The sequence below is a fragment of the Ptychodera flava genome, chromosome 7 (genome assembly GCF_041260155.1).
Source record: "Ptychodera flava strain L36383 chromosome 7, AS_Pfla_20210202, whole genome shotgun sequence".
Taxonomy (NCBI): Eukaryota; Metazoa; Hemichordata; class Enteropneusta; family Ptychoderidae; genus Ptychodera; species Ptychodera flava.
Genome location: NC_091934.1, coordinates 28,752,520 through 28,824,608, shown reverse-complemented (window position 1 = coordinate 28,824,608; position 72,089 = coordinate 28,752,520). Strand labels below are relative to the sequence as shown.

Here is a 72,089-nt window from a genome sequence, read left to right as displayed (position 1 = left end):
TGTGCATCGACTACCATTTGCTAAATACAGTGATGTCACAATAACTGCAGATCATGATAAACTAAACAATGAAGGACAAAATACTTAGAGAAATTGAACTCTTTTTCTCTCACTGAAACTGTTCTTCAACAGACACCATGAATAATGAATAAATTCGATGCCAAATTATTGACTATTTCACTTCTTTGCTCAGAAGCTGATCCTCATATCTTGGAGTTGGTGTTCATAAGTAGGCTTATTGGGTCGATTTTTCCTACTCTGTACAGTATTAACATGCGACTGGAAAATATTTTTATTTAACGAATGGTTATTGGTCATTCCCTGTCCAAGCGCCAATCGTCAACTATTAAAGCAGAACTACAGTGCGGGCAGAAGACGCACTTCAAAGTGAATGGGGTTTGGATGTTTCCAGTATATGAGTATCGACACAAGCACAACTTTAATGTTGTTACTTTGTCTTTATTACGGCGCGCCAAATGTTTCAAAAATATTTATTGATTCAGTGCAAAAATAAACTGTCTTTCTCAATTGAAATAAAAATTCGGTGTCATTAGGAAGGAAATAAGTAAGAAAAGTATAATTAAAAAACAAAAGACAGAAATGTCATTTAATACTTCATTTTAACTTGAGAATATTCTTTAAAGCGTAATTAGGAAATAAACAATTTTCAACGATTTGAAAAATTCATACATCCACACTTATCGACGTACATACACGTATAATAGTTCGCGTAAAAGGTGCAATTAGTGCTGATTTTACAAAAAAAGTATAAGATGTTTACAGTGGTACGTACACAAAAATCACAAGAAAATCACTAAAAACCAGTGCTACCACTCGGAAAAAATATTACAAAAAATTAAAATGTGAACCACAAACATAACATCATTATAAAAGAATTAGACAAAAAAGTCATGCATACATAAAATTATTTATGTACTTAAGAACATTAAAAAGCAGTACGTCTCATAAAAAACGTATTGTAGATAATCAAAAATATAATATGAACCACCAGCCGCTTTAAAAGTAAAGAGAGGAAATCAGAGAAAAAAATCGGCAGTGATGGCTCTAGACAAAAGTGGACATCATCTACAATAAAATAAAATAAAAAAAATAAAATTAAAAAAAAAAAAATGCCATGGACAACAGCAAATACAAAAAACACGCGTGGGCCTGTGGAAAGAAAAAATGAGCACTCCCCACAGCAAAAAAAAAAAAGAAAAAAAGAAAAAAAAAGAAAAAAAAAGAAAAAAAACGAGCACACGACACACAAAACCAAACGCGTAAAATTACAATTAATTTTTTCAAAAAACTCATGGTCCTTCGATCGATGAATCCCAAACAGCTGGGATTCCGATCACCACATACTCCAATGTTTGACGAAATATTAATTGAGCATTTCAGTGATAACTCTGACATATTGAATCCTAGCTCTGTTTGGCTGGGCCCTGCCAAGCAGAGCTACTTGAAACCTAGCCCTGCGTACAGGTCTGTGTGTTCCCGGCGTTATGGTGGAGGCCGTATCACGCCGGGAACACACAGACCTGTACGCAGGGCTACTTGAAACCGTACTTGATAAAGCGAAGTGGGCAATATCACCTAAAGAATGTCCAGATTAACAGTGAATAGTTCCAGAGAGTCAAGTTAACTGAGCCAATTTGAGACAGTCCACAGTTCAGATCAGGGGCGAGACGTACAACCCATGTCCCTTCATAGCAACACTGCGAACATATGGATGCCTTAGGTGCGGTATACAGGGGGCCCACTGCAGCTATGCAGGCCTTCCACCGAGCCGCTCTGTCATCGCCGTTTATGATTTCTACACGGTTACGTGTGGTTCGATAGATCGAACCACACGTGACCGTGGATTTCTACGATGGAATGAATTCAAATACCATGATAATAAACCACCTCGTTGTTTGGTAATTCCTCGTCTATCCTCAAAGATCACCCAAATCATTAAAAATGAATAGTTTTTAAGAAATCTGCCGCGTGTTTTAGAAAATGTCCATCACGATGCATCGTTTTCCGTGTTCGACAAGACGAGCGACGTAAACTATAACATGCACTATGATGCAACCGCGATCCCCCAGGACCGGCACAAGCCTTACGAGTAAGTACGGCGAGAGTGTCCGGCCTTCACAACGCCAGACACTCACTATACTCGCAGGGCTAGACCGGCACATACACGACATGTCGATCCCCATTGCTGAAAGCTTTATTTCCCCACAGTCCAATATATGGAGCTACGATATTTGTGCAGTAGCCAATACATAGCTCTGGGTGGCAGGGCTGTGAGTTACCGGTGTTACACGGCCAGGCCGTATAACGCCGGTAACTCACAGCCCTGCCACCCAGAGGTACAGACAGTATTCAGAGAACTAGCGGCTGCTTGTTCAGTGTCAAGTCGGGCGCGTTCGCGTTCTACATGTACTACTGAAAACGTTGCCTCGAATCTGAACGGAGTGTTTTAGCCTGAGTCTTTTTGCCTTTGCCACACTCCGTTTTGAGTCTAAAAACACGGTTACGTGTGGTTCGATACGTAGCGATCGCTGCGTGGTATGCAATTTTACTATGCATACCCACACGGCGGCCGCTATGTATCGAATCACACACGTAACCGTGGGCTATATAGCGGCTAGCCATCGTTTTGTTGGGGTAGGACTCCATGGTTTGGGCACAGACTGTCTATGGTTTGGGAGAGGCGGCCCTACACTGTACAGCGAGGGGATCGCTCGTCGCCGGCGTGTACTGAACTAGCGACGGGACAGCCGGCTTACCACCTCAAGTGTACATTGGTGGCACGCCGTGAGCGAGGGGAACGCTGGCAGCCGACGAACCACCACGAATGCTTTGTCCACTTGTAACTGTTTAATATAGAATGGGACGTGTCGGTAACTTGGACGTCCATGAGATGATATTGAAGACTGAGAGACTGAGAAGCTGAGAGTTATCGCTGAAATACCCAAAATATCTTGTCCAACATCCGACTGTGATGATCCAAAATAACCCTCTGGCACTAAACTCTAACATCATGACGTTGAGAACATGTTAGGCTTTTTCTGTGGGGTGTCCCACTCTGTTTTATTTTCCCGAACGGGCCTCTTTTTTCTGCTGGTTTTTTTTTTTGGAACCTCTTTTTTTTTGTAACCTCGTTTTGTTTTTTTTCAAACTGACCTCGTTTTGGTTTCTTTTCAGCCTCAACGCCAGCGCGATTCGGTCGACTTTTCAGTTGTGACTCTCTTTCTTTTTTATGTCAGACCTAATGGTTGTTCGCTTTGTTTTTTTGTAGTAGTGAAAGTACTATTTTTGTTTTTGTTTTTAAGCATTTCAATATTTTGTGTGTGTGCTTGATTTTTTTTTGCCGTTTTTTTCCCTTATAATCAGCATTCATTGCACCTTTATATCAAATACGCGTGTCATCAATAAGTATGGGAGTGTGATATTTCCAAATTTTTGCGAACGGTTTATCTTCTCATTAAGGTTTAAAGAGTATTTTACAATTAAGAATTACATAAGATTCTCCCCTATTTAGCAATAATACTTTTCTCGTTTATTTTCTTCCGTAATTCCATCGACTTTTTATTTCAATCGAGAAAGACGGTTGCACGTCATCTTTATCTGTACAGACACATTCAAATATTAAGTGACACATATTTTCAAAGGAATGTTATTTTTATGAAAAAGTATTCGAAAGAACTTTTTTCTTTATTATTCATACACGTTTAAGACTTTATTTAGAAAGAAAATTTGACAGTTTATTTTTACTCTATGACGATAAACATTTTTGAAACATTTGGCGCGCCGTAGTCTTATACATCCCAAAATATAATTATCTAATGCTTTTAAGTTATAGCAGTCTGAATACAACATTTAATGCTAAAATTACGTTTTGCACAGGTTGTTAAAGTGAATGAATGCACACTATAAGTATATTGTTCTAGAGTAATAATATAATATAATAATAATACAATTAATTACAGTATTTCTTAAGCGAATTGGTTTTTAAGTGTTGGACGTAGGATGAGCAAAAACAAATTCTGCAGATCAATCGTCTGAGAAGGGATGTCTCTCACATTCTATACCTCAGTTGGTATTGTACATTCTATCTTAGCTCATCGAGGGATGGGATTCTATTAACACTATCGTTTCAGAGTGCGAGGACGAGAAGGTGATGGAAACCTGTGCATTTGTGGAGACCCTGGTGTGTAGTCTCCCTGAAATGGAGGCCGAAGAAGCCAAGGACGTGTTCGATGCAATAAATGCAGCCATTAACTAAACTACAAGGGGAGAAAGGATGGCAGTTGCAGATCGCATAGCTAGCATTGATGGTTGTTTCCGGTTGGTATCACTGAAATTATCTAGTGCAATTTTAGACCGTGTACAAAAATGACATTATAAACTTTAAATACAATGAACAAAAATGCCGAACTGCTGGTTACAGAGAAAATTTGTGTCTACCATTTGATTTAATTTCATTTTCTTTCCTGCTTTGCAACTATCTTTGAAAGCCACAATCAAATGTAGCATCTAAATGCACAAATACCCGGATGTTAAACGTGAAATGGAAAAGGTCACATGCCTACACCAGCGAACTATAAAGTGACATCCACTGCCTGAAGTGATCAAGCGCAATGCACACGACGACAACAATGAACAACTTAATTCAACCGAGAACCGAGGGCATGATGTAATTCACATCATGTGTTGTATTTTTCTAGATATTCTGATGAAAATGGCTCTCGGTTTCTATGCAAATGGTGATGACGATCTTTACCTTGACGACCAAAGGTGGGAAAGCCTAAACTCTGTGAATTCTGTCATATGGAGCTGTGCAGACGCCAGTATCCGCTTTGCATCTGCCGCGGGGGATGCTGGGTTCGTGAAGTTTCTACTCAACATATGCCAACAGCATCACCGTAATTTGAAAGACAAGGTAGGATATCACCGTGTGACGTTCGAAAAAATCCGGGGAAGTATTTGATTCTTGCCCATAGCTATTTTGATTTTGCTCTCTCTCGTATGATGACACTAAAACCTTCACAAAATGCCGGAAAACAAAAATATACGTAACTTATGAGTGAATGAGTTCCCTTGTACATGTAGTTTAACATAATATGTCATACATCATTTTCGCTTACCACTGGGTATATAGTGTTTTGAAAAGGACAACAGACCACACTTTTGTTGAAAGCATGTTTATAAACTTTCAAGAGAACTTGATTCATTTATTTCATCATCGCTTTCTGATTACAAGATGGTGGCTCTTGCCAATCTAATGTGTGAGTACTACGGAAAGCCACCCATCAGTTCGGAACCTGTGTCGGACGAAAGTCAACAATCGAAGACTGCATCGCCTGAAGTTCAAGTTGAAACCAAAGAAGATAAGAGACTGGCAAGAAAGCCGTGAGTCTAAATATATGCATTTTGTTTAGCTGTACAGTCGTAGCTTTGTTGGGTCCCGGCGAACATATTTGAGAAGACAAGTTTGTTATACTAATATCAAATTTTTGTCGACTTGTTTGTCCAAGGTAGGACAGTTATAAACAGGGCTCAGTAAGCACTAAACTTGAATACACGGGGAAAATATAAGGACAATTTCCTAAAGGTTTAACTCTCATAGAATGATCTCATTAATATGGATTTCCATACCCGTACTTTGTAAGGCCACTTAAAGAAAATTACTTGCTTGCCGTCCTTGGATGTTTCAAAAGCCTACCAGCCAGTCAGGGGAAAAATATACACCGACAAAAAACGCAGTAGTATTTACATAAGCTCAGTTTTAATATTGTTTTTGAAAAATAATCATTTTATTTGCAATAGTGTTAACATTGTGTTTGCTTTCTTAATTTTCTCTGCAAACCTATCAGCACGCGGACGGCAAACAAAGAGCTTTATTTAATGCGCCTAAGTTTATAAAAAGCTTTAAGGCTGGAGATGTTTTGAAAACATCAATAAAACACTACGAGTCAGGTTACCCACGTGTTTGTGACTTGATTCAACACGTTTTTAGACGAGCAAAAGTACTTTTTTGATACCAAGATACTCGATATCACTTTGGTTTCCTTTATCCATATTTGTAAACACCTGTATCATTCTGTACGATTTCGCCAAGGCACTGTACATGAAACAAACGAAGCAATACAGTTGTTATTCTTATCACAGGACTGTCAAACTTCTTCAACGGAAGCTTCTGAAGACCCGGATGTTATGCGATTTATAGCGGTCGGTGAACGGGCGGGCGTGAAGAATGGCGGACGTGTGGCAGGATCGACTCTGAGTACGTAACAGCCGTCCACAGGGCGGTCTTCGTAACTGACAAACCTCTCGTGACCGGAAGGCCTTTCGAGATCAAAATTGACAAGACAAACCCTGAGAGTACGAGAGATTCGCTTGAATTTGGTAAGCATGATGTACAGTTACTAGTAAGCTTATTGCATCATAGGTGCTTTGTATGAGTACAGCCTATCAATAATTGATCGTTCAATGGCTTTCTGTGCCACATGCATAAATGTCTTGATAGTAAATTATAAGCAGCATCTGCGATATACTCTCTCACACCATCTCGCTAGCTTCACCTCAGACCATAAACCGCCTTCAGCAGTTCAGTTCAGCGAGCCGGTGAAGCCGGCGAGGTTCTGCTATGCTATTAGTCCATGAGCCAGATAGGTTTTTGGTACCATTTGGGTGGGCAAATTCCACCATACATTTTCTGAAAGCTTAAAATCTGAACTTTCTGAAAATCGTTGGTGGACAGGTCGCAGAAGTAGCTTTCTGTCTCAAAAGTCGTTGTCATGGCAACAATACTTACAATCTTATAAGCTAAGAATTTAGAGAAAACTGATTTTCCAGGGAACGGTAAAAGATATTTACGTGATTTCAAGACATACTCTAGTACCTCACATCATGGCCTTTCAATTGACCCCATGACTTGAACATTCTGGGTCAAGGTCAATAGGTCATGCCCATAACATCACAGAATTTCGATAAAATAGAGCATTTTTCATAAATACTTTTCTGCTACATCAACATAAAATATGATAGAAACTCAAAAACGTGTTCAGACATAGCCACAGATATGTGCTCTTTGAAAATAGTATGTTATGTATCAGGGATGTTGTTGGTAGTGAGTAATTACCAAGGCAACCATCAGTGTGTTTTCAGTTATACATGTACTCTATGAGCCAGGCCCCAATTATGGTCAATTGGTACTATTTAGGGCAAGCAGAGGGCAATCTCACACTTAATATATTTTTGAAAGTTGAAACTCTGAATTTTCTGAAAAATTTTGGTAGCTTAGTAATGGTAGAAAACCGTTGCCATAGAAACAAACATCTGAATTATTAAGAAAGTACAATTGTATACAAAAGTGAATATCCTGCTTTATGAAAATGTTCATACCAAAATTGATAACATAAATAGGATATGTTACACATTCTAACTTTCACTCAAGATGTGACCACAAAGTCAAGGTCAGGCGTACATGACCAAATGAGGTCAAAGTTCAAAACATGGAAAGTTTACATTTAGGTCTCTTTGTTGTGCACTTTTTGACATTTTCAAGCAAGGTGCACTCTTGTCAGCAAAGATGCACTCTTGTCTTTGATAAACGATACATGTGGCTTCTACCGGTATTAAATTTGACCACATTGTCTGATGCTCTTTTCAAACAAAGGTCAAGGTCAATGAAAGAACAAGGTTAAACACAGAATAAAATGGTGATTTCTATGGTGTTACGTATATGTTTTTACACGGAAAGAGTATTTTATGTTACCAGTTTGTATTAAACATCATAATTATCAAGCAATATGAACAAGCTTATATTTAGCTAAGAGCCAACAGCTATTAGCTATAGCTATACGTATTTGCCAATAATGTATATCTTCAGAATTTTCATACTACTGTAAACAAACATGTGTCATTTTAATGTTTTTTCGAACGTTTACGTAAATGCAAAATCATTAGTGACATGACATCTGAACTTTAACGTGACAATTTGAACAACGTACTGAGCCCCAGTGTGGCCCACACCTGATCTAACAAAGAAATAGACCAGTCAGAAATAAGTTTTTAATGCTGCTGGACATCAGCCGTAAATATATCAACGATAGATAACAAAATGAAATGTGTCTGATAGAGCTAATAATAAAACTACTATTTTGAACCGCTTGATCAAAAGTAAATAGCACTAAATAAAACAAACATATTAACGTTCATCGTTAAATTACTAATTACAAATGACCAACGACCAATGTTGTGTTGACTTTCTATGATCCTCTACGTTTCCCGGCATGGGTTTTATCAAAATACAGTACCAGTAATTGTTACGTACATTAGTCAACCACCACTTAACACACTATAAAGCATTTCATAAGAAAGTAGTAATATCTAGGTAACAATCTTTACATTGATCCTCATTATTATTTTCTTCTCCATCATCATCATCATCATCATCATCATCATCATCATCATCATCATCAGTAACCTAGCTGTTCTTCAAACTTAATAATATTTCCATATGTCAGGAGATTATATATACCGGAGTATACCTTATTCCGTTTACCAGACATTGACATGGCGGAAATTTGCACTATTTTGAACATTTACATGCCTCAAACTCCAACAACCCTGGTATGCCTCTTATCGATTTGATTGACAAACAACGGTCTTCAATAACCCAACCATGCCCTTCATGAAAATTTAGTATATATGGATGACAAGCAAGGCTTCCTTTCCAGACAGCAGTCTGATAGTTTGCACGCAAAGCATGCATGTAAAGGCAATCCTCACAAGGTGGTAGTATATGACGTACTGATTTATGTAAAAAAGGTGAAAATTGCCCAAAATCACATTTTTCATGCCACACCACCTTAAAGAGGTCATCAGACGTCTAAACGGTATTCTGGTGCTGTGAGGTAACAGCAGAAGAATACCGTATAGGCGTCGGCGTACCCTACATCTGATTTTAATCAGATTCATCAGACAACAAGTTGCTGCCCCAGTTGCGCCAGTGGTTTTCGGATTGACGTATTTCCTATGATTACATGTATAGGGCTCCTGGGTACTTAACGCGGATTGCTAAAAATGGACGCTCATCATGAAAATCGACGCCGAATAAGTAAGACAAGGGAATGCTTCTGAAAATGTATCAAGAGAAAATTATCAAATTTAAGCGATCTAGATCTGCGTGTGTATGCTACTCAGCTGTAGAAAGTCTTACTTTTGAAATTGGCGAAGGTTTAGACATTTAATATCTAATTTTACGGAACCAGCGGACAATGTAACCAGGGCAGCCTGTTGCTGACTGCATATCAACGCATTATATCATCGATATCAAGACATCAACTGTCAACCAAACGCTTGAACAAACTAACTGCGCATCGACGTAATTTATCAGATATTTATCAAATTTCCGGTAACGTTGTATTAGATTTGTCGCTTTGGGTAAATTTTGATGGGGACAACTAGCTGGCAGGGTACACGTACCCATTCCGGACAAGTGGTACCAAAAGTATTTCGTGGTTCAAGATTACCCATTGCTTTTGTCATTTTTGATATATCCCTTGGACCTGGTAAATTTCTTAGTTACCTTGAATGATAATGATTATTGGACCTGATTTGATGTCTGTTGTTTAGTAAATTAAAAATAAACTTTTAGAACCACTTCATCTCCTAACGGAAGCCTGGGTGGTAAATGAACAGGCTACACAATTTTTCTGTTACCTAAAATGTGGCCAGATGTCACGCCCTGCTGTCAAAGGTCAGTGGAAAACTCTGAACAATAATAGTCCTGTTATTCAGATTCTGGAAAAAAATCCTAGCGTTAGTAATGCGCCCAAAAATAAAGACAGCTAGGGTGGTTTTTTTACTATTGTCCTGGGACATATACTATTTTGAGATGAGAAATAATGCCTGTCCATACATTTTAAAGAACAAATTTAAAAAAGAAAACTTCGGTGTACTTTTTAAAGAAAACTTGGCAGAAACGTAAAACGACATATATAGCGAAGGAAGGAAATATTTTCTTCTTGGACGAATCTTCGTCAGAACATTTTCAACGGGTTTGGAAATGACGTGAATGGCTCCAGCGGAATCAGATTCACTGACAGCTGAACGATAACGACCTAACGTCGTGTGGACGGCAATGAATGACTCTGGACATTTACGACCATACAATCGAATTCCATTTCCAAATATTTTGTGCACGATATCGGCTCTTTCCTTGACCAATTTTCTTTCCTGACCAATTTTCATTTATGTGGGGACAAATTACTGAACTCTACAAGTATCTCCATCACAGCGCTGTATCTGAACTGAACTCCATCTTGTCACTTGTTTACGCCCCTGGCTGTCCTTCAGTCTTACAAGATGTGTTCATATTAGCTATCAAACACAAGCTCTGACTGTGCATTCTGCAAAATCAAGGGTGTTTGTAGCAGACCCAGGCAAGCCTATGTGAGCCTGAGCTGGCCTGTGGCAAGCCTGTGGCCTGCCTGAGGCTTGCCTTTTGTTGCGTTAGTTCTGCCGGGTACTGTATAGCAGCTGCGGTGGCAGTGTGCTTCTGCTGCTACAATACCCCTAGACGTTATAGCCTTCATCCTTTCTACAGCATTTTCCCAAAGACTTATGTTTGGCCTCAAGTCTACTGCTTGATGTAGGGGTTCTCGTGTTTAGCCCCTTTATTACATATTTTGTTCTTTCACAAATTATACATCTTTTTCTGATAGACTCCAGTATTTACATTTGTAGCATCCCTTTGTGACACCCTAGACTCAGATTGCAGTTAATAGTAGATTGAACTGAATTTTCACAGTCAAGTTACTAAGTGTTTCTTGTGGGAACACTTTTTCTCTGCAGTCTAGATTATACAATATGTAATACAGTTTCAAACTTGCGAATTTTGGTTGCTTTGAACAAACCTTTCCAAAAGTTGAGGTCCCCGAACTTATTAAGATGTGAGCCATAGCACCTTAAATGATACGTGGACGTAATATTTGCACATTTTTCGCCCGCTTGTTTTGATTAACATCCTCTGAAACATCCATTACGTTAGATTTAACAAAATTTTTCACAAATTAACTCAATCGAGACAATGATATTGCGTGAAAAAAGAAATGCCACTTAATCTTTTTTACTTTATTGAAATATATATTAAATTAAAGATTATTTAGGAGGTGGCTAATTGTATTTTAATCACCAAAGGTTAAGTGAATTTCCATGTCTGAAAAAATAAGTGAGTATATGACCATAAAACCAATAGGATGTACAACAAATAAATCACTCCCTTGGAGTACTAGTGAAGTTTAATTTCAAGATGTTTGATTTTATTACTTAAACAACTCACTTTTCCAGTTTTATAAATCGCATGAAGCTGAATTATTTTATATGTTGATGATTTCTTTGTTACTTAATTACTCGGATATTATATGCGCATGATATGTGTATTGTACATGCCTAGACAAAATTCAAAACTTTCAACAAAAGGCGAATAAATAGATTCAAAAAAGGCGAACTGAAGTTGCAATTCTACTTGCTGTAGCAACATGTGTAACATTGAAACCGACAGTCATTAAATCAGCGCAACTAACTGGACCAAGATATTCACGACACAGCGATCATTTTGCAGGAATTAAGGAGGTTACGCAGTTTTTACCTCCGCTGTCAGTGACGTGGAGCATATCAGATAGGTGGATTGTCCGTCGTCATCCGTCATCTACCAACAATTGTTTTATTCTCTGAAACTGCTGGTCTAATTGCTTTCAATACTGGTATGCAACTCATTTGGATGAGTTCATTTAGATTTGTTCAAATCATGGTGAAATTTACATATTTATATTTTGGGGCATTCTTCCTTTTATCAACTTTGAAATGTGTTATGTGGGTTTCTAGGGACAACCTGAGTGAGGTTTTATCAAGTTGAGAAGAAAACTTTCGTACTTGAAATTTTTGGGCCTTTTTTCGTTTTTGTTTGAAAAACACAATTTTCTCACAATTATCTTTAAAGGTTCCTAGGTATTACTTCAGTTTCTTCAAATTTTGCTAATACTTGCATATTCATGGTAGAGATGAAAAACAAGAGCACATTATTATATAATAGTAATACATGCATTTCAAGGATGTCCTTGTTCAGTGTTCCTAAAATCAACATAAGCAGATGTATCAGTATTACAAAGTTTATTTACAAACAAAACCTGACCTTTTTATTTTAAGCAATACATAACAGCAGAAGTCTATCGGCTGCCAGGCTTCTTGTCAAAGCTTTTCCCATGTGACCTAAGCTCCGCCCCAATGGAAAATAACAACCAAAAGCATTTATCTGGAGATACAGGGTAGCTCAACATGAAATCCGGAAAAAGTTATAGTATATCGGTATCTCTTGAGATCAGACTACTTGTCTACTCGTTGACAAGCTTATAATCATCTCCCACTAACTACGTTGGTACGACACAGATACTCATTTTTGATAAGTGAACATGTTACTTCAATCATGAAAACAAAAACATAAAACTTTGCCAAATTTTGTTTTTAAACAATCAAACACACTTACGTATATTTGCCTTTTGACCTCTTTTACTGTCGATATGACTTTAGTTGACATTGCTGTGTACTTAGCACACAAAAGTTATGATTTTATAACCATTAATATACATGCAAAGGTATGTCCAATGTCGCTCTATTACTGTATCTGAAAATGCATTGATGGTTGCTATGGTGATTGCCGCCCTGTCAACAAGGTATATGATAAAAAACATTAGTATTTTAAAGAGATCGCATTAGCTCTTATAGCTGACTAGATTTTCATGTTTGTACTTTTTGGTTTGGTAAAAATGTTGCAAAGCTATTTGCAAAAAAATCCCACCTTAAACAATTTCTAAGTTGCTGAAGGCAATGCCTATTGACCTTGACCTTCAAATCTTAAGGTCATGGGTCAATTAATTGACCTTGACCTACAAATCTTAAGGTCATGGGTCAATTAAGAAGCAATGCGAACTATTGACATGCATCCTTAAATCAATAAAATATCTTTTGTCGTGTATTTGATAATCTGTTTTACATAGTATGCTTAATTTTAATGCTTTTGAATGCTGATTCGTTGACAACAATATTTACAATGAAAGCGTATTCAGCAAACTGTCCAATGAAGATTTTCTCAAAATTCAGATTTTCAGGTTAAATGGCTGCTTTGTTCCCCACTCGAGTCAAATGGAAGCAAATTGACAAAATTTGGGGTCTGGTTCATAGGCTACATGCATAACTGAAAACACACATATGGTTGCCTTACTCACTAATGACATCATCCCTGATACAAAACATACTAATTTCAAAGAGCACACATCTGTGGCTATTGTTGAGCAAGTTTTGAGTTTCTATTGTATGTTATGTAAACGTAGCAGAAAAGTATTTGTGAAAAATGCTTGATTTTACAGAAATTCTGAGATGTTATGGGCATGACCTATTGACCTTGACCCAGAATGTCCAAGGTCACGGGGTCAACTGAAAGGCCATAATGTGAGGTACCAGCATGTGTCATGAAATCATGTAAATATCTTTCGTTGTTCACTAAATAGTCAGTTTTGTATAGTATTCTTAACTTTTAAGATTGTAAGTATTGTTGCCATGACAACAACTTTTGAGACAGAAAGCTACTTCTGACACATGTCCACCAAAGATTTTCAGAAAGTTCAGATTTCGGGCTTTCAGAAAATGTATGGGGGAATTTGCCCACCAAAATGGTACCAATTGACCAATTTTGGGGGTCTGGCTCATGGACTATATAGCATGGTTCGGTGAGCGTCACTTGTTAGAAAGACCGTTGAGGGCGCATAACTGCGTGGCGAACGAAGGGGTTGTGACAGAGTCTACATCTGTGACTATAGAAGACGTTTACAGGTTTATGTATCTTTGTAAAATTGTGATACGAATTAAAAAAAAAACACGCTTGACACATGCGTACTACAGATAATGTGTGTATGGATATACCGTACATGGTTTTATAATCAATTTGTAAATTTACTGTTTCTGGCTTTCGCTAGATCCGTCAGGTGTTATGTATTAAATTGATTTTCTTTGATGTGTGTGCTAGGTGTCACGATCTACAAAGAATTTCCAAAGGACGTTCTTTATCACGGTCAAGGCTATGGAAGAGGCTCCGGATTTTGGTTCTTAAGGCAAGAGTGACATTCCCTTCGAATTCATCTGTTAGTTTGGTTGCAATAAGTTTACGGCATTAAGACGATAAAATTATATCTTAGGTCATCCATGACAGCAATAATTAGGATAAATTTGTTTTCTTTGGCTGCCCCTCTCGAATATATTAAAATGCAGTTACATGAATACACACGCACGTACGCACATACGCACACACACACACATATATAACAAATTACTTTAGTTATTTCTCACGAGAAAATCTGTATTCTTCGATATATATATATATATATATATATATATATATATATATATAATATATATATATATATATATATATATATATATATATATATATATATATATATATATATATATACCCAGAACTTGTAGTTGTCACTCTACAGGCTGATTCATGCGCTAAGTATCATCAGGAGTGAGGATATGGCGGGAATGGAACTGTTTATATTGTGTTGCAGGTGAGTATGCATATTCAAATAAGTGGTTGCGGCCAATGGCAAGTCAGTTATTAATGAGGAGGAATTTGCTGCTGTGTCTGCATTTTGAGAGGAATTCTGCTCATTTGTTAAGGGTTGATTTGCTGTCTGAATAAATTATATGGAGTTTTTCTGTCATGCAAAGGTTGCAGCGTTTGGTTTTATTTGAATAGGGGGGAGCTCTGTCGATGATGGACCATTTGATATCGTAGTTTATGTTGTTGTCTTTGAGTTTCCATATGAATTTTGAGAGTTCTGTGCTATTTCTGTGCTTGGGTGTTTTGAATGTGTACTTGTGATACGTGTATCTTTGTTTGAAGGTTGATTCTGTGAGTCCAAGTAGTGTTTCTGATCGTTGCTTGTGGTGACAGTGGCTTTGTATATTACTGAAGAGGTGAGGCAGTTTCCTAAAAGTGGACAATCGTCTTTTTTGCGGCAGTTGCACAACTTCTCTTGCTCCCTGTCTATATGTAGTATTTGGTTGTTGTGGGCTTTGATTATACTTCCCATGTTTCTGGAGCAACTGTAACTTACTTTTACGTTGTTTTTGTTGAAGAGCTTTGTAGACGGTGGCCTTCTGTAAAGTGGGTCTTAATCAAGTTCAGGAATGTTCTGCCGATATTGGTTTTCACTGCCTTGTTGAACGGGGGTTGTACCAAATGATTCTTCTGCTTCGTTTTCTTTTGTTTTCGCTGCTTGGTGACGGGGGCTCGTACTTCATTTTGTATGTTTGTCCACTTTGTTTCAGCGCCTTTTTGAAGTCGGGGGCTGCTTTCTTGAATGAAACAACATTCAAGAAAGCAGCCCCCGACTTCGAAAGCCCACAACAACCAAGTACTACATAAAGACAGGTAGCAAGAGAAGTTTTCCAAAAAAGACGATTGTCCACTTTCAGGAAACTGCCTCACCTCTTCAGTAATATACAAAGCCACTGTCACCACAAGCAACGATCGGAAACACTACATTGGGCTCACGGACTCAAAATTCAAACAAAGATACACGTATCAGACAAGTACACATTCAAAACACCAAGCACAGAAATAGCACAGAACTCTCAAAATTCATATGGAAACTCAAAGACAACAAGTTGACATAAACTACGATATCAAATGGCAATTATCGACAGAGCTCCCCTCTATTCAAATAAAACCAAACGCTGCAACATTTGCATAACAGAAAAACTCCATATAATTTATTCAGACAGCAAATCAACCCTTAACAAATGAGCAGAATTCCTCTCAAAATGCAGACACCGCAGCAAATTCCTCCTCATTAATAACTGACTTGCCATTGGCAACAACTGCTTATTTGAATATGCACACCCACCTGCAACACAATATAAATCCCATTCCCGCCAAACCCTCACTCCTGATGATTGCTTAACGCATGAAACAGCCTGTAGAGTGACAACTACAAGTTCCTAGATTCTCAGTATAACCACCCTGCGAAATGCATTGAGCACTATACTTTACCTGCATTGACAAGCAAACCATTTTCAATATATATATATATATATATATATATATATATATATATATATATATATATATATATATATATATATATATATAATCCCATGGAATATTTCGTTGTTAACGTTATCAGATAGTAGTGATTTCGGCTCAAAGTTGTGCGGCTCCGCGAAATACACCAGCAAACAATGACGTCAAACAGAGAAGTATTTGGATCATATATTTATCACATGAGCACTCTGTTTACTTTTAATTTGCTGTGAATTGTTCAAAATAATTGTTGAAGATTGCACAATGATTGGCTGGATCTGTCTTTTATTTCCTTTGATTACTTTCATTTAATGAATTGAACGGCCCATCACCCATACGCAAATGATTTACAAGTTTAATTCATAAATGAAATCACGTTCAAATTTTGATACACTGAATGCCATCTTTGCCAATCACACATACGGATTTGGTCCCGTGAACTTGTCAATCATTGTCTTGCGCTCTCCTGTCGCCAAAGCAAGTAAGGAAGGTTCACTGCGCTGGCGCCTTACAGCCACAGTATTACAAACTGAGTTATTTGGCTGGATGGATGATTGGGTCAGCATTACGGAAGGACAGATCGTATATATGCAAGTATATAATAACGATAACGTCCATATTTTTTGTAGGGATTCTAATTTCGTCAAAGACTTTAAGCTAACTGGAGGTGATTACGACCTGAACTTGAAAATGATATCCGAAGGCGATCGTATCGCAATCGCCCGACTTCCAAACAAAACTCTTCATTATTACTACAATGGAAGGATCAAGGCATGGCCTTCAGGAACGTGCCGGAAGGTATGTAACAAAATGATTAAACGATCATTTGAGCAAAAATAAATGCGACACTTAATTGCACGTGTTTGGCGCATTTCTTAATTTATGTACAAACTTAATATTTTAATCTGAATATTCAACACTTTCTCGGTCACTGCAGATATCTACCCTCTGGTCGCAGTTACTGGTAAATGTCTGCAGGTCTCAATCGTCGACAAGACATCGGAAATTCATGTGCCGAGTGAAATGTCGGAAGCAGACGAACCGGAATACTTGGAACCTACTGGTAAGTTTTATTCTTTTGGCTTCCCTTTCATCTTTTATCAACTGAACACTTACATTTGCGTCACCGTCGGATAAAATATACGACAAAATTCACATTTATGACATATGTGAATAACAGTTAATGTATATGTTGTATGACAGTGGTGATCTGTTTATTCAAGAATGGAGCATATGATACTTTTACGAAAATCTGATAAAATATTACACAAACTTGAACGTGTTTACATAAAAGTCACCCTATTATTTCTCCGTAACGTCATGTCGATCATCTCACCAGGAGATTCGAAAATCGTTTTTAATTGCGCACAAAAAAATTTAGGAGACGACAATGGAACGTCTTGGGACCTATTTTCGAAAAGAAATTATATATGCACCCTGAAAATATATACCCAGCGGTATTTAACGTGGCTGAGAGTGCCCTCCATGTTCATTGTTGCTCAATCTGATTAAAATCCGATGTAAAGTACGGCGACGTCTTTACTTACGCGGTACTCTTTTTGCTGTCACCTCTAGAGGTAACAGCAAGAGAATACCGCATACGTAAAGACGTCGTCGTACTCTATCTACATCGGATTTTAATCAGATTGGTTGTGGCTCTGACTTCATGGCATTACTATATTGCAGAAACCTTCAGGTTTATGGCGGGTTTAAAATGAACAGAAGCATTCAACCGCCTTTGGACACCATTGGGCCCAGACTGTGCGGACATATCACGACTTCCAAAAGAAACCCGACGGGCAAGATCAAACTTTGATCATAATGGCAGGTAGATTTATAAATATCATATCAGCCTATATCGTTTAATCAGATATGTTTGTCACATTCATTAGGAGATTGATGTGACAGTAGTGGCTTATGTCCCTCTCAGAGATAATTTTTTTCGATATAAAAGGCCCGGTCTGACCAGTTTAAATTGATTAGCGGAAGGCGAAAAGACACTTTTAAGATACGTTTTGCGTAATCTGGGTCTCCCCTCTAACAAAGCTGTTCCGTTTATCGGTTCTCCGTTCAGAGACCAGACACAGTGCTAGAATGAAAGTGTGGTATTTTAAACCATCATTTCCAACTACGAATAACACATTCGCTATAACCATAGAACCCACTAGACTTACACAGTTCTTATTTTTACTTGTGCTGAATGGTGCATCTTCCATCTCACAAGGCTTAGACTGTACGCCACGCCATCCTGGCAGCATTCTCATTAAGGTAGTATGCGCCCCGAAAGGGGAAAGACTGATACTTATGCTCAAACTTTCTATTACTAAATCAACAATAAATAATCGGGGATCACCTTGCAGAGTTTGGAACTAGCGAAACAAGTTACCCCAAAAAATTGCGATAATTGAAATTCAAATTAAGTTGCGTCATATATAAAGGTATAGGAAAGTACATCTGGTTGTAATGGTGTCAAAGGTGATGAGAAGTTGAGTCACTGTGGCCTTGTTGGCCTGATGCGAAGAGGATAAGCCCTATGAGGTGGAATGTTGGAATGTGCAGGATCAGTAAGAGTCAACACGATTGGAACCAATTTGGGATAATTGGATAACGTATTATTGTTTGTTTAATTAGCAAATATAAGGTCATCAACTTTTTTGGATCGCACTTGGTTTTTAGGTAATGGTAATATTGTAACTTAAGGCTATAGGGCACCTAACAATTTTGATAAATTTGAACATTTATAAGAACCAATTCTCACAATTGGTTCCAATCGTGTTGAGTAAGAACCGTATAAGGTTGATCGAAGGATTGGATGGTTACAGAGCCATGTGTGACTGGCAGTTAAAACTGGTGGTTGAAAAAATACCGTGCTCTCGTTGTGTGAACATGCTTTCTATGGCCAGAACGCCCTCCAAAAGGAGAACTAAAATTGGATATCTTATAGTGGGGACCCTTTATCGGACTTTCATCAATTTATGAGTCCAACAGTCAATAGATTAAAATAAGTGGAATGGTGAATGAGTTATTGGTATATTTAATCAATTTTCATCTCTACTTTTTGTCTTTGTATTTTCGCCTGTTCTTTTCAATAGTAAAATCAGTTCTGGATGTTCAATCAAACGTCTCACAGTGGTATGAAAGCAAAATAGAAGTAGAAAAACGCTTCGCAGAGGGGCGCGAAAGCGAGGCTGATTTACTGACACAGATCAAGGAACAGCTTGCTATACGTCGTTGCTAAGCGACCCTATGATGAGGATCGATCCCGTTTCGAAGGAATCCGTCGTCGCTATACAAGACTACATCTGCGTGCACGGGCTCTGTGCTTGGTGCACATGAAACCAGTAATGTCATTCCGAGGGAACCGAATAAGCTGATCGGTCGATTGGCTGACGTATTCGAGTATGTTCTGAAACCCTGCTTTGATAATCTCAACAATGTAGACGGTTATGTGTGGACTGGGAGTACCAGCGAGGGGTTCGCCATCACAGACCACACTACTGGAACTGAACGCTAGTTGAACGATGAGATTGATTTGATGATACCAGTTGCCATGGTTACCGAAGTTTCGGATGAAAATGTGAGTGCAAAAGGGACTGAAGGCATTCAAGTTACCGGTGAAGATGTTGGATGCACCAGGGACAGCATTGATGACGAGAGAAACGACCTTGAGTGTGGTCTTAACAGTGGGTTAGAGTCATTAGTCAGCGAACTTGAAACACTTGGTCTTGCCAAGCACCCGAATGGAAAACCATCGTTAGAGTGGGTCAACACTCCCCTACCTGGTTACGTACACGTACACGTACGACAGGACAGGGTACAAGCTTTCACGGATGAATTTTTGAACGAGTTATGTATTGCCATCTCGTCCGCTACTGGGGAGAAAGAATACTTCCTCTCGAGATCCAAATTACTGAAGGTCCAAGAGGATTACGTACGGTCGCGTATACCTGCCGTCCAATCACAAATCGACAAGAACTATCAGCAACACGGAGGATTTCGTGGTAGAGTAGAACTACTACAACAAGGACCGGTTCAAACCCTGAGTGTCTTCTATGTAGCAAAATCATTGGAAGGTATGAAAAAGATTATTAATATTCACAGAATATTTTAGACATTTGAATTACATTAGAATATTCGAAATAAGTATGACAAAAGTTCATTTTGTATTCTTTTTTGCCAGATATTATTTGAATGATTGATTATGAAGATCAGTCTGGTGTTTTAGCTCCAAAAGAAGAGTTAAGTCGGCATTACATGATGATATTTTTACCCCGAGTGAATCGTTCAGTGATGTACTTGCATTGAATGTTAGAATAAAATAAATAAACTCGGCACCATTGGATTTATGTGCGAGTTTACTACACTCATATCGTACCAATCAATACTTTTTTTGTGATTACTATGCCACATTTTAGGCGGCCCGAGTGAAACGACAGCAGAATTTGAGCAACCGTGGATGGCGCCTTGGCCCTGATCTGTAAGGAATGGCCGTCTGTAGCCTCGGAGTGGGAAACACGTGATCGGAAATGGCCAACCAGTGATGTGGTCCGTGCTATTATGGTGGCTGGCTGTCATATTGTACCGAAATCTTATCCAGGGGAAGGTGGTGATGAAGGTCTGCAGTGGAGACTCTCTTTCTCTCTGGCTGAGAGAACCCTGGCTCACACTTTCACAGAGAAACAGAGGATATTCTACCTTGTTGTAAAGAAGATTTGGCGAAAGTTTTTAAAAGTAAGTTACCGTCTAGTAAAAACGTTTTGTATCAACCTTTTACTAATTTGACAACGGTGTAGTTTACCGCAAAGTTAAAAAGAAATATATCTTCAAAAATCTGTTGTTGCCGCCATAAACTTGGTTTTTGTTTCATACGACTCTAACAGTCACTGTATATGGTGAAGCATTCATCAGATGGGGCTGGGGTTTAGAGATCTCTGATTTGACAAAAATGTATAAAAAAAGTCTGGAAAATATTGTATGATCTCTTTTTAGGAACCAAAGGTACTCTCTTCTTACCACATGAAGACGACCATGTTCTGGGTTAGCGAACGAACAGCCACTGACCAATGGAAGGAGTCCAACCTTGGAGACCGATACATGGATTATTTCGATCAGCTGATACGGTTCTTGGAGCAAGGGAACGTGCCAAATTTCTTCTTGCCTGAGAACAATATGTTGAGTCACATTTCAAAGAGCGAGATTGAAGAGGCGCTGAAGAAAGTCAGAGAGGTCCGCAGAAAACCTCTCATTTATATGCGGAATCTAAGTGTGCCCACCAACATTTTAGCGTAAGCATTGAGGAATATGTTAAAATGCCAGAGTACGATTATTTAGCAAGATAAAATGAGTTACTTTGCCTGGAAAAATTATCGTACCAATGAGTACGATTCTCTCCGTGGGCAGTTTCAATTATGGTAAATGTTTTTGCTTTATGACATACTTCAAAGTATGATTTATAAGGATTGAAAGGGACGTAGAATATCGTAAGAAGGGGAAAATGACTGGCTCATAGTGAAAAAGCTGACTTTCGATTGAAATTGACATGCCATGTAAACAGTTAAGAATAAATAATCCTTGACAATGCATATTTTTTGTAGAAAGCCAGACAATGATTGACAAGAGCAATCTGCATTATCAATTTGCGTCAAATTTGGTCTTCTAAGTGTGTCACACTGAAACGTAATCATATATAACCAAACATAACTTTCTGCGTCTTTCTCTAGTTACTTTCGCCATCCCAAAATGTTATGGCCAGGGTGGTAATTGACCCATAGGGCTCACCAAGTTTTCTATTATGCTGATGGGGATTCACCATGGGTTTGAAATGCTCAATAATGGGGGTAGGCCTGGGTGCCAGTGTTTTTGTGGGGGTTTTGTTTTTTTTTCTGTTTTGTTGTTATGCTTTTTAATTAAGACACAAGCTCATAATTGCATAAAATGAATCATACCATCCACAAATTGCAACATTTAGTTGCAGTTTTCGACGTGCCCTTCAGGCTTGTAACTTGTACACATTGTTACAAAAATGGAAAGCTATTTTTCGTTCTCATTCATTCACGTGAAAGAGAAACTATTTTTCTTCTTGTCACAGGTGTCCAATAAAATGTGATTTTTATGAGTAAAATGATAATTAACAAAGAGCAGTTTTTTGCCATCATTGGCTGTTATGGTTTCAACAGTAAAAGTAAAGGTTCTCTCAGACACTGTGCTCATCAGATTTGGCTGCGACGTATAAAACTTACTCTCCAGGGTTTCTCAGGAGATGCAATTGGAACCAAGTAAAATGTTCATTTTAACTCCTGTCCATTCTTTTTGTACAGGCGTGATTGTACTACTTGTAGTGATAATTTCTTTCATTATGTTTCTAGACCTATCATTAAAAAGGTAACGGGGAAAATCAAAATTCATATTCAATACCTTGGAAACTATTTCAAGGGCAACTTTTAAAGGATGGTTTGACAGAACTAAAATAGTAAAATGTCACTGAAAATAAAAAAAAAATATACCTAAATAACCATGGAACCAAAGAGTTCAACTTAGTTCCCCCTTAAGGTTGAGAAGGTATAATTTATGACAATACAACTTCTTCGTTATTTTGTGTTCTGTAATATCAACCACAGTGTTCTGTACTCTATGAACCTTTTCACTCCCATTTTCCTTTGAAGAGGTCTGGCATGGTAATGAAATGGTTAAAGGTACATTGCAATGCCCGGTGTTGAGCTTGTTGAAATAGCCTGCATATGTACAGGCAAATACGGAACTTTCAATCTGGACCGAAATTCATGTGTTCGCAGTTAATTTTGCTTTTTTAGTGATACTGATTATTGGACCAACATGTGTATTTTTATATGTATCGATCTCAGTAGTATCAAGTCTAACAGATTACTTGATATTGTAAAGCGTATTTACGGTTATACGTGTGGCACAAAAACTATTAAAGCTCTTTATTGTTCACTAATTGGTAGCCACACCTGGGAGTATGTGAGTGTTGTTTGGACGGCACATTCTAACAAAATCTACTTAAATTAGATAGAATCCAAAGCAGCGACTATATAAATGCTTTATTATCCTACTGGTGTTGATATTATAAACATAAATTTGGTTTCTATCAACCTTTTACCCTTGTAGTTACGTAGAGAGGTGCTCGACCTTATGTTCTCGCTGGACTTTATTATATGAACGTACATGTACACAAGTTTGTTGTGTTTCTATCTTCTAACATTCACACCCGTCTCTGTACTGATTCAAACACACTGCAACTAAATAGCTTCAACGTTCTTTCTTCCGGCGACCCCTCTTTAATCGCATAGCTAATTTATGGAACATTTTACCTAGTAAAATTCATGAATAATCGTCAAAAGATACAGAAACTGTCCCTTAAAGTCCCAACAGCTACGAATGTGTAATAAACCAATCTCAAAATATCCTGAGTTTTCCCATTAAAGACTGTAAAGAGTATAACGTTGTCAGAAGTGTCGAAAGTGGCATGTAATTCAAACGTTTTAACATCATTTTAGATTTCCCGTCATTTTCAAGAATGAATCACGTGATGTTTCTTTTATGATCACGATGTGTATGTGCAGGAAATACTACGTTTTTTTGTATTCTCTGTGGGACGCCATTTTACTAAATGCGGCACCCGTTTAATCTTTAACCTGTTAAAACGCGTAGGCATGGTCCAAATCAGCAGTGATACTTCTATACATGTCCTTGAGTTGCACATTTACACGAACCAACTTTGGTTTGTATGATGAAAATAATGCATGAAACTTGCAGCTATTGGGGCTTTAAATATGTACATTTCAGTGATCAACAAATTATATATATATATATATATATATATATATATATATATATATATATATATATAATATATATATATATATATATATATATATATATATATATATATATATATATATATCCCTTTTTGTTTTTCTTTTGTCTCGGGGTAGTCACCCCGTTTTCGAAAGTTGGAGTAGGGGAATACCCTTTATCCGAAAGTTAAAACGGGGTCACCTACTTTTTGATGTCCGCGACAGTGCTATGACAATACATAGTTGTCATCAGTGAAGTATTCACCTATGAAGCTTGTGTGATTTCTATTATGATGTTATTTCGGTCATCGCTGCCGTCATCTGTTTTAGAGTTTGTCATACTTCCGGGTTCACGCCCCGGATGATGCGCGTCAATCGTGTCACAAACAACGCAAATCTATGATGCTGGATTTTCTAAACGCACACCCCACAGCAACTACTGCCCTCTCACATGGCGTAAATCACTGCTTTCGGCTATTCTCTCAGACGACAAACTCACACCATTTGTATCATATGAAGACTCTCATTAAAGAAAATTCGTATATTAACGATATTTTGAAAATTCAAATTTAAACAAATTACTGAGCATAATTTCTTGAATTACTCTGTGATTTTGACGCAAAAACTGCTAAAGAGATATGCGCTGACCATTGACGTCTGATAATTAGCAAGGGCAAGGCGCAGTTTCGAGTGGGTGCGAATGAGTTGAAACATAGCCATTAACAGAGCTCGAGCATAGATATGGCGTGAAATATCGAATATAAACAGTATATGATGTGTCCTTTTACAAAGTACTGAAAAAACATGAAGAACTAAGTTGAAATTTGCAGCGTTGTATTAGCTTTCAGGGGAAATTTCTAAGCAATCGTAAAGTCACACATTTATTGTAGAAACTGCAAATAAGGAACAACATGGTCCTTTCTACAAACTCTAAAAATTATTTATTACTCGACAGCAAACCAGCTCAGTTAGACATGCTCGAAAATATTCTATCTATGGTTCAAAAAACTTTGGGTTAGTACATATATTGTCAGATTCAACTTAGACGTTAATTTGTTTTATGTTATCAGCTAATTTTGATTTTTATTAAATTTAACTAAACAATTAGGATTGTTAAATATATTGGGCTGAAAAAAATACATTGTGCTGTTCCGATAACCCGACCAACCCTAATGTTTACCTGCCGACCCTAAACTTTTTAGAGCTACGTAAACACGGAAGTAAAAAAAGGAAAGAACCCGTAAAATCACGCGTTCGTTACTTGGCATTTGATATTTGCTTGAACGAGAATGTCTTTTACCTTTTTAACCTTTTATATCTATGATACATTTTTCTGGAAATGTTGTGGCCACTGTTTGAGCACCCTATACCCCCGAAAAATGCATATTTAAAAATAAAAATATTTTGGAAATAAAATTCCTTCCGAACTACGTACCCTATTTTTGAAAACCATGTTATCAGAACAGCACAATTTATTTATTTATTTATTTATTATTAAGAGTGTTTTTGTTGCATCATTATAAAAATGCTTATGGTATATAAATTATGACTTAAAACAACAATTTTAATTTGTTCGTCCTTGTTATTTATTCCATCCAGCTGTATTTGTTATCCTTGTTCTTGTTTTAAAAGCAGAAAAAATGAGGTACAGATAAATCAACAAGGGGTTCTACCTTTCATATTGCTAGTGGAGTGGAATGAAAAATCACATTCTTGATATCTAAGTGATGTATATCTATGTGTCAACATATCAGCATGCTTTAATGTTTATCTGTCTGCCTGTCTTTGTTTCTGCACGTATCAACGTATGTATGTATGTATGTATGTATGTATGTATGTATGTATGTATGTATGTATGTATGTATGTATGTATGTATGTATGTATGTATGTATGTATGTATGTATGTATGTATGTTGTATGTATGTATGTGTAATTAATTAACTACCCTACTTCTGCTGTGCTGACAACCCCTCATAGTAATGGTAAGTGCCTATTGTAATAAGGTAAGAATGCTGAGCCAAAATCGAATTGTCACGAACGAACGCGTACTGACAATAGATAAAGGGCACTTAATGGGTAGAAAGTGTTTAAATTATTGTAGAGCGGAGCTTTGCCATGAGGGAAAATGCCAAGAGGATTTGACCGTTAAGAAGGGCTTGACTACGCAGTTTCTGCCGAGTGAAGCGTCATTACGTATTCATGGTGACACCTGGTCAGCTGTCAATATCTTTGGGGGCTTTTGTCTTTTGGCCTGCTTTGCATATGCGTCGTTGGACACGACCTGCCAATCACCCAGGTAGTCAATTAAACTATTAATTGACTGTTTACCGACCCAATTAACACTATCCAGCAGTATCAGTCATATTTTAATCGCGTGGCCCGGGTGGGTACAACGTAGGAACGCGTGTATTTCTATGTGTACGTTTCACTTGTGGTGTTGTTTGTACCATCGTGCGTTTGAAGTCCTTGTTTCACCTACAGCATTACCTTCAAGGTGACAGGCTTACTATTAATGTTCAGTATCATTGCACCGAGTTCTGCCCACGGTGAAAACCACCTGTTTTGCCTACTAATTACTGCCCGTCCTGAATGTAGCCTATCATAGCTACAGTAATCAGTCAATATATAATACCCCGCGCCTTATACTTTTTATATAAACTTGTAAAATCATAGTCCGAGCCGTAAAATTGTTGACTTTCGATCCGATATACAGGTTGATCGTTGAATCGCACCGGCGTATCCATGTTTACTTGCCCCATAAGCTTACTATTCTGCAAAGGGTGGGTAGATGGAATTCCAGGGCCAAAAATGAACACCGGGGCGAAACTTTTTGTGAATCCATGTGAAAACATAAATCATTTATCAGTTTTGATATATACTCCTCAATTGTAAGTTTGATCAAAATCGAGACCACATTCAAGGGCTATGCAGACTGTCCAAGTACGCAAACACAGGCAACCACCGGTGAATATCAGCGTCAGCGGCATAACTATCGGGTCGTAAATCGATCGGCGGTTGGGGGGCCCTGGACTATGATTTTATAAGTTTATATCACAAGTAAATGTTGTGTCCAATATTAAGATATCGACCTATTACTGTATTGAAAAGGCCAATTTCGTTACGGGCAGTGCTAGAAGAATGACGGGCAGGGACGGCAGTAATTAGTAGGACCGTTTCTTTGAATACTGTTCGATATTAAGTGACGGTCAAACTTTTGGGTGGTGCGCGTGACCGGCGGCACTGACACAAACTGGGTTGACAAGCAGATAATTTAGGTTTTTGTTCAGTGTTGTTACCATTTGTCCATTGTGGAAAACATTGACGGAAAACCAGAGAAAACGGTCCCGCTCCGAGAACAGCCCCGAGACGGGGACGGCCACACTTGTGGTGTTGTTTGTACCATTGTGCGTTTGAAGCCCTCGTGTTATCTACAGTATTACCTTCAAGGTGACAGGCTTACTATAAAAATTCAGTGATCATGGCACTGAGTGTGTTACATTTCATGATGTAAATCACGCAATGTTTTTTTTAATATATATATATATCGCAAGGATTAATTTTCGCATTTTTTTGCCCTCGCGAACATTGCTAAAATTTCTCGCTCTGAAAAAATTTCCGGCCACAGTATCATTGAACCCACTCATTTTTTCTGGGTGACCTGTGACCAAATGTACGTAATAGTGAAGTCGATCATACGGGGAAATAAAGGAGTATTAAAAGCAAAGTTCTATTCGTCTATGTCCGTTCATTGTCAAAAGTCAAGGCAAAATGGTGATCCTGAATGATTTCATGGCCATGGGCGATACAACTTGATTTACTCTGCAGTGCGCCTGTTGGATACACAAACATTACGACACTTTTGTCAGGGTAGGTATTAAATTTGGTCTGGCCGAGAAAAACAAGCATACAAGACCATAGTCCGACTTTTTAGATAAACTAACTGGGACACGAACGGGATTCGTGAATCAAATTTTGTTGAGCTTTACAAGCTGTCTGGTTCACGGCTTATTGTGCACGGGCCGCGTCTTTGCCCTTGCCATCATGTCATTGAACTCGTAAATGGACGCATCAATTAAACAATTTCTTTTTATGAATGTTCTGTAAGTTCATAATCAAACACCGATCTTTGTCGGCACGCTCAACATGAGAAGAAAAACTGCCGAAGTGACGATCGGTTTCGGAGCACCCAATAAAATTTCCACAAATTAACAAGTGTGTGTCATTTATTTTGACAAGTGTGCGTAACTTTCCATCGTTCTATTGTGGTCACCGTGAAGGCGTTGTCACGTAACTCGTCAACTGCCGAAACCGCGGGCGCGCCGGGGGGGGGGGGGATGTTAACATAGTACAACAACAGATTTATTCTGATTGGTCAAACAATGTTTAAAACAGGTCGTAATTGTAGGAGAGATATCAGTTTGGTCAGCACAACTATATCATCAACATATACGCCAGTCACCTAGGCGACGGTAATCCGCACCACTTATCACCATCGGGAAGGTACTCCTCCCCCTATACCACTGGCGATCCCGCCCTCAAGGCATACGTCATTCGACCAAGCATTGTTATTGTAATTTCCTGCATAAAATTAACAGCGAGGTCAACCGGTCAAATCCTCTTGGCATTTCCTGGCATGCGTACCAGTCGATGACGTTAAGTGAAAGACGCTACTCTGAAGACTGCAAAGGGACAAGACTCTGAAAAAAGAAATCAGCGCTCTTTACTGACGAAAAGGATGATTCGAAATTGTATCATTTCGCTGGTGACATTGCACTTGACAGGTATGTGAATTGATGTGATCATTTAGGCGAGCTAAAACATTTCAATATTTTTTTAATCATTTCCGGGTTCGCTACTGTATCAAAACGGCACATTTTCGTGTAGATGAGTATGAGCGGAGCTTAAATGCGGATCAGACAACAGTGTTTCCTTGAAAGTCTACTAAATATAATTCGACGTGACGTAACATTCGCGTAATTTTACACAATGCTGGTTGGTTTGTGTTGTTGATTGTTAAGACATATCAAACAGTGATGTTATAACAGTAATGGATATTGCTTGCAAAAGAATACAAAAAGACAATAAAAAAAACAAAACAAACAAAAATAAGACACATGATGTGAACTATTTCGTTTTGCTATCATTAAATATCATTATAAAATCTGCAATGCTGTAGGGCCATGTACAGGTAGAAACTTAGAATTGCGTAACAATGAGTTGTGATTTAAACTGGTACTGCAATTGTTATCATTATTCGTCATTTCCAAATAGGGATTGCAATTAGAACCCTTTGCGTTAATTTCTGTCAGGCTGTTTTGCAAATGTTCCTCTCTTGCTTTAAAGTGTTCGGTGTTCACAACATTTCTCATTGTTTCAACTCACAAGGTAAACCTGCTCCATCTTGAAAGTTTAGTTTTGGGTTGGGTTTTCAAATACAGCATGTTAGTATGAAATTGTGTGATACTCGCGGAGAGAGCATAAATGAAGTAAATACTAAATGAGTCATTCAAATTTTTAGCCCAACTATTATTATATGGGAATTTATCTGTGTCGTTGCCTCATTCATTTATATTTGCCATTTTGGTCTTCCGATTAGACGTATTAAATATTCAAATTTGATAATGTCTTAATTCAGGGAGCTCCTGAAACAAGCGGAGGCTTTACCTTGTGTAATTTAGCTCATTTCTCTTTGTCTGTCTCTAGCTACATATGTGCTGCTTTACCTCATTCTCGTCACGGTAAAGCAGATTGAATTGGTACGGTAATGTCATTACGCAAAAATAATACAGCAGGACTTATTTCAAGTAAAGTATTATCATAGCACTCCAAAAGGTTGTTTATGTTTGTTTGTTTAATGTGTGATATGGGGTAGAAATGGCTTTGTTGGCAATCATATTTAATTTTCATGACATTGAGCGTTTCCTTCATCCGTATCTAGTCCATATCTAAAGAGTGCACAAGGTATAGGGTACGTGACAGTGTAAATATGGACGAAAATCCATTATTTACATGTAGTATCCCGACCTGACCTGCCCAAAGCTATGGCTTCTAAGTATTAGGCAGTTATTTAAGCTGTACCCAGAGGAGCCACCACAGCTTGGAGAATTGGGATTCCCTCAACTGTCCATAGCGGAAATGGAGGATATGGTCGTTTAAAACTTCCTGTGTGCGCAATGTTTGTGCTCGAAAACTTCCGTAGCTTATGGTCTCTACTGCTGTAATCTACAAAACTTAGAATATGTGGCGATCTACAAAAAACTATAAAAGAAATAGAATGGACTGAGTTCAATTATGGAACGAACGTCAACTGAATCGCACCAAAACATAATGCAAAATACTTCGGGATTTGTATGTATCGTGCCCTGTGAAAGCAAACATTGTACATAATGTCTTAATGTTGTCTTCAGTCTCGGCAATAGTCTCTTCAAAAGGTTAAAATTCGTTTTAGTCATGTCAAACCAAAGCTATGTACGACAAGAGTAGTAAATTTTAGTGACGGACCATTGGCTCGGAGGGGGAGTATTCAAATACATGGAAGTCAAATAATGGAAAAAGATTCTGCAGATCGAAAAAGAAAAAGAATACTAGTAGCCATGTTGATTTAAGAAGGCGTGTAATTTTCTTTTGGCGCGGGGTATGCATTCTGCGCAAAATACGAATGAAGTAAATTTTTGCCAAATTTTGTGACGTAAAACATACGTGTCACCATCCTGACCACCCCTAAAAGTTCTAATAGTTCATTCCCCGGTACGGAATTGACCTGACGTGACCTTGAGCATTGTATTCCGTGTAGTACAGTGTACACTCTGTCAATATGTTTTGTATAACCTGATCGTTGCCACTGCTCTGACCTCGATGCTCTGCAGCTGTCCGATTTGCGACAATCTAGGTCTCTGACGTGGCCACGCTGTCTTTTACTTTATTTTTGGTGTTTGGAACTCACAATATCCACGTTTAATCTTACGCAGATGAGAAGATGACAACGCCTTTTAGAATATTATGAGCGTACATGTAGTCCTGCAGATAGACACGTGAAGTTTCCTGCAATGCCGAGCGCATAACGTTTTTTGTGAAAGAATTCTGATGCGATTTAAATGTACGCGAGACTATTACAAAATTTTGCTTAGTCAGCAAGGTATTCGAGGCCGAACTACTGTAATTTCTCTGATATCGTCATCTTTTTTTCTAGGTCAGTCATACTTCCGGGTTCATGCCACAGTTAAAAGTATTTGCGTCAATGCACAATGGACACCCTCCTGTTCACAGGCTTCCTCGCGTTGCAAATCACGTCAATCCTCAGCTACGGGATGTTCCATACTTCAAGCGTAGGTGGCGCTTTTAGGGAGCTTGCCCAGCAGGCGGCAGAAGTTGCAACTGAAAAATGACCTCAGGGCAGTTCTGAGCAAAGTAGATATACAGTATGCAATACTTTACTGATAGAAAATGTATGTGTGCCCTGCGAGGGCAACTCAGATATATTGCTGCTCTCAGGGCAGATTGGTAGACACTATACAATGCTGTAAGGTTATAAAATGTATGTCTGCCCCGAGGGAAGCTCAGACATATTGCTCCCTTTCGGTCAGACATACATTTCCAGTGTTGCCGCCAGGACGTGCCCTTGCGACAATGCACAGTAAGTGAGGCTACCCACAATTCTCCGTGATCCGTACACACGGAGATCACTCACTGAACTGAAGTAAATTTCTTCTGTACACAGAATAGCTAGGTCCATATTTAAAAATTCTGGCAACATAGTTCTGATAATCATAGTTCTCTAATTTCTCACTGTGAATAATGAGAAGATCAACCCCTTTTCCGCAAAGGTGATAGCAATTTTGTGATTTGGCAACATAGATTTTTGATAGCCACATGCAATATTTTCAAGGAAACTAAGGGAATAAGTTGCATCTGTGTGGGCAAAAGAAAGGATAGTGATTTTTTTAATGTTTGTAAAAAGGATATTAACATGTCTGACAGGTGGTGTGATGAGACCATCTTAGTTGATAACTTTGCTTTGACAAGTGTACAATTTTTAGCACCTTCCAACATCGAATTCTTATTCAATTTACTCCTGAATTTTAAACATGCTCAATAATTTTGGAACATAGTTTTAACCAATAATCTAAGTTTCAAATTGTTCAGAAACTGATAAAATTGAAGAAGCCTTTAGCAAATAATGTCTGAGCACACAAATCAAGGGAATTATGGGTAGTCTCACTTATTGTGCAATGCCCCTAAAACGGAACTCGTTGTCCCGCACTCTTGCGTACTAACGGTCACTTCGGGACTCGGGAGCACTCGTGAGTCGACTGTGATGGGTGTAGTCTACAAGTAATATCTGTTACTGACGATGATCTTTGTTTTGCATAATTATTGTGAGGCTTACACAACGTACTTTGGGAGCTAGCTATATGATCAAAAGTAATTAAAACGCTGCACTTGATATCATAATTTGCTTGACTGTAGTCCGTCTGAGCTCTGATTTGCGGCAGATATGGTATACTGCTTCAATTACCTGAAATTCAAGCATAACGAGTAACGACGCGGTCCCGGTAGCTTGAATTTTGTTCAGTGAAACTAATGTGTTACGAAATAATGCAAAATTTGATTGACAACTGCTTGTTGTCCCCAAAATGTACAAAATGTCCCCACAAATAAATGGTAGTGGGACACAGTGTCCCCTGATCTAAAATTCCTGGCCGCAACACTGCATTTCTTATGCTCACAAATCATTGCATAATCTATCAATCTGCCCTGAGGGCAGCAATATACCAGAGCTACCCTAGGGGCAGACATACATTTCCTATCCTATCTACCAATCTGCTGTCAGGGCAGCAATATATCTCAGCTGCCCTCAGGGCAGTAATACAGTTCCTCAGTGACGTCATTGAATGTTGTGCACATGTTTACTCCGCTCTGAGCTGCCCTCAGGGTAGCGCTGCCCTCAAGTCATTTTTCAGTTGCAACTTCTGCCGCCTACAGCTTGCCTCACTGTTCAGAACAGGAAACTTCGTATAACAATGGTACGCAAGTATATCCGCCTTATATAAGATATCGCCATATCCAAAATCTTAAGTCAACAATTATTTGCCAAACCACGAATTATTTGAGCAAAAGTGTGTTCTTTCACATTATGCTGTGATTTTAATACAAAGTTTTCTCTTGCATTCATTGGTAGTAACTTCTCAATCCTTTTTGTTTTACAAAACTATCGTAAATACTGCATTGTTAAAAGAGGTATTATATGAATTTTCTAAATGTGCAAATTCAAACAAATACTCAATAACACATTCCGCATAAATGAATAAAAAAAGTAACCGAAATTTCGAGCATTTTGTTGATTCAACTTTCAGCAGGAATTTCTTCTATTAATGCAGTCATAAATATGTGTGTATTGCAATGGTATAAACGGGAAAATTTATCAGTTCATTAACGAACACTGCCAGATCGTATTCTACCAGGATTGCGAACGACTGTGAGACCAATAAGAAATAAACGCTTATTGAAATATGTGTTACTTTTTGCGAACGGCAAACCTGAATCCACTTTATGTTTTCGGAACATGCAAACGCTGTGGCGCCGCGATTTTCCGTTATCATTCGTATGTGCTACGTTAAGTTGTGTTAATTTAACAAGAGAATTGCAGCGTCTGCAACTCAAGATGTCATTTACGCTTTTACGATTTGTTGAGGATTTTTCTGTAGACTCAAAAAAATTGTTTTGCTCGACATCTAACCATATCAGTAATACGCTGTAGGCCGTGTAAGTCTATCAATTGTTCAAAAGATACATCGCACAGGTGTGGCCGAGATGAGTTTATACGAGGACTTGTGTCATGCGATGCTACGTCATCAGAAAATGTATATTTTCAGCAGCTGTTTCCAGTATGTGAGTCAGTAACATTAATTCCCCCTTACCTTTCTAGCCATGAACACGACTTTGATGGTAAATTGCCAATTACAGAGGCATTTGTACTTGATTTGTTGTGCTTATTTATACTCTTGGTGTATGTTGTGTTCATTTCTCTAGTGGCTTCTGTCGCGGGTCAAGGGTTATCGGGACCCGGACTACTGTGGACTGCTGTGTCGATTGGTCCATCTCCACCGTCTCACCTACTGTTTATCCGGGGCGAAGCTCATGACATCTACACAAACGTATCCCACAATGCGACTGTAACGGCAAACCAACTGTTGACAGGCACGAACGCGTTCTTGACGGGACTCGCATACGATTACCATGACAACTATATTTTTACGATAGACACTGTTGGTAAGCTGGTGTACAGAAATGATCTAGCTGCAGGATCTATTGGGGCTATACATGGGGGCGTCTCCGGCAGAGTTGAAGGTATGGCGGTTGATTGGTTGGCAAATAAGCTGTACTGGACGGATGCGTCGTACAACTGGATAATGGTATCTGACTATAACGGTCAATACACGTTACCTCTGATCTACAGAATGCTGGACAGACCACGGGGAATAACCGTGCATCCGTTCAAGGGGTAAAATGATATATTATGTCGAGTGTAGGATCGAAGTTTTGAAAGTGAAATTTTGCGTTGGCATAAATGTAGAAAGTAATTTTTCTTCACATACCACCACCACCACCATCATCGTCACCATCACTTTACGGCTGATACATCGCATATTACCTTTTGCAATGATATGATGCCACAAATATGACAGTATCATAAGTCTGTCTTAATATTGTAATACAATTAAATTTGTAATAAAATAAAACGTTGTTTACAAAGTTTATTGAAAGTACAATATTTTTGTAAAATGCAAGGGACAAAATTTTTGAATTGTTTGTCTTGTTTGAAAGCTAAAGACATCTACATCAACTGCTATATTTGTTTTTACTCACTGACAGATACCTCTATTGGTGTGATCTAGGATCAAATCGAAAAATCGAGAGGTCTACTCTGAATGGGGAACGTCGTGAAACTATCGTTAGCATTGAAACACACGGAAGTTACTTCATACAATCACCAAGTGGACTGTCCATAGATTATGCAGAAAACAGGTGAGCTGCAATTGAATGAGAAAAGCTTTCAGCATTGTGCGGACGATAAATCTTCAATTACTGGGCAATTTCTTACTCTAAGTGGTCTAACTTTTGTATTGGCAGGCTGTATTGGACAGATGATGGATTAAACACGGTCATGTCGATTGATCTTGATTCTCCACTCGAAATCAGTGAATTTTATCCTGGATTACGTAGCGTGTTACTCTTACCCTTCGATTTGACAATGGACCAGGTGAGTCACGTGATTGAAGCTCTTTCGAATACTAATCTCGATCGCGCCTCAGGGGCAGATTTTCGGACTATCAAACTTTTACAGTTCTTTTCTGATCTACCACTTATTGGGTCTCTTTTCAAAGCTTTTGGTGTGAGAAAAATTTTCAGCATCTTAGTTTTTTCGAAAATCGAAAATTTATATCATTCGCCATATGGTCAACACGTGCACTGGGATGGCGGCCATTTTGGATTTCAATTCTCGGTTAAATCTTGGGTAATCTATCTGTTTCTCCAGCACCAAAATTTGAACGATGACACTCCCCGATATTTATTATTGATTTCGAAAGAGATAGGTTGAAAGCTTCCTGAGGAAAGTTTGAGAAAATGTTTAAATCTTTCACTTCCGAGGTAGCAAGTCTCATTCTGTCAAGCAATCAAGTACAAGTCAGAATGTTAGGATGTTTAGATGATAAAATGTATATTTTTATTCTGATGGCAGGATTTTGTCGTCGTTGGCGATTTTTCCTCCACTCGCCTTTGGCTTATCGACCGAGGCAACCAAAGTATCACCGGCTGGTTGGCTTTCAACTTTCACCCGATAGGGGTGACATATTATACCGAGTGGAGGCAGCAAACGCAGCAAAGTGAGTGAAATTCCTGTGCTTTTTTACCGACGTCATAGATAACTCCTCGCCTAGTGCAGGGCTCTTACATGCAAATTTTTTAATCCGGTCGTTTTGCTATAACGACGAACGAGGACGGTGATGAGTTTTTTTTTATTGTTTCGTCACTGTTGCTGCATACGCAAAGTAATCGGATAAGTAAGGGAAATACCAGATTCTTAGAACATGTTTGCCATTTAATATAATTCTGATTGTTTTTATCGTTAAAGTGCATATAACAAATAATTGGAAATTTCGTGTACCAAAATGTGTTTCCTCTCTCAGAATCTTGAATCAGGGCATCTTATTTGATTTACACTTCTGAAAATAACAACAAAATGGTCTTGTAGGTCCGTGTTCTACTAACAATGGCGGATGTGACCAACTGTGTGTCAGCGATCCAAACGGTCACAAGTGCCTGTGTTCCCATGGGTACGTTTTAGACGATGACGGCAAAACGTGTACAGTTGGTAAGTGCCGCTAACATTTGAGAAAGTATTCCTTTATCAAATTCAAAATAATTTTTCTGAACTTTAAACCGATTCTCTTTCATTTAAATTCTAGTAAATGCACATAACATGTTGTAAATGCATTATAGTACAGGCTCTCCGAGCTCAATGCGTTCATTTTATTTTTGGGGGCAATATTGCACTGAAAGTCAAACGAAAATTTGGGACTTTGATTTAAAAACTGCTCTCCAGTAATGTACATTCATTTTATTTTTGATAACAATAATGAATATTTCTCAGCCAAGTCATATGACAATGACAGGCTGATAAAAGGGCACGATGTCATTTGTCTGCTTTCAGTAATCTAAACACCCAACACCAAACCATCCAATGCTAACTTAGGTAATAAACACAAAATAAATAAAGTAATTAAAAATTAAAAAGTACCAATTAATTAGCAATTTTCATGCCAAAAAAACGGTGACCCTCCCCAGATGTCCTGGTCCGTAAAAACATATCTTAATTGACACATAATTTCTCATTTGACCTTTGAACTTTCAAATAATCCTTTTTGAACTTTACAAATAATCACTGTTTGCGAAATTCCAGTATCACATTTGTTGTTCACATCTGCTCTTTCAAACACACCACTCTCATCACGTATAGTCTAGTCGGAAGGTAGGGTTCCCATGCACCCCATGGATGTATTTTTTGACCTACATTTTTGTAATCCTTAGGGTATATATTTGATGAATTTTGATGTTCCCAAAATCAAATAGTGTCCCATGGGGTTCATTTGGCGCCATCTTTGCCGCCATCTTGGCCGCCATCTTGGATTTCAACAATGGGGTAGGGGTCACGTATTTACCGCTCGACGGAAACAGAAACAATAAAATACTATAAACTTTACATTTTTAGAAAGCCAAGATCATGGCCTTTTCATTGATATATACTTAATAGGGATTAATTAATATTCGAACGTCGATTAGACTTTATATCGGCCATTGACTGTAAATCGTAAAATTTGCTAAATTTCACATCCAATAATTAAGTTCCCGTTCCTCCAAACAATTTTTCATAAGGTATTTATATATTTTTTGGAAGAACTCAGTGCAATAAACAAGAAAAACAACATTAAAAGTATGTGTCTTGAGATTTAGTGGGTGCATGAGCTTGTTTTCTTATTACGTGGTATGCCATATATCCGTGTGTAACATAAGGGGTAGGGGTAATGTTTCCCTTTCTGTTTCGAATCATGAATGATGAAACCATAAAAATGTTACATTTTTTAAAAGTGCTATATCAGACCTTTCTAAAAATATATAGATTTATGGGGAAAAGTTGCATAGTTAAAAGTTACAAAGCTTAAACCTTTCGGTTTGTGTCGATTTTAAGTGATTTTTTAAGAACGAAATTACAACATATGGGGTAGGGGTAATGTTTCCCTTTCTGTCTCGAGCCATGAATTATGAAACCATAAAAATGTTACACTATTTAAAAGCTCTGAAAAGGGCCTTTCCAAACATGTATAGTTCTATTGGAAAAGTCCATATTTTAAAGTTACAAAGCTTATGCCTTTCAGTTTGTGTCGATTTTAAGTGATTTTTTAAGAACGAAATTACAACATATGGGGTAGGGGTAATGTTTCCCTTTCTGCCTCGAGCCATGAATTATGAAACCATATAAATGTTATACTGTTTGAAAGCTCTGAAATAGGCCTTTCCAAACATGTATAGTTTTATTGGGAAAAGTCCTATTTTAAAGTTACAAAGCTTATGCCTTTCAGTTTGTGTCAATTTTAAGTGATTTTTTAAGAACGAAATTACAACATATGGGGTAGGGGTAATGTTTCCCTTTCTGCCTCGAGCCATGAATTATGAAACCATATAAATGTTATACTGTTTGAAAGCTCTGAAATAGGCCTTTCCAAACATGTATAGTTTTATTGGGAAAAGTCCATATTTTACAGTTACAAAGCTTATGCCTTTCAGTTTGTGTCAATTTTAAGTGATTTTTTTAAACAAAATTATAATATAAGGGGTAGGGGTAATGTTTCCCGTTCTGCCTTGAACCATGAATTATGAAACCATATAAATGTTATACTGTTTAAAAGCTCTGAAATAGGCCTTTCCAAACATGTATAGTTTTTTTGGGGAAAAGTTGCATATTTGGAAGTTACAAAGCTTATGCCTTTCAGTTTGTGTCAATTTTAAGTGATTTTTTGAATAATATGCTCAAAACAGTTAGTACGTTGGCCAGGTATCGAAATCATCCCCTCTAAGGCATTTTACCCCACTATGATTTTCTGTTAGCTAGTGTTCTCAGCTGTCATAATCTGCTTATTTTCCATTTAACTGATGGTGTGTGAGAGTGTAACGACTTGTTTGTGAAGGGCTGTCACGCCCTCAGTAGTAAAATAGGAATGGGTTAGGGGTAACATATTTACCGCTAGTCGGAAACAAAAACAAAAAAGTACCATAAACCACAGTCCCTCTAGGGACTGTGCATAAACAATACATTCTTAGAAAGCGCAGGTAATCCGCTTACCATTGGTATACAACTAAATGGGGATAAATCGATATTCAAACATCGATTACATTTTATATCGGACATGAAAATAATGTAAATTGTAAAATTTGCTTAATTTCAAACCCAATAATTAAGTTCATGTTCCTCCAAACAATTTTTACAAGGTATTTATATATCATTTGAAATAACTTAATGCAATAGAGAAGTAAAAAACATTAAAAGAGTGTATCTTCTTGAGACTTATGGGGTGCGTCAATATATATGGTATGCCGTACATCCCTCTATAATATACATTTAAGGGATAATGTTTCCTCTCCTACCAAACGCAGCGAATAAGGAAGCCACATAAATATCATATCTCTGAAACACTAACGCAGTTGTTTTTCCAACAAGATATGGCTTGATGGGGTAAACTCAAAAATTATGCAGTGACAATGCCTAAACTCAAAAGTTTGTGTTACTTAACTGACATTTACTCGTTAAAAGGAACATAGAAAAATACTCTATAGGCATTAAATAACACTAAAAAGTTAAAATGGTGGTAAATAAAAGACGTTTTACTCATTTCAATAACTTAAATTAGGGAAAGAAAGTTAAAAATTATGTCGAAAATTATATATTCCAAACCACAAACACTAAAGTGGATGTCATAGTCGTCATGCTAAGTTGATTTGACAGCAGCAACAATCAATCCCTTTTCTTTAATTGTATCGCGAGAGATATATAAGCAATAAAGTACCACTTTGAAAGGATACCACACGGTTTCGACCGGTAAACAACATATACGCACGAACTTCAGTCGTGTGTATAAGGAGTGAAATGGTCAAAACCGAGCTCGAGTGGTGTACCCAACTTATAGGGGTTGTTTATCGCTATATTATATAAGTATATTAAAACTTATGATGAAAATACAAACAATGTGAAAGAAACCCAATTTGGAGATAGGAATGGCCAACTTTACAGTATATCGTAAATATATGCACAGTCACGTGACCGTCTGGGCAAATCAGAGCTCACTATTAATAGTGTTACTTTTAATACCACACAAGAACACGAGAGAACTTTTATCGCTCAAAACTAATCACCATTAATCCACAATATAGGTTCTCCATACTAAGATAAGATGGATCGACAACACTTTACCTTCTTTACCAGAAAACAAGATATCATAACCAATTTTTCGAAATTATTTTACAACGCAGAACACTATATACTCCCAATGAGGATTACATTTTCGACTGGGTACTAAAATTCAATAGCAAATAATTCTGGAACGAAAATCCGAAAAGCCAAATGTCACAGAACGCATTCAAATTACGCAACTTTATAGTAAACAGAAGGCGAACAAACACTCTCTACACCAAGCAATAAGAAGGCGAGACAAACCTCAGAAAATGACTAAAAAGGCTTATATTCCCATTGACACCTCAATGTTTAAAATGCCTTGTGAGTGAATCTATCATTAGTTTCTTATCATGGATGACATTTAACCAATGTTAGACCCTGACGTCTTTGAAGCAAAGACCCTACAAACGGACGTTTTAGGGTCAATGCTTGAAGATACCGTTCCCACCAGCATGATCGAATCAGAGAGACTAGATTGATCTAACTTTCGAGCTAGATCAGCCACCAGCAGCTGAGAAAAAATAAGTCAACATAGTCATCAGAGTCAAGCGAGCTAGACAACGGCTTCACACATTATACTCCACAGAGAGGACATTCTTACACAATTCACAAAAAGCGTTCAAAAGCTTCGTGAAAGGCATTGTTCGCGATCCAGGGACGGGCATGGATGGTTGCGTGGCAAATGCAAAATATTAGTCATGCTGAATCAAGGTGTAATCAAGTAATAGCTTATTTATAGATTGGGAAAATCCTAATCCTGATAGTAATGATTGAATATAAACTTTGTGAAAAGTTGAGAAAATTTGCCACTTCTTTGATTTGTATGTTTTACATTCCATGTTGTACTAGCCTGTACTATACATGAACAGTCAATACATCCGGCAAGTATTCTGTGCTGTTCTTTTATAGTTAGGTCCCCGCAGTCTGAGATAAGTATTTCTATAGTCAACCATGCTCTTCGATCACTGTAATCTACTCCAATAAATTCCCATTTAACTCATTTGTATGATTACAGGGAAGCCTAAGCCTATCTCTTACAATCTAAGATTTGAGATATTTGACAACAACATGTATGCAATTTTCATATTTTTCATAGGCCTAAATAACACACAGAAGAAAGTCATACTCAATGTTTTGTCCAATTGAAAGTCAAATTTTCAACGAAACAAGTATAGGTGGCCATCTGTAAGCCAAACGAGAATTAATATTAGCAAAGATGGATATTAATTAAGCCTTTCTCATTTCCGATCCCAGTTACTCATACAACGGGGTATAAGCGAAAGCCAAGAGTATCGAATGTGTTGAAACGTAAGTGGGCCCTATTCAGTACTACGTAGCTTACATGTACACCTTAAAGATTACTTACCAGGCCAAAATACCGAGTGTTGAATTCCTTCAAAAGTGGCAACACCTGGAACAACACTGCGGCAACCAATTTATCAACCTGATCTCTAACTATTTACCTCTACACCCAATAAGCACCGGGGACTCAAGACAGTTGTACGGGAGCGATCGAAGACACTCGCTACACAGAACGCAGGATGGAAGGCTGCAAAGACGATTCTTCAAATAGGCAAAAAAGAGGCTAAAAACAACACAAACATTCACAGCAACGACGATAGTCGGGTTTTCTTCCTATACTACGGTACAAAACCAAACCAAAGGGTCTTTCAAAGGCCACCGCACTTCCCTTGAAGCCTGGGATCATGATTAGTGCCAAGTTAGGTTGGGCGTTTGGGGCATGGCTTGCATAATGAGTCTGTTGGTAACAGTTGCGATCGTTCGCATTATCTGCGGATCTGTTCGCTCTTAGATCAAACTCAGGCTCGGACTAATATAGATACGTACAGCCTTCGTTTCCAGGTTCGTTTCAGTCATGCCATGGTAAATACTCGAAATAAAAAAGAAAGGAAGAGTTTGCTTGAATGAATTTACCGAAGTTTCAGGCCATATCAACGTTCATTATGTGTTTGATTCGGCCACTGACCTCCATGTACATACGGAATATTGGCGCCGTCTAAATTCGAATAATTATCAAAAAAGTAAAAGGCTTATATCTGGCCTTTCTAAGAATGTATTGTTTATGGTACTTTTTTGTTTTTGTTTCCGACTAGCGGTAAATATGTTACCCCTAACCCATTCCTATTTTACTACTGAGGGCGTGACAGCCCTTCACAAACAAGTCGTTACACTCTCACACACCATCAGTTAAATGGAAATAAGCAGATTATGACAGCTGAGAACACTAGCTAACAGAAATCATATTGGATAAAATGCCTTAGAGGGGATGATTTCGATACCTGGCCAACGGACTAACTGTTTTGAGCATATTATTCAAAAAATCACTTAAAATTGACACAAACTGAAAGGCTTAAGCTTTGTAACTTCCAAATATGCAACTTTTCCCAATAAAACTATACATGTTTGGAAAGGCCTATTTCAGAGCTTTCAAACAGTATAACATTTATATGGTTTCATAATTCATGGTTCAAGGCAGAACGGGAAACATTACCCCTACCCCTTATATTATAATTTTGTTTTAAAAAATCACTTAAAATTGACACAAACTGAAAGGCATAAGCTTTGTAACTGTAAAATAGGGACTTTTCCCAATAAAACTATACATGATTGGAAAGGCCTATTTCAGAGCTTTCAAACAGTATAACATTTATATGGTTTCATAATTCATGGCTCGAGGCAGAAAGGGAAACATTACCCCTACCCCATATGTTGTAATTTCGTTCTTAAAAAATCACTTAAAATTGACACAAACTGAAAGGTTTAAGCTTTGTAACTTTAAAATAGGACTTTTCCCAATAAAACTATACATGTTTGGAAAGGCCTATTTCAGAGCTTTCAAACAGTATAACATTTATATGGTTTCATAATTCATGGCTCGAGACAGAAAGGGAAACATTACCCCTACCCCATATGTTGTAATTTCGTTCTTAAAAAATCACTTAAAATCGACACAAACTGAAAGGCATAAGCTTTGTAACTTTAAAATATGGACTTTTCCCAATAAAACTATACATGTTTGGAAAGGCCCTTTTCAGAGCTTTCAAATAGTGTAACATTTATATGGTTTCATAATTCATGGCTCGAGACAGAAAGGGAAACATTACCCCTACCCCATATGTTGTAATTTCGTTCTTAAAAAATCACTTAAAATCGACACAAACCGAAAGGTTTAAGCTTTGTAACTTTTAACTATGCAACTTTTCCCCATAAATCTATATATTTTTAAAAAGGCCTGATGCAGCACTTTTAAAAATGTAACACTTTTATGGTTTCATCATTCATGATTCGAAACAGAAAGGGAAACATTACCCCTCCCCCTTACGTTACACACGGATATATGGCATACCACGTAATAAGAAAACAAGCTCATGCACCCACTAAATCTCAAGACACATACTTTTAATGTTGTTTTTCTTGTTTATTGCACTGAGTTCTTCCAAAAAATATATAAATACCTTATGAAAAATTGTTTGGAGGAACGGGAACTTAATTATTGGATGTGAAATTTAGCAAATTTTCGATTTACAGTCAATGGCCGATATAAAGTCTAATCGACGTTCGAATATTAATTAATCCCTATTAAGTTATATATCAATGAAAAGGCCATGATCTTGGCTTTCTAAAATGTAAAGTTTATAGTATTTATTGTTTCTGTTTCCGTCGAGCGGTAAATACGTGACCCTACCCCATTGTTGAAATCCAAGATGGCGGCCAAGATGGCGGCAAAGATGGCGCCAAATGAACCCCATGGGACACTATTTGATTTTGGGAACATCAAAATTCATTAAATATAGACCCTAAGGATTACAAAAATGTAGGTTAAAAAAATACATCCATGGGGTGCATGGGAACCCTACCTTCCGACCCGACTAGTACATTTATATCAATTTTCAAACATTTATAAAAGCACAGATTTAGCTAGTTTTGAATCGTTAAAATAATTCAGTTTCGTAATAGATAGCAATGTATAGTGAATCAACATTTTTATGAAATTCCATAATCAAATTTCCTGCACACATGTACACATGCACCTGTAACCAACCTTGTCTATCAATTACATTAATATCAATAATCAAGCGTCTGTAAATACACAGATTTAGCTAGTTTTCTTTTGGAGTAAATTATCAATATTTCCTTATAGACTACAATTTATAGAGAATCAACATTTTGGTGAAATTCCAAAATCAATTTCCTTGCACACACATGCAAATCGCGAATCGCAACACGAGATGAGCATTAGGCGCGTTATAATATGACATTGAATGATTCAATTTTGTTGACATTCATTGTCTGATAGTACTTCTTTGTGCTTTTATTTTCCTTAGACAACCATCAAGTTCCAGGACACCAAATATTATTCTCAACATCAAACAGCATTTGCAGACTGCCGGTTACCTTCGGACATGCAGTCGTCCCTGTCAGTGAGAACTGTTTCGTACAAGACGTCAATGCTACGGCAATGGATTATGTTTACAGACAGGACGCCCTCTATGTTCATGATCAATTGACAGGATCTATCAGAAAAATGACGCTTCGAGAGGGAGAAACGTTTGTTACAATAGTACAAGGCGTTAGTGGAGTAAAAGGTACGCCGCACGAGAAATGTTTGCAGACTAAATACATGATTTTCAGCGTTCTCTCTCTCTCTCTCTCTCTCTCTCTCTCTCTCTCTCTCTCTCTCTCTCTCTCTCTCTCTCTCTCTCTCTCTCTCTCTCTCTCTCTCTCTCTCTCTCTCTCTCTCTCTCTCAACATTCAGTATATCAAATACGCTATTACCATTTAATAGTTCCTCATCTCCATAAGATGACAAGGACAGAATATTTTATCTCCATCATGATCTGTGATATATTTGTGACTGTATCTCCATGTATAAATGATTGCTCTGCTCTTCGTATATTTTAGGAATTGCTGTTGATTGGCTCGGTTCAAACTTGTACTGGACAGATGCTCAGTCCAAGGCCATCTTTGTTTCAAAATTGAATGGGCTCCATGTTACAAAACTTATTACGGAAAATATTGAAAACCCAAGGGACATCGCAGTGCATTCAATTAAAAAGTAGGTGAAACCTTAGCCTAAATACAGACCAAAAAGCATTTGCAAACTATTTGTGAGGTCAAGAAAAAGTGGGTCATGAATAAATGCGATCATGGGAGATCAATCGGAGACAAACTCTACATTCTCGTTATATGAAAAAATACACAAGACACGTGCTTAATTGTTTTTGTTTCGTCAATGAATATCAACTTTGTCAACAATATTACTGTCATTTATGTGTTTGTTAGGTTGATAGTGGGAGGGGCGAAGAGGAACTGCTTTATTTCTGCCTGCCTACCTGCCTGCCTGCCTACTTAACTTCCTACTGGACATTGTTAACTTAGGCAAACATACATACATACATACATACATACATACATACATACATACATACATACATACATACATACATACATACATACATAACAAATGTTGTCTTTAAGCCACCAACTAAGTGAGAGTCTTCAACTTCTATTGACATTGTTAACTTGGTAATGGTGTGTTAATAATGGTATGTTTCTCTTTTATCAAATCAAGGATTCTTTTCTGGGCTGATAGTGGCAGTTATCCAAGGATAGAGAAGTCAATGTTATCTGGACGTGACAGAGACGTCGTAGTGGCTGACAACACTACTTCACCTGTAGCACTGACAATAGACTATCAGAGAGATAGGTAAGAGCGTGAGACAAAAGTAATGTCTCTGACAGTTTTGTTTCATAAAGTGCCCTAACATAAAATATGTAATTGTTTGTATTCGAAAGATAAATGTTCATCTTAACGTCAGTGTGGATTTAATATGAGGATCGTAAACTAACGACTGAATACCTTTCTTCGTGATAAACATTGGAAAAAATAACTTATTCCTAAAATGTTTCTGCTTATGAAAATATAATTCTGATAAAAATATGTCTATCTTCCTGCTTATCTGCAAACCTTATAAGCAATGCATTTTAAAATGTAAAATAATTACGATACTTTATTGCAAAGCCGTTTGTGTTTGTGTCTTAGGCATCATATACTTTATGATCGTGTTAGTTTATAACAAATATCCGATTTTGTACACATTTAGGTGTTATTTACAACTTTTTCATAAACGTAACGGTCGTCGATAATGTTTTTTGAAATACATGATATACATAGTCAAAAAAGTGTATAAGAGCAGCGTCGTAAACTGAACCTTCTACGTTCTAAAAATTGAAACGTATCTTCATCTTAAGTGTGTCATGGCTGCCATGGTTCTGGCGCTTCGAAAGTGTAATGTCAATTATCAAGAGTGTAGAAATTGCTAAAATTGCTTAGTAGATGGTGTAATGTCCAGAAACCTTAACAGCAATTCGATGATCCCTTTTGGTACGCAAATATTTTGAGTCACAGAGTCTTTCATGATGATACTGCGGTTGGTAACACTTATCACCATCTTCTTTTCAGATTGTATTGGTACGATGCCAATTCTGGTATGATGCATTCAACATCTTTCGACGGTAAATCACAACAACCATTGGTAGCTGGTCGTGTCAACTTGTTTGGCATGGATGTCTTTCAGGTAGTAACTTAGAATTCTTTGCAACGATGCAAATAGGACAGAAATGGCACTTTTAATTTACCGGAGTGACACTTAACTGCAGTGTTGGCTCCCTCAGCTCCCTCATACTAAAATATGACACCCCCTCAATCTGTCAATTGTAAATCGAGACCATCGGGCAAAAATACTGCTCTAATTCGATCAATAAACTTGTAATGTAGCCATGAAGATATGGCGCTTGAATCTAACACATTGTGTACCACATTGTGTACTGTCAACCAATACTCATCGCATTGAATAGTTCTTTTATAAGTGTCATGACCCCTTTCGATATCACCGTCATCACTCCTTCAATGTCATTTTCGTCACGTTCTGAAAAACTTCCCTCAGTTTCACTGACATCAACTATCACTTTGTCTATTGTAAGAGATAACACCCTTGGACTGTTCATTGTAAAATTCGACCCCTCCATAAGAATTTCGTAAACTCAACTCGCCCCCGATTACAACCGACCAGCCCCTTAAAAAGTGAAGGCTCCCAAAAGCAAATAAAGACCCTTTGGAATCGAGAAATCAATTGAGATTGAAAGTTTGTTTTATTATTCCTTGAGGATTTCTACACAATTCCACCCAAAGCAAATTCTACATGTATAAAGATGCAAAGAGCTGACCAGTAGAGAATCATATACTTATGGATTTTTACAGAACAAATAAGTCACGAACCGGTGGCTATTCTAGTACGGTTATATATGAAAAGTGCTACTCAAACAATTTTGAAAACAATTTTGAATATGATTCCTCCCCACATCTTCCTAGAATTATTAAGGAATATTCGAACACTATAATTGGGTTGTCTGTCACCTTTCTAGAAACAAGTTACTAGAATCAGCCCAGACTACACAATCATTTGTTATTCAGCTGTTCGCATTTGTAGGTTGATAATATTTTCACATGACATTCAACTATTTTGCGACAAGAAAGACTGCTCTAACCACGTTAAAATGCCGTCAATCTGCTGCCTCGCTTATTCAGATTGATATCAGGTTAGGCTCAAATCTGGTTTTGTTTGGCAATATGTAAACCTCTTTCACAGGACTATACTTTGTTATTCACAACGAATTCTATTATACTTCTGTAATATTTCGAACATGAATAAAACGTACCTGTACAAGGTTGTTTATTCCGTTTTCAACTTCCGTTTATAGGATCACTTGTTTTGGACGGAACCAGACCAGAACACAATCACCGACTTTGACCTCGTTTCAAACAACACCGTTCGCATACAAAGTATGTCTGACTCCCCCGAAGCACTCATTGTGTTTGACAAGACGATACAAACCGAAGAATCAGGTAAGTTTTGTTGTCAGTAGTGCAGAATGTGCAAATACATGAGCACTACCTAACTTACTGCAATCAGTTACTACAACGGTTTTCTGTAGCAACATTCTTACAATTTTGCCTGCCCTAATATTGAAGATACGGAATACAATTTTGTCGTGATATTTGGTCTGTATTTCCAATTATAGGGCCGTGTGACATGTTTAACGGTGGGTGTGCAGAAATATGTGTACCTACAGAATTGGGAGCAGAATGCTTATGCAGTCAACCACAATCTGCAAGTTGTAGGAAAGGTAAGAAGCGCATATGTGAAGATTCACATCTTAACCGATAGATTCCATGCACAAAGTAACGTGGTTTTGTGGCAACCAGTCCTCTTTTTAAATTTCAGAACATTCATGAATTGATATATTTGTTTGTTTACTGATATTTTCGACTTAATTCGACGATTCGTTTGTTTTTTAGCGATAGAATTTTGCTATGTGTGAGGCCATTTTCTTTCAAAAAGAATACTTAATGCCTATTTCGTATCCGTCACGTTTTAAACTTTGTTAATAACAAACTAGTGGATATTTTCCCCCAGTCGTCCGTTGTCCAGTGGATTTCTATGGCGGTTCCATTGCCCCAGGCTGTGACAACGTCAATGGCAATATTTGTCCCTTCATCTGCAAAAACAACTTCTCACCAAGGCTTACTGGTACTCTTCTCTGTCAAGATGATGGGCAGTGGGATACTACATTGTGGATATTATGTAAACTGGTAATTATATCTATCGGTATATTGTCAGAACACGTGCCGTATCCTTTATTTCCATTTAGTGTATATATATATATAATATATATATAATATATATATATATATATTATATATATATATATATATATATATATATATATCTGTGTGTGTGTATGTGTGTGCGTAATTTCCCACATTGACATCTGTAACCTTATATATATATATATATATATATATATATATATATATATATATATATATATAATATATATATATTAATATATATATATATATATATTATATATATATATATATATATATATATATATATATGGTTACAGATGTCAATGTGGGAAATTAAACACACACACAGATATATAAATATATATATATATATATATATATATATATATATATATATATATATATATATATATAACACAAATTGTTTCAAGCATAAAATAATAATATTTGTTACTTAAGTTTCATGCATCCTGCAATCTTCAGACAGATAAAGTCATCTGTCTGAAGATTGCAGGGTGCATGAAACTTAAGTATTATTTCTTCGAACTTGAAGTACTTTGTGTTATTATGTATTACTAATTATATATTTTATAACACTGTTCTTTACCTTGTTTGATTCCTATCAATTGAGCTGACAGATAAATTCAAGTCGCCTTTTTCGCCACATTTACATTGCTTAGTTTGGTGTATGAGAAGTCTTAAGAAAAATAATTTACCCATTATATTATTCTGTTACAGACATCATTTTAAGCGATTTCCTGCTCGTCGCGGACACTCAAGGCAAAATATTCCACATTGATATGCAATCGCCTTCCTTGGATTACATCAGTTTGCCACTAAGAGACCTTTTAAACCCCATCGCCATTGACTTTGACGTTTTGGAAGAGAGAGTTTACTGGACAGATGTAAATAAGAAAACCATCAACAGAGCATCTTTAGATGGCATATGGCAGGAAGAGATACTATCGGCAAACGTAGACAGTGAGTATTTCTGATTTTTAGCACATTGAACATATTTGTAATGAAAAGACCAATTATACCACTTTAAATACCGATGAGTGTTTAAATTAAACTTTCTCATATCAACATTTACATTTGACATTAAGGCAAGTGTATTCTGGTCGAACTCAAACTAAAATATCCTATTTCCCTGTTCCGGTTGATGCTAAAGGAATGTCTCCGGTGTTGCTGTATCTTCCTGAGTGTACTACATAAAAGGCGTATGAATGAGCATTTACCCATACCGAGCAAAAGCGTCTTTGTGTCACGTTGCGCCTTGTATTGAAATATGACCATTTACTCATTTGTTGACCGTTTCCTTGCAATTTGGAATAGAAACAGTCTACGTTGTCGACTTTTGTGTTTTGCATTCTTTGTGATGTTTTAAGAATCTAACAACCAAATCATGGATAAGTAAATCATGATTTTATCAAGCCGTCATCGCTTTGCCAAATGGAACATTGACATCAATATCGAATAATATTAATTTTAGTACCCGATGGTTTAGCCCTGGATATTGATGGCCGAAAGCTTTACTGGACCGATACAGGCAGGAATACAATTGAAAGGGCTAATTTAGATGGTAGCGTCCGTGAACTGATTGTTTGGCAAAGCCTTGATGAGCCTCGCGCTATTGTTGTTGACAAAGAAAACGAGTAAGTACCAAACTTTTTGTTTTTTCTGTTTTCTAAGCTGGACTTACTGTTCTATCTTGGCAGGCATTGATTTGCGAATTTATCAACGATGAATATCGCAATAGCATGATTTCGCTGAAATGAGTGTTAAAGCAGAGGTCGCCTCGTTCTCAGATATTTGAACTCTCAAACTTTTAAAATATTCATTTCCACTTGTGAGTGCTCACTTTGAAGCTCACGGAGAAAATTAAGTTTCTACCGGCTTAGTTTTGTAAGCGTCGGGAATTTATTTTCCCTTTAGAGATGACATGGGGATGGCGACCATTTTGAATTTCAAAAATATCGGTAAATGTTGGGTAATTTCTTGTTATAGCAAGGAAATGTTTTAAGTGACCCTTGATTCATATTGTTGGTTTCGAAAGAGAGTGAATGGTTAAAGTTTGTTTGAGGAAAGTTTGAGGAAACGTTAACATCTTTCATTTTTGAGGTGTAAACTACCTTAACAAGAGCAGAACATTTATCAGGCTGCATGACTATGCATGTTACCTTCAATTTACTACCTGCTTTTCTGTAGTATATTCTTTTGCAATATCTCAGTCCACAACAGCAAGCGAAATTAAATATCCATCCATAGAACGTTGCTAAACTATATATATTATCACATGACTTAGCATACCAAAGTTACAAATATATCTCCACAGACATCTTTACTGGTCTGATTGGGGTTCTGCACCGAAAATTGAGAGATCAAATTTGGATGGACGGAACAGAGAGACGCTTGTGTCCACAGATCTTGGATGGCCGAACGGGCTAACTTTGGACAAGACAGGTTTGTACCAGGCGATGAAGTTAATTCAACATGTCAACCATAAATAACTATGAAATAGTTACTTCTTAAGATTTAAGTCTATGTCAACGAAAATTGATTGTGTAGAATTATTCAATCATGAAATCGCTCGTCTTTTATTGTTGTTGAGCGACAAAATATTGTTGATTCTTTGATCAAACCTTTGTCCGCATTTTTGGTAATGATATACTTAATATTTTTGCAGATGGGAAACTCTATTGGTGCGATGGGCAGACAGAACGAATAGAGTATCTAGTACTGCATTCAAATGTTCGGAGAGTGCTTATAAGTTTTGGTCAAGGACTTGCCCATACATTTAGCTTGAGTGTCGTTGGTGATTACATTTACTGGACAGATTGGACACAAAATCGATTGCAACGAGCAGACAAGGCCACGGGAAAGAACATCACAAGTGTCGGGTATGCGATCTTTAACAGGGCGAATGACGTGCATTACTTTGAAATGCCAACTTTCACAGGTAACCTTTTGTGTGGTACAAGTTCAGTTGATTGTCTTCCTGTTTACATAATGCTTCTGTAATCTGGTATATCAGCGCTCGTTATTTTGTAGATATACATCATATTATAGGCCTAATAATATTTCGAATGGAACTGAGCAGATGCTGCAAAAGAAGACTATATGCTCGAACATGATGGCGTATCCTTGTACATTATAAATCAATCGAAAAGCCTCTATTGACATACATAATGTAAACCCTATATCATGCGACACTCTAACAATAAATAATAATAATAATAATAATATTTGGTTCTTATATAGCGCACATATCCACAAGTAGATGTGATCAAGGCGCTTTACAATTATTATTACTCCTGGTCACTGGACCTAATATGATACCACTCAACTCCCTGGGGAGCAGACAAAGCTCACATGTGCAGCCAATAAGCGCAGCAGAGCTAAACGCACACATAACAACCTCTGTCCTACCAGGTACCCATCACTCTTGGGTGGGGAGAAGCAATGAGGAATAAAGTGCATTGCCCAAGGACACAACACCACAGCCATGCCGGGGCTCGAACTCACCATCCTTTGATCGTGAGTCACTGCTCTAGCCACTGGCCCATGATGCCTCCCTAACAAGGGACAGAATAAGACATCATGTAACAAGAAATCTCTCTACTTCTTAGATGACATAGTTTCCAGCCTAACGTTGAACTTTCGAACTTATTATGCTTGTGGGGATAAAATGATATGGCGATGACGTGAGAAATACCGACTTATCTGGCTTTCGATTATGTGAAATATTTTCGAATTCCAATATTTTGTATGAACGGGAGTGTAAAGCAGGATTAGAACTAATTTGTTACTACAATGCCATATTCTCCCAAATTAGTATACTTCCATTCATCTTGAAATTTATTCTACACATGGCAAGTTTTTCTAGTATTTGGACTGAGCAATTACTTACTTGTGTTGTTTTATCATTTTGCATTGTTTTGATCAACACCTACATGGGACATCATCTAATTGCTTGCAGAGAAAATAGATAAATATCCTCCTTGTTGTTTAAATCGGTAAATGGTAATATTGAACTCTGTCTTTAAAATCGTTCGTCTCTGCAGTTGTTAGATGTCCCGTTGATTTCTTTGGTGGGACAATAGACCATGACTGTACGAACACAAAGGGTAGCTCGTGCAACTACAAATGTAATGCGTATTACAGAGCAGTCTATGGTGGTACACTTCTGTGTCAAGAAGACGGACAATGGCATGTTGACACCAGCACAATTTGTGAGTTAGGTAAGTCTTATGTGCAAAACGCTGTGCATTGCAAACATGCAACCCGCTTTGAATTTTGTGAATTATATATCGTCGACTGAAAGTGCAGGTTACGAGGTTTTTGAATAAATTTTTACTGTGAAACTTACGTATTACAGTTTTGCAGTATCTTAGGTAGTTGTGTTATGTTATGTTATTTTAATTTATTGAAGTGTCATGTATGGACTTAAACAGCTTGGTTGCCACACCCAGCCCCTAGGGCTTGCAGGATACTAAAACAGTTAATAAAGTACATAGCAGTATTTTCAAACAGTCTGCTAATATTGATCCACCACTCACGTTTATACTATTATTTAAACACTGGCACAATTTCTATTTATATCACATAGATATCCCCAACGATGACTTTTTCTTGGTAGCTGACTCACAGGGAACAATATTTTACATAAGTATGACTTTGCCCCAAATGAATTACGTCAAACTTCCTCTTGGTAACGTCCATAATCCCGTTGCACTGGACTTTGACTTGGAGGAAAACAAAGTTTACTGGACAGATGTGGCGCAGAAAACCATCAGCAGAGCGTCGTTTGATGGTACAGAATATGATGTCATATTGTCTGTTGATATAGAAGGTAAGCTATAAACTCGTTTTCGGGTATGTACTGCGAATAGACCTAAGCCGACGCATAGCAAGTTCATATAGAAAGAAAGCTTAGTAAATGCGTATTGTATAACATCGTCTAATTGCATATTTCGACTGCATGATTTGTCTTTTATTAGGATGGTTGCTCTGAACGTACGTTTTGTAATTGTACATCATTCCTAACCTTCTACAGTTCCAGACGGTCTCGCTCTCGACCTACTGACTAGGAAGCTATACTGGACAGACACTGGAACAAATAGAATAGAACGAGCCAACTTGGATGGAAGTAACCGACAAGTTGTCATATCTACAAATATTACTGAACCACGTGCTATTATTGTAGACAATCTGAATAAGTAAGTCATCTTCCTCCGTCCATAACAAGTAACTTTCATCAATGGGGGGCCTTGTTTCTAACAATACAGCGCTAAGTGAGGATAAGCTTTTTCTAGATGTGCAATATCTTTACTCAGTGAATTTCAGCTTCTGTTTTACGCATGTATTGTCTTCAGAAATTGCTATTATATAATGAAAGGGTCATTGCCTGAGGTTTAGTCGTTACGTACCTTATTCTTGTAATGTTTCTGCATTTTGACTCAATGCTACGCAACTTGTCAGAGCACACAAGTCGGAATACCAAAAGCTATCGGCGAGCTTTCGTAAAACAACCTTTAAGTATTGCAGGGTTTATTGACATACAGATCTTCCGCTCATAAAGCACTGACAATATATCTTTCTTTTGCCGTAGCTACATATTTTGGACAGACTGGGGAATATTTCCCAAAATTGAACGGGCCAATTTAGATGGTTCCAGTAGACAGACTCTAATCGACACGGAGCTTGGCTGGCCAAACGGCCTCGTTTTAGATAAAGAAGGTAACGTTTAATCAGTACTGTGAACGTGACCTATTTCTAATGATGTTCAATCATAGCCTTCTTTTTTACGATATGAAGTTTATATTATCGTCATAGGCTTGCTGGTGCATTCGCCTGTCAACGATCAATGATCTCGAAATATTTTTTTTTCTTTCTCGTTGGTAATTTTATCTCATTATTGGGTTCTTGCAAGTAAAACCTTGTTGCTAAGTTCGAGGTTTAAAAATTAAGCAATCGTCCTTAAAATAAATGAAGCGTCTTTAACTTCAAAAGTATCGTTCAGAATAACCCTTAACCTTCTGTTTCTTTTTTCAGAGCAAAAGCTGTATTGGTGTGATGCCTTGCTTAACAGAATTGAATACTATGACTTAATACAAAATGCTCGTCAATTGATGGTGACGTTTACAGAGCCTGTCCATCCGTTTAGTTTAGCCATTGTTGGTGATTATGTCTACTGGACAGACTGGACACACAGTCAGTTGCGAAGGGCAAATAAACGATCTGGACAAGATATATCTAGCGTCGGCAATGCCATCTTCTACAGAGCGAATGATCTGCATTTCTACACAAGGACACCAACAACAGGTATAAATTGTTATATTCAGCAATTTTATTATAGTCCACATAGGAAAGATTGTAATATAAAGTTATTTCTTATCTGTATGATCGCAAATAAATTATTCTATGTATTTATAATCAGTACCGCGTATTTTAATGAATTCAAAACACACTATCAGGTGGTATTTAGTAATAACTATTATCGCCCGGTAAATAGTACAAAAATAAAGAAATGTCTCGTAAGTATGAGAATTTTATGAAGGAAATTTTACATAAAAGACAGCAAGCTGTAGCAAATATTATTGAGTGTTGTTACAAAAATGTGTGTCGATCAAAGATATCGTTAGTCATATAAATGTATACATAAGCTACACGAAGTGTGACTGTTACAAAACGCATTGTTAATATTTTCTCCATTTATTAGGACTTACAACGGTAGCGTCAACGACCCCAACAACTTCAACTAAACGGGCCACCGACAAGCCTGTCACTACAATCAAGAGTACAACCGCTACTACTGTACGTTTGACAACATCACATGATACAGTTCGTGCTCAGACTTCCCGGTCGAGGTCAATGCCCTCAACAACAATGGGCCTTTGGACTTCCAAGTCCGTCAGCACAACGGCAACTACAGTAGTTACAACCCACGACTTGACAACTGCACGTGGCACACAATCATTCCAGACTCCATCCGGCCGACTAAACACTTCTGGACAACAGACGTCGCAGAAGTACTCAGAGATAACTAGTCATCACGTCCATCAGGACACAACACAACAAAATGGCCGTGGAAATGTGTCTCCCACTGTCACAGCCCTCCCAGTGACTAGTGATCCAACGACTCTCATCAAAACCACTATTGGTTGGTTTTACATTAAGTTGCTATGACAAATTTTTCCTGCTTTATTGTTTTTTTTATATTTTTCCTGCTTAACTATTATCGCCCGGTAAATAGTACAAAAATAAAGAAATGTCTCGTAAGTATGAGAATTTTATGAAGGAAATTTTACATAAAAGACAGCAAGCTGTAGCAAATATTATTGAGTGTTGTTACAAAAATGTGTGTCGATCAAAGATATCGTTAGTCATATAAATGTATACATAAGCTACACGAAGTGTGACTGTTACAAAACGCATTGTTAATATTTTCTCCATTTATTAGGACTTACAACGGTAGCGTCAACGACCCCAACAACTTCAACTAAACGGGCCACCGACAAGCCTGTCACTACAATCAAGAGTACAACCGCTACTACTGTACGTTTGACAACATCACATGATACAGTTCGTGCTCAGACTTCCCGGTCGAGGTCAATGCCCTCAACAACAATGGGCCTTTGGACTTCCAAGTCCGTCAGCACAACGGCAACTACAGTAGTTACAACCCACGACTTGACAACTGCACGTGGCACACAATCATTCCAGACTCCATCCGGCCGACTAAACACTTCTGGACAACAGACGTCGCAGAAGTACTCAGAGATAACTAGTCATCACGTCCATCAGGACACAACACAACAAAATGGCCGTGGAAATGTGTCTCCCACTGTCACAGCCCTCCCAGTGACTAGTGATCCAACGACTCTCATCAAAACCACTATTGGTTGGTTTTACATTAAGTTGCTATGACAAATTTTTCCTGCTTTATTGTTTGCGCAAAATCACGCGCACCTGATGCGCCTGAATGAAATTTACATAATACATCATGTTGCGCAACTTGACAAGTTTAACAGTAATCATGGAGAGGCGAAGTTATGTATAATGTGGTGCTATATAGTGTATACTGCATACAGATTTTTATAGCTCATTTATCGCATCCATTGTTTAGTACTATTGATCACAATTTGCGAAAAAAGTCAGGGAGTTTTGTTCTCATAAATGATTATTTTGTAGTTTTCTGACTCAATATGCTGGAAAAACTCGTCTTTAATAAGGCAGAGAATAATATTTACTTTTTGAATATGAAGTGCTTTACGTGGTCAAACCTTTGAGTTAAAATATACGGAAACTCACAACGATAAAAAGATATCATTACTATATAATTTTACTTATTATATTTCTAGATCCAGGACCCTCCTTCACAAAGTGTCCAGAAAATGAAATTTTTGAATTTCAAGTGGGTGCTGAAGTAAATTACGCAGTCATCGATAACATAACGATCGAAGCAGTTAATGGGAAAGGCGACCCTATTGATTACACTATCAGCGATAACGTCCAAATCCCAGGGCATATGGAATTTCAAGTTCTACCAATACATGTGACAGTATTAGCATCAGCAGGAGAAAAGCAGGCTTATTGTCGGTTTACCATTAAAACGATTGGTAAGCACTCGTGAAGGTGGTGTCTTTTTTTTACTCCTTTTCTTTGCCTGTTGATTTTTTCTCAGTATGTTCTGCGCATTATAGAAAATGATACTGAACGGACAACGTAATCATTTCCTGCAATTTCTATTCATTTCAAGAGCTTAAGAGCCCTGCAGTTTAATTTAACCCACAAGCTATAAATTCTGTGCAATTATTGGCAATCTAAGACTATGAGTTACACTTTTTACGCAGACAAGCACCCTCCAAGAATAAAGTGTCCTTCCAGCAAGTCCATAACTACAAGACAGAGCAGTGAAGAGGTGTATTGGAATGACCCCATTGTGACTGATAATGTGGAGGCAAGATTACAGTGGACATCTAGAGAGATTGGATCAACCTTCCCTGTTGGTAACACTTCTGTGACAGCATCAGCGATTGATTCTTCTGGTAACATGGCAGACTGTTCTTTCTGGGTTAACATTCTGCACAACCAGGGTGAGTTTTACCTCTCGGAAAGCAACATGAGTATGCAGGTTGTACACTGTGTTGGCGATGATTGAAAGTCTGTGCTTTGAGTGGCTTGCAACTTTAAATTTCGCAATATTTGCTGAAGTTCGTGAAACTGACGATGTTTCAAAAATGACTTGCCAGGTGTAGATGAACATGGCATTTACATTTTACAATAGTTAGAGACGATAAGTCTGTGGTGGACAAAATTTTCACATTTTTAGTTGGTAATATAGGCAGAGTCGTCGAGTATCAAGCCAAGCGTATAAAGAATATTTGCAGTCATAATGTTAGTTGTCACAACAATATAGTCGACGTGGCTTGATAACAGCTTGTTATCAAATACCTATGATTTATTGATAGTTTAAATGTTTCATCTGATGAAGGAATAGTGATAACATTTACATATCTTAATCTGAATGTGACTGAACTGAATGTACTGACTTCAGATCAACAGCAGCTTGACTGACATTTGATGTGACATACTATTGTTTTTAGTTTACTTGTAACTTGCAACCCCACCTTGAAGAACAGAATAATACAAAGTATATGGACGAACTATATGCACTGTCATCTGTGTTTCCTAAATAAAAGCTGTGGCCAAGCTGTTCGATCAAAGAAAGTTGCTGCATTATTTCATGTATGTCTTAGCCTCTTTTCAAGTTCACCAACCTTCTCCCCTGAAATATTTTCTTACGTAGGCACCTGCGATGACCTATTTCCACAAAACGGAGGTCTCGTATGCGGACAGAATACACTTGCCTTGTTTGAGTGCATCCTGTATTGTCAATCAGGATACAAACCGTCCCCGAATATAGTTGTCTTTACATGTTTCGATGGCGACTGGATACCGCCGAATGAGTACCCTGGATGTGCAAGTAAGTACCGGTACCGTTTCTTTTTGGTATATAATTTTGTCGTATGAAGCTCACTCTAGTAGGACTGTAAGGAGTATATGGTTTATACACATACACCTAGTTTGCCTACATCGTGAGATATTATCGACGCAATGTCAGTCACATTTCCAAGAATGTAATGAACAAATGTTCTATCAACATGCTCTAATACCGGCATTTCATCCATACTGTGATATAACCCGACGATTGCTCAGAATTTTACCCTTGAATTTACTTTGTACGACTGACAATGAACTAACCGACAGTAACCTCCCGCACGTGGTGCGTTGTGCGAATGATCTCGTTTGCCCATTTTCATGACCTTTGAAGTAGCCGTATTAGTGTTTCAACTCAATAAAGTACTACGACTTACGGTATTTCTGTGTACCTGTTGCCGTCTCTCCTACTCCAACGTTCTACCCCAGAGTGTACGTATGAAAGTAACCCATAGCTACCTGCCACTCAACCATGCTATGTGACAACATGTTAGTTTTATAACTTATTCACGAGAGTATTGAACTTTTTAACATTGCCCCAATAAACTCTCACTGGGAATCTGAAGCCTAGGGATATCCGCATTTGAAGTGGATATCTGCTGGAGATAAAAGTTCGCTTGTCACAATAATTTCTACTTTTGTAATATCCGGACACAAAAAACCAGATAAGTTCCATAATATTTTCAAGAAAATTGTAAGCATTCTCAAAAGAATAGGAGAAATGGAATATCCAGACATCCAAAAGACTATCTATCAGTATTGCTATAGTTTCAATAGTTCCGTAATCTGTCCCGTAGAACATACGTTTTCTCGTTGTTGTTCATCAAGTGCAATTTGACGATCCGCATACCGAAAACTTGACCGTTGGTATCTTGGTACGGCAAATATTACGAATGTGATGCATGTTGGCTACTGTTTTTTCACTGATTGCTAGCAGCGAAAGCACGCAAGCAAGCTAATACAGAATGCCTAACAAAAACACAATACTCGTGTACATTATCCGTCATTTAAGAATTCATAATACACTTATAATACCTGCGATTAAGCAGTTTAGATTTAAATAAACACTCTTTGTTTCATAGAAATACGGACTCCAGCAAGTATTTCGATCCAAGTTAAGTTCACTTATGAAGGGGTATGTGAAAAGTCGGAAGATATTATCATCATGGTAGTTGAGAAACTCATGGAAGAAATTGATCATCACGACCTATGTTCAGTCCATGGGGCACGGGTCTGCAACTCTGAAAATCTTAGATGGCACTGCGGAACAGGACGAAAACGGCTAGCGGGCGATGACCTTGTCCTTGAATTTAGAGTTGAAACTACAGCTAACCTAACTAACTATGGAGACTTACCAAACCAGGGAGTAGATGTAGCTACGACAACCGAAGAAATGGAAAGAACTTTGAACGAATCTATCGCCAAATTTGAAGAATTCGTAAAGGGTGGCAATTTTTCAGTTGATGTCAATGGAACTATCTACGACGTGGATACCGAATCCTTCACCGTAGGAAAACTGGTGAAGACTTGCCTACTAGGCCATGCTAATACACCATTTGGATGCCGTATGTATTATGATTTATTTGAAATTCACAAAAGCGTCAATAACAAGAGAAAGGGGTAAAAATATCCAATTTCTCTTCTTCAAATCCTCATTGCAGACATTACAAATAATCTCCACGTTTAATTTCAATCGATGTACAGCGCTTGGCATAGTTATCCGAGTTGTCATTATTTCTCATTTACGTCTAAATAATTCCATCTTCAACCAATAAAAATAAAAAGATACACCGGGATAGATATGCATTTTTCATCATTCTTCCCCTAGTGGCCTGTGCAATTGGCACATTTTATAACTCTTCAATCAACGAGTGCCTACCATGTGACGTCAATACCTACCAAGATTCCGAAGCTCAGCTGGGGTGCAAGAAGTGTGAAGATGGCCAATATACAGAACGTGCCGGAAGTTACACAAGATATCAATGTAATTCGCCCTTAATTATGAATATTAATAAGAGAATTTACAGAACATTTAATCTATAGCACAATTAATGTTTGCATCTTTGCCGGGTTTCCTTTTTTGTTTGTTTGGTTTTTTGTTGTTTTTTTTTATTCCACAAGCCACATGTGCTATCCACTGGCTTTGATGCTTGTATTCTATAGCCGTTGAAGTTACCAGTGCTTCACTGTGCATGGAAATGTATGAAGATGTCCTTGAACTCCTCATTTTTGCCGGCTGAACCCTTCATTTTTGCCGGCCACTAGCAAAATACATGGTGCCCTTTTCTATTTGATGTGATCAATGTCGACGGCGAAATCGTACTTTTTAGCCGATGTTACTTTATTTTGCACTTCATCTAACAGGTCTGGAAAAGCCGGAAGAAAACCCGACGAAGTCAGGAGGCTTGCAAGCATTGTACCTTGTTGTTATCTGTGTGTCAGCTGCCCTAATCTTTGTGATCGTCCTCGCATCGGTAACATGCCTGGCGTGCAGGAGGAAACCCAAGCCAAGAAGCAGAAACTTGATCATTTAAAAGTAAAGACTTATGTTTATGCCATTCAAAAGTGCTACGTTCTTCTTCCTAAATTACAACTTAGGTGTACAAAGGTATGAAGCGTAGAGAAAAAATAAACAAAAATTAGAAGTAAAAACACCCGATCATAACCATCAAATGATCTTTATGTATAAATTGATAGATGCATAAAATTACATGTACCTAACGGCTGGAAAAGTACTGGAGAAATATCAATTCTAACTGGAAATAGGTTTTGATAAATGTATATTTTAAATCCGTGTGATTCAGTAACTTCTACATGTATATTATCCAAGCACTATAAACGTCAAATAGTGGTGAAGCAAAATCTCTTAGTTTCTATAGTGTGAGAATATTTTGAAAATGAGATATTATGACTATTTTTTAACCAGATTGATTTGCAAAACTGGTTCATAATGGTTCCAGTAATATGACCTAATCAAGTTAAAGACTGTACACGACAGACATGAGCATAGCCAAGGTAATGAAAATCGCCCGCACTATTTTTTCCTAGATAAATGGACCTATAAGTATTCGACTTAGAGGGTTATGCTAACTCAACGAATAGGAGACTCTGACTCTTATATTGCGAGGGAAATAGAGAGTAAATGAAAAATGAAGGGAAACATTCAGAAGTGTGCTTTATCACAAGGGCCTAGATTAAATAGAGAAGGGTCGTCTTCATAAAAGAGTGATGAGAAAAATTATGTTATGTTATCTAACCGGGAGCACAATGTTCTTACAGCAAATGATACAAGATTTGAAAGATATCCTGGGAATTATCTTGTTTAGCCAAAATAAACATTTGATATCATGGTGAAATAATTTTGTAGAAGAAACCAATATACAGCCACTGAACAAGTTTGTATACTAACATAATTAACCTTTAAAATTTGAAATGTTATCACATATAAATGATATTGACTCGTATATGTACGTAAGTTATGGTTCAAGTTAAGAATTAAAGAACTGTACGTTATTAAGCATTGTAATTTAAACGGATGGACTTCTAATGTTTTGACTCTGAGGCACCGCCGGTCTTGGGTTTCTGGTATTTTTGTATGTGTCATGACTGAAACACACAAAAAACGATGAACTGAAAATGCTGCTGTTTTTCTGTATATTGCAATTGTCTGAATTTGTAAATTTAAACTTTTGCCACAGGTTTGCCATATGGAAATGTTATGATAAACATCATGAACAGTATTCACCACAAAATATGTGTCACAAGACTGACTGACAGACAGACAGACAGACGCCACCAGCCTACCATATAAGCCCTTTTTGGAAGATATACACATACCAAATGTGAGCTAAAATAGTCCCGGTTACCTGTACTCATTGACATGAGGTTATGGCATAACGTTTTGAGGGTTTGCACTTGTAGTGCAAATGCAAAAACAAGATTCTTGATATAAGCTGTTTTGGATTTGATTTCCTTGTCGATGCGTTTATTTATTCTCGGTTAAAAGTCTTCGGCCAATGTTACATTGATGAGCATACATTGTATGATTTAAAATGAATAAGCACTCACATGTCATTTACAATGGTACGTTTCTCAAATCACGAAACGTACGTGCAGCTGCTATATCTTGTAACAATTCTTTTTCTCGATAGGAGAGTAATTCAATAAACTTACTTACGGATGAGTGATCGTAGTAATATTTCAATAATTACTTTTTTCAGAGAGAACACAAACAGAAAGTTACAATTCGCCATTTTATTTTATTAAAATGTCACCAATGTATGTAACAGATTTATGACCACATATTTACGAATTTGAAAATTGTCGCCCGGACGTGAACAAAACTTTGATTTCAAGTTAGGCAAAATTATTGTCATGATGTTACATAGCGGTGCAATCAGTGTAGTTTGCATATTCACAAAGTCGAAAGTTGGAGACAAGCAAAGCATATGGTACTTTTCTGAAATTGCATGTTTTTTGACATTTTTTCCAGTTTATCATTTCTTCCGAACGCAAAATATGGTGAAATGATCTACCTAGCAATAAGACAAATACATTGAAGTTCGAAATAGCCCAACAGCAAACTGCTTGCACAATGAATAGCGCCATCTTCGGCAAACGGTAAAACGCTTTTGTTTCTATGCAACTAAAATTATAATGAGCCTTCAAGATTTAGCTACATTTTCATCGTCACACACACACTTGTTAAACCTGTCTGATCTATTTGTAAATGTCAACATAATGATTTTCGTAATTGATATAATCAACAGCAGAATACATATTTTACTGCAGTCGTTGACTGTCGCTAGTCGCTTGAACCATTATGGCCTGCAATTCGACCGTTTCTCTGAATCCACGACAACCTGTCAGTGCCACAGTGGTAATGTCGTTATTTGAGACAAAGAAGGCACGAGGGACTATTGACAGTCTACTGCAGTTATGCCGATGGGAACATTGCAAAAATCGCCACACATGGCGCTCTACAACATATTCCCGCAATGTTGCAGCTACTCCGTTAGCTGGCAGTCGCTACGACTACAAAGAGCTAATTTGTCAACGACAAAACTCAAGTTTTGGTAAAACGATAACATTAATAATGAAGGAAGCACCCTTTTCTCTGAAAAAATGTTAAGATCAAAATATATCTTGGATGATAACAGAAATAACTGGCTTGAACAATGTGAAATAATATTAGATTAAATTAATTAAACACATTGAAAAGAGAATTAAGAAAGAATATGAAGCACTATACAATTGTATTCCAGATTCTTGGAAACAAATTTTCAGATCGAAAAAAGCTATGATATTCTAAAGCATTTGATAGTTACATGACGACACATTTTTTCTTCTCTTCCTGACGAACACTGGCCGAGTTAGATCTATTCATGAAGGACGCACGCGCACCACTTGATGCCCTCTCCGAAGTTGCCTGGGTGAACCGTATCGCGTCTTGCGCTCTGGTGTTCTCCGACGAATACATGGCATTGAAGTATGCACCCGACATGTCCACGCTTGCACTGTATGACGACAACGAGCCACCGCTTTTAGCTGCATCCGATGTAGACACGCCCGGTGCCGAATTTACTGTTCTCGCCGGGTTTGGAGATGGTGAAGAATAAGTTTGATCTGCCGAAAAAGGAGCCCTGGGATAAAAATCTGATTGACGGTACTGATAGCGTTGCTCCGTGAAGGTGTACTGGTTGATCGGCTGTTTGTTTTATATTGAGAACTGGGAGATGACAAATTTGGGCGTGTAGAAGATGACGTAACGTACGTGGTTGGTGAAGCCAGATTAGCAGTACTGGTGGATGAGACGGTGTGTGGTATCCATCTATCTGTATTCAGACCTGAAGAGAGGTTGTGAGTGACGGCCGTGTGTTGTGGTGGCGCTGCTGTGGAAACTTGACTCCGAAGCTGGTTGGCTGCAAAAGGCGGTCCCCTATTCTCATTTAACTTCGTGAAATTTATCAAGTACGCAGGGTAGCACTGTTCACGGTCAAATATGACGAAGACGGTCGGATCATTCTGCCTGTTCACACACGAGTCGTACAGTTCCCCAGTGAGCGTATTGATTTCAGGCGGTCGTTTGTAGGACCTCTGTCCGACTGTATACCGGCCAACCAGGACGTACGCTAAGAACATGTGCCGCTGGCCATGGTCATCGTCACTGGAGTAGCAGTCACTATAACTTGCATCGCGTGCGAAGTATGTCCCATGTCCGAAGAGCGTTGCATTCTTCCCTGCGACCCTAAAATCGAAATTTTGTCGGCAGATCTTTGGCACAGACTGTTCATCAGTTCCGTGGAAAAGATTCACTTGAAGACCAATGTCTCCGTTTTTCTGTAACATGTACCTCTTCTGTCTGTTCAAAATGAAACGGCCATTGCAAAATTTAAGCTGGTTGTTTTTGACAATTCAAATCCTTATCCAAGGCAGAAATCTGTTCTTATTCATTTAATGGATAAGAAACTCTCAAAGATAATTTTAAAGGTAAAAGACCATCAACATTTCGATATATATATATATATATATATATATATATATATATATATATATATATATATATATATATATATATTATTATATATATATATGAATAATAATACAAATTACTTCGAGAAAAAAGTATTGAAATCTGCTACATAAATTTATAAGTTTCATGCATCCTGCAATGCTCAGATATAAGGATGAAAGGATTCTTAACTCGACACTCTTTTTATTATGATTGGGATGTACCACTCCATTTGTAGGTGGTGTCAAAATGTGATAAATAATAATTGATTTGGTGGCGACATTATGAAACCAACTCAGAGCGTCGAGCTAAGAATCCTTACACTTCTGTCTGAGGATTGCAGGATGAATAAAACTTAAGATTTTCTTTTCTGTGTACTTAAAGTAATTCGTGTTATTATTTGTAACATTCTTCTTAGCATCTAACACTGTAATTTTCCACGAGGACATCTGTATGTTTCGATATATATATATATATATATATATATATATATATATATATATATATATATATATATATATATATATATATATATATATATATATTGATCATTATTTTATACTATGATATTTATCGTAGTATCGTAGGTAAAGAATATTAACCTTACGATCGCCTCCATTTGATCATAATTGAGCATGTACCGAATGCTATACTTGCTAACAAGTTCAACTATGCAAAAATTATTTTTCTGTCAAAAGATAAGTTTTCAACATTTACCTCGTCATATTTAATCATTACCTTTGATATTTGTCCCAAATATGCGGATTTTGGATCCTCTCTATTGCATTGATCTTGGCATTTTCTTGCTGCACAGACTTTCGAAAGACCCTCTCCACATATCGAAATTCGGCTGATGATCTGTTTAGGAGGAAGCGGATAAACTCTTTCCCAGGAGGCATAGGTTCCCAGGACGATGGGTATATAGTTGCATCTGACTGTAGACGATTTATGCCTTTTAACCTGAGATTTAAGAAGAATAAATTTAAATGATGCCTATACTGACAACATACAGACAGACACAAGTGTTGGGGGTCAAGGTCAACAACTTTATTCCGATGTTGACAGGCTATGAGCCGATTTCCGCCAAAAGCCCCCAACACTAGTAGTAGGCGCTAGCCCTCCGGCGCCCTGGAAATAGCGTCATTGTCGCTAAAAGAGTCCATGCATGTTACTTAGTTTGTAAAGTTCTTACTACAAAGGTCCTGGAGCAATAAGGAGAACGCTCTGAGGGCGAAGCCAATACTGATTAACTATTAAGTGGCCTCGTCCGGAGACCGTCCCACTCACAGCCTCGAACCCGGCCCATTTAAACTACAATAAAACAAGTATTATTGTTCACTCAAAATAAACAGAAAATGAACCGGTAAGTTTGTGTTGAATATGTGTGCAAAACCGGGAAACAGTCAGACAGAAGTCAGAATTACATCTACTTGAAAGTAGTCCCGCCATTGCAACCCTGAGTCTCCTCCTCCTCAACATTGAAGTCTGAAATCCTTTTCACTCAGTTTTCATTCACTGGAGTCCTCACTCTTCGTCGTACATGACAGGGTCGGATTGAGTCGGGGTGAAAAGCTCAAATCTCAAAATGACCCGTTGGCAACAGCGCCGCCATGAATATAGGCGTAAATAAACTACGGTCTGAAGTGAGTCTGACAAATTATGTATGGTATACCCGTTGATGAGGTGGTTTATGAATATTATGTCATAACTGTATGTTGAAATTCTGGTGTGAAGGGTCAAAATAGGATTTGCCTGTGAGCTCGGAAGTGTTTTTTTAACAGTGCTATATCGCGAATATGACACGGCTATTTTCACCTCTCGACCAATCAGATCGCTATCATTTGCGCAGTCAAAATAGTGGCATATGATACACGGTTACAATACTTTGGGCAGAGTAACCGTGTGTGATGTAATGAGAAATAACTGCCCCACGCTAATGCCGTAAACGTACAGAAACGAAAACTACCTTGACAAACGGCCATCAATGGATTTAGGTGACACAAACACTGGCCTTCTCCTTACTTCTCTGGTAGTCCGAGTATGCAGGTTAGTTTGTCTCATGCTTCTAAATGACAACATGTAGGGGTAGTCGCCAGCATTAAAGTAGAAAGTGTCCTTTTCGCTTTGGTATGCCAATTCGAGCTCATCGCTGTTCGCTGACCCATGCCCTGAAATATAAATGTAATAATTTTGATAATACTCACACGAACTTACCCCGTATTTATATATGGTATGACATTTCTATTTTATGATTTTGATTTTTTGATTTTATTTCGTTTGTCTATTTTATTAAATTTCATTTATTTATTTGTTTGTTTGTTTGTTTATTTGTTTATCTTTTATTTCATTCTACAATGGCACAGTCGTTCTGCTGCATAGGCATCACACTTTCCCGCCCTTTCTCATTGCAATTTTTTCGCAGAGCGCCCTCAACAGCTTTTCAACGGTTTTTACTGTCCAATCTAAAAGTGCCGATTTACTTCTCTCTTCTCCGTCGGCTTTGGCTTTGTCATATCGTCAATGTAAGCACATCCCATGAACAGACAACGAACCATGATTTTGATCTCGCTACCCTAATAACTACAAGCACGACAAACGCTCAAAAGCGAACGATTTCACGCGAGTATAGCTTCAAAAATGAGCATATATATATATATATATATATATATATATATATATATATATATAATATATATATATATATATATATATATATATATATATATACATATATATATATAGACAGTCTAGAATTGGATTCTGTTTCGTTTTCGCGAGGTGGTGCTGAAAGTTGACAATCTCTATCAAAAAAGTCAAAGAAAGTGTGTGATTTCAGCTATGAGTTGTGTATATGTGGAAATCCTAAATTTAAAGGCCAGCGCACTGAATTCATCGGCATAGAATACAATGTTTGAAAAGCAGGATCACTGGGAAAATGTTTCCTTGTCTTTATCTTTGTGCTGACCCCTGGCGTCAGATGAAGTGTGGCCATATTTTTACAGAGACTGTTTTTGAGGAAGTAGCACGTTGTGGACTCTTAACTTTCATGATTTTCGCTTTTCCATGAGTGCACAATGAATAAAGAGAATGGGGTCTTCGGTTTTGCCGTTCACGCATGGCAGATACACATTGATGTTCAGAAAATACCGGTACGAGACAGGCCACTCCTTAAAGGTGTATCCTGTCAGTCACCTGTAATCTAAATATGCCCATATGGTCAAAGGGTCATTCATTGGTATTCAAAATGCCATGTGAGGACGCTGTTTTTAAAAAGCGGCCACCCGCTTAAAATCTGTGATTGGTTAGATTTTCTCTTTCCATGGTAACTGTGGCAAAATTGGAACAGGTGACAGTATACCTTTAAAGGAGCATTGTATTTGATCAAAATAAACATATTGGCGATGGTTCCCTTTCTATACGGCACTTTCACTTTTCATTGAAATCTAGTCCTATTGCCCTCAACCCTAGAGCACACTAACCGCGCTGTTGTTGCTGTACGGCACCCATGTGTTCCCATTATCTTGCCAGTACCACTTCCACGAGGTAGTGAGGTTACTGTCCATGGCGCTGCTGTGATCGATGGCGTAGGACGGCGTTGAAAGTCGACGGATCCCGACGAACGTCTCTTGGAGGTCCTGAAAGTCCCCTGCCACCTCGGTCCATTTTGTATACCTGGCAAACATACCGTCGAAGTTGACGTTAATCTCGCCAATAGCGTCCATGTCCGGCGGCGGAGCGTTGCAAAATCTGAAACAAACGAGTTTATCAACATTGAGGTAGAAATAAAGATTAGAAGTCCTATGAATTGGAGTATGCGGGTTAAATATATATTTGAGATGCGACGTTCTGTTCAACATCGGAAAAATGAAAACATAACAGGGCAAAATGCACCTGTCTATGATATTTTAAGAGTCTATTTTAACTCCAAATATATTCTTTTCATTTTCATATCTAAAGTATGACGAAGTACAAACTTATAACGGCAATGACAGCACAATGTCCCGTATGGAGCATGCCATGTTATTGTCGACAATTTAATTTTTGTTCCGCATGAAAATGCAGTTATCTGCAATGGATATTACAGATAGAGACTATCATTACCTTGTACGCCAGGTTTTGAACGGTAGTACGATTTTTCAGAGGTAGAACAAAGAAACGTGTTTTACAGAGAGAAGGCAAATGACGGTAAAGTACGCGTGGTGAGAAGGATTTCCTAGGGTAAAACGCGCCGCAGGGGTAGACATTCACAATCTCAAATTTTACAGATACGTTTCTGTTTGTGGGGACTCATTTTGAATCTTATGGAGTAAATTGTGTTTTTCCCGTCTTATTACTGCAAAAATCGAAGATTTCGTATTTTTCCTCGTAGAGCTAAGGCAGGGATGGCGGCCATTTTGAATTTGAAGTATGAGTAAGTGTTTGTCCAGTACCAATGTTTGCACTCTGACACTGGATTTCTATGTTTGATTTTGAAAGAGAATGGTTGGACATTTGAACAGTTTGAACTAACTTAACTAAGAAGATGTGCCTAATGAATTTATGACAACGACTAAAGTTTTCATACAATGTAAAGTTAAAGTGAGAAAAAAACGGAAAGTTTATTATCAGTGTTAGGGACGTATTCGTTGGCTAAGGTGTTTTAACAACTGCTTGGAGTTAGGTGCGGAATAGTGCCCTTTCCTTACGTCCGACATTTTTCTAGACGACATGCCTAACCTATGGGAGCTAAACTTGCCAAAGATCATAAACATGGCTAAAAATAGTCAATCATCGCGTTCTAATTATCGTTACAAATTAGCAGGAATTGCATGTTTGAACGTTCCTCGGTGACTGATTTTTTTTACCAAGAATATATCGGATAGTTACGAAAATTATCGGGTTTTAAGACACGGTTAGCTGTATCACTTTGCATTTTGATTACCAAAAATATAATCCTATATTCGTGGAAATGTTTTGAACTCCTGTTATCGAAGCATATTGATTTCAATCCTTTGTAATTATTTGGTCGATTTAATTCTGGGGATTTACATGCCTGTATATGTGGCCGTCGTGTTTGAGTTGCAACTCGTAAATTATGTAGTTGTTCAAATCTGAGTTACGCATTCAATGTTTGAAAAGCGCTGTTGTCACACGTCAGTAAGGTCAATCAAACAATATTGTGACGCGTGTTTCTGTAACTAAATCCGCCAACCCTAAGCCTAGACATTTTTGTTTTCATTTTTACTTGATTTATTACATGACCTAATCACTTTTACACAAGTTGCATTTGATTTTGACCAACTTTATGAAAGGACTGAGAGGGATAAAGCTAAAGGGGGCCTTTGAGTATCGTTTTAAAGGTCCAATATCAGCTTTCTGAACTTCTAGGAGAAGATAAAACGCAATTCCACACCTTACTGGCCTTCGTATTGTCTGGCCTTCTTTCTGTTGTCCTTGTGAGGCGGGAACTAACCTAGAAGGAACGAAGGAGAACACAGACTTGTACTTGGTCCTTGATTTTATCTCAAAAGAACGGTTCACGGAACGAAACCTCAGGCAAATTTCAGGGCAAGCCTGGAACAGAGTCCGACCAGAACCTGTAGCAGATCTCAAGGGCCTGAAAACTTGGACAGATGTCAGAGTTGTATCAACAGCACTGAATAAAGACCTGGCTGTACAGGACTGTATCCAGTGCTGTGAACTCCTGACCGACATGTGTAAAGAGGGTGTGTCCATGCCCAGAGTCTCTATATATGACCTGCTGCAGGGTCTCAATAATCTTCTAATTTCAGAGTTGTACACACTGGCTTGACTCAGGTCTAACATTTCATAGGATAGCTCTGTATGCAGCCTAATGGATACAGGCAGAAATGCCAGTCACTGTCATATCACTGTGGTCATGTGTATATGCAGTCATGCCCTCGCATTGCGGGACAATCAGCAGCAGGCACAGCCGTGTGACGTCATTGCTGACACCGACCTGTACCACAGAGTAATGCCTGACACTGCATGAAAACCCAATAATTCAGATAAATTCACATTAATGAGTTGCCTGTATTATAGTGTAATACACGTGAATTCACATGAATCCACATGAATACAGGCTTGCTGAATACAAAAAATGGATTCTTGACTGTATTCATCTGTATATGCACTCTTCAGCTAAAATACAGGCAATAATCCATGTTAATACAGTAAGTATTATAGGGTTTTTATGCAGTGTGAGCCTGTCACGTGAGCTGATATTTTTTACTAAGTAGCTTGTAACTTTTGATGATATTTTTCTAACATTTTTGCTTCAATGTTAACGACAATTTTCAACTTCCCAACGCATATTGAGATATACAGTGTTCAGCGTGCAATTTACCCCATGCATTGTCACTACTGCATTGTGAATTATGGTAAGGACAGAGGTTAAAAGTTTAACGGTCACAGTGCATTTTACACGTATACGCTATAGTAATGCTTCAACATGCTTTCTGGAATGGAACAAGAACTGACTTGATATACAAAACTAGTGAAGTAATCATCAAAATAACAGTACTAGCCCTTTCACTGTTTTCGGGTTTTAGATCAATGCCATCCGAGTCAATGTACGTTCTTTGTCTGTTTACAATTGTTGTCGGTAAGGGTATTTATCACGGCCGTTGTATGTTTAGACCCTTAGTAAAGGTCACTTGATAGCCAAATACTGTTGAACGCACGGTCACGTGGTCAGAAATGATAAACTCAGTCTGGTAAAGTACAGAGTTAAACATAAGCTGCCAGCTGACCAAATTCGATACACAGGTAACAGCTGAGGCCAAAAAAAAATTGTGCTGTTCCAATAACATAGTTTTTAAAAATAGGGTAGATAAGTCGGCAGGAATTTTTTTCCAAAATATTTTTATTTTTAAATATGCATTTTTCAGGTGTTCAGGGCTGTCAAACTGGCTACAACATTTCCAGAAAAATGTAT

The 72,089-nt window shown here is 37.7% G+C and overlaps 5 protein-coding genes across 5 annotated transcripts in view; 3 read left to right on the top strand and 2 right to left on the bottom strand.

Annotated features, from left to right (window-relative positions):
• Positions 1–19,127: 19,127 nt before the first annotated feature.
• Positions 19,128–21,420, top strand: LOC139136188 (uncharacterized). The gene is made up of 3 exons (XM_070703935.1): positions 19,128–20,217; positions 20,560–20,875; positions 21,134–21,420. The coding sequence occupies exons 1-2, from the start codon at positions 19,680–19,682 to the stop codon at positions 20,616–20,618; spliced, it is 597 nt and encodes a 198-aa protein (XP_070560036.1). The 5' UTR covers positions 19,128–19,679; the 3' UTR covers positions 20,619–20,875; positions 21,134–21,420.
• Positions 20,702–49,389, top strand: LOC139136423 (low-density lipoprotein receptor-related protein 6-like). The gene is made up of 16 exons (XM_070704148.1): positions 20,702–20,875; positions 21,134–21,361; positions 31,149–31,284; positions 33,989–34,460; positions 34,832–34,984; positions 35,090–35,219; positions 35,700–35,844; positions 36,213–36,332; positions 44,312–44,572; positions 44,889–45,042; positions 45,559–45,693; positions 46,450–46,564; positions 47,748–47,892; positions 48,069–48,173; positions 48,464–48,639; positions 49,378–49,389. The coding sequence occupies exons 1-16, from the start codon at positions 20,702–20,704 to the stop codon at positions 49,387–49,389; spliced, it is 2,661 nt and encodes an 886-aa protein (XP_070560249.1).
• LOC139137191 (uncharacterized) lies at positions 49,380–62,833 on the top strand. Its single transcript, XM_070705168.1, has 17 exons — positions 49,380–49,620; positions 50,132–50,294; positions 50,975–51,102; positions 51,326–51,598; positions 52,704–52,880; positions 53,249–53,491; positions 53,696–53,858; positions 54,251–54,378; positions 54,694–54,963; positions 55,361–55,801; positions 56,102–56,542; positions 57,003–57,260; positions 57,495–57,737; positions 58,451–58,627; positions 59,724–60,206; positions 60,470–60,625; positions 61,006–62,833. Exons 1-17 carry the CDS (start codon positions 49,440–49,442, stop codon positions 61,173–61,175), a joined length of 4,095 nt encoding a protein of 1,364 aa, XP_070561269.1. The 5' UTR covers positions 49,380–49,439; the 3' UTR covers positions 61,176–62,833.
• A 651-nt stretch (positions 62,834–63,484) lies between these two features.
• LOC139137192 (protein mono-ADP-ribosyltransferase TIPARP-like) lies at positions 63,485–66,082 on the bottom strand. The gene is made up of 2 exons (XM_070705170.1): positions 65,891–66,082; positions 63,485–65,002 (listed from the first exon to the last, which is right to left on the bottom strand). Exons 1-2 carry the CDS (start codon positions 66,049–66,051, stop codon positions 64,222–64,224), a joined length of 942 nt encoding a protein of 313 aa, XP_070561271.1. The 5' UTR covers positions 66,052–66,082; the 3' UTR covers positions 63,485–64,221.
• Positions 66,083–68,616: 2,534 nt separating this feature from the next.
• Positions 68,617–72,089, bottom strand: part of LOC139136422 (uncharacterized) — a 6,369-nt gene continuing 2,896 nt past the window's right edge. The window contains exon 2 of the mRNA XM_070704147.1: positions 68,617–68,899. Coding sequence (XP_070560248.1) covers positions 68,617–68,899 — 283 coding nt within the window. The remainder of the gene's footprint in view (positions 68,900–72,089) is intronic.

Excerpts from the sequence above, each read along its gene's own strand:
- LOC139137192 (XM_070705170.1), bottom strand. The coding sequence starts at position 66,051 with ATGCCTCCTGGGAAAGAGTTTATCCGCTTCCTCCTAAACAGATCATCA. Across the intron at positions 65,003-65,890 it reads ATTTGGGACAAATATCAAAG|ACAGAAGAGGTACATGTTAC; the intron begins GTAATGATTAAA and ends CATTTTGAACAG.
- LOC139137191 (XM_070705168.1), top strand. The coding sequence starts at position 49,440 with ATGCAATCGCCTTCCTTGGATTACATCAGTTTGCCACTAAGAGACCTT. Across the intron at positions 51,599-52,703 it reads TGAAATGCCAACTTTCACAG|TTGTTAGATGTCCCGTTGAT; the intron begins GTAACCTTTTGT and ends TCGTCTCTGCAG. Across the intron at positions 57,261-57,494 it reads GTTTACCATTAAAACGATTG|ACAAGCACCCTCCAAGAATA; the intron begins GTAAGCACTCGT and ends CTTTTTACGCAG.
- LOC139136423 (XM_070704148.1), top strand. The coding sequence starts at position 20,702 with ATGGTGGCTGGCTGTCATATTGTACCGAAATCTTATCCAGGGGAAGGT. Across the intron at positions 34,461-34,831 it reads ACCGTGCATCCGTTCAAGGG|ATACCTCTATTGGTGTGATC; the intron begins GTAAAATGATAT and ends ACTCACTGACAG. Across the intron at positions 47,893-48,068 it reads GATACAAACCGAAGAATCAG|GGCCGTGTGACATGTTTAAC; the intron begins GTAAGTTTTGTT and ends TTCCAATTATAG.
- LOC139136188 (XM_070703935.1), top strand. The coding sequence starts at position 19,680 with ATGATACCAGTTGCCATGGTTACCGAAGTTTCGGATGAAAATGTGAGT. Across the intron at positions 20,218-20,559 it reads TGTAGCAAAATCATTGGAAG|GCGGCCCGAGTGAAACGACA; the intron begins GTATGAAAAAGA and ends GCCACATTTTAG.